Consider the following 72,089-nt stretch of genomic DNA (forward strand, 5'->3'; position numbering starts at 1 on the left):
TCTTCACGTGCAGGGCTGTTCTCAGTCACTTCTCGTCTGTACTCATGCCTGAGATTGCCCTGACCCAAGTGCAACACCTTCAACTTGGCCTTGTTGAACTTCATGAGGTTCCTGTCCTGTGTCATACATTACCGCCTCATTATTTAAAAAAAAAAATAATTAGACTGAGAAACAGAAAATCTAGCAGTTTTATGTGTAGAGAATTTTTATACCATAATGTCCTAATTTTCAAGAATAAGTTACTTTAATTTAAGAAAAACTTTAGTGGGTCAAGTAATATTTTTTATTCAGAGGCACCTTGTACCTATATCAGTGTGAGGCCTTAAAGATAGAAAAGACAAAATAATACCACCTTTGAAGCTTACCTTTTCAGCTTCTAGAAATTTGCATGCCAGGAACTTCCTAAACTGGAGTCTGGAGATATTGTTTGTAACCTCAATGAGCTTATACTCTGTGTACTTCTGTAATTAGTTTCTGGAGCTGCTTTTGCTTCTGCCTTCTGCAGCGACTTGTGGCAACGGGTTCCAATGTTCATGTGCCTCTGTACAAATATATTTTGCAAGAGTACATAAGATAAAGTGCTTAATTTCTCTTTAAGGTAAGAGTCTACCATTTGAATATATTAAGATAATATTTGCATCCTGTTAAAATAAAAAATGTACAGAAGCACTATTGAAATCAGAAAAAGAAAATAAATTCAGAATTTTATGCATGATGATTGTCTCCCAAAAGAATCAGCTACTTCTTTTCCAAATCTACACCACAGTGATTCTCCTAACTTGGACCCTGATTATTCTCTTACTTTGTGTATTTTCACAAATTTTATCTTCACTGGTTTCAGAGGAGTCCTTCTTCTGTGCTCTGAGAATGCACCAAAGAATGAATTTAAACTCTTGAAGACAGGGGTATTTCTTTCTCAGTCAAATGCAGAGTATATATAGTAAGTCACTCGTAAAATCAATCAGCTCAACTATATTGTAAATTGGAGGTAAATGGTTCCATAGGTTGATATGTCAGTTACTGGATGACTTATCCCTCAAAGCATCCAAAAATATTACAAAAATATATTCCTTAAAAAACAAACAAACAAACAAACAAACAAAACCCCCAAATCTAAACTTTTTATTTTAAATTTTAGATTGCTCATATACCTAAGATTTTCATTATAAACAACACTACCACTTGCTCCTGTTTTTATACTATTTTTCAATGAAATTATGGAAAAGTCATTAAGTGATGAAGACCAATAGAGTAGAATAAAACGTTGAAGCCTCGTTGTCTGTAGCACAGCAATTTGCAGGGTAAACTGTTTATTTCAGACTGCTTCTAGTTCAATTCTATGAACTAGATTTTGTGAGGAGAGAGCATATTAGGTGAACCACTGAATCACATCTTCCAGTAATTTAATCCAAAACGAAAATAGCTTATGTATTTCAACCCTGCTCTGTGCTATCAATCAAAACAGGTAGCATCCTGGAATTGTTCTGATGGTCAGGATATTTGCTTTGAAAATGCATTCCTGATTCTTACTAAAATACTATATAAAGAAACTCCCGGTAACCAGGACTAAATAAAAATATTTTTCTTGAATAATTTTGTGGATAAAGTTTGGAGTTTGTCTAATAATGTCTTTCTGTGTTGAAAATGGACTGTTATCGCCCTTCTCCGGACTGTTATCTTCCTTCTCCTTATTACTACTCCATATTTCTTCATTTTTCATTTTTCCTTTCATTTGATTAATATATTAAAGAACGTCATTGAAAGGGAGACTGCATGTACATTTCTCTGTAAATGTTTCTCTGACTTGCTCCAGGTTCTAATGCAGGAATTAACTGCATGGTTTTGGGCCACACAGGAAAATATCTTTAGTAGTAGGGATTTTTATGAAATTTCTTGACATTTGTGCATGTAATGTGATCTGTTGGTGAAATTTTCTCTCACCTGCTTCTTACCTGTGCAATAAAAGAGCAAAGGTGGGACAAGACAACCACAGGGAGAATGGGAGCAGTAAAAACATTTATAGGAGCAAAATAAAACCCAGGAGAAATTTAATGAGTAGATTGTATAGCTCAAGTTTTCAAGCCAGATTTTGTGATGTGGATATAACCATGAAGAAGTCTGGAAAGGGGGATCCAGAAGAACTGAAGGAATGGCTGGTAAGAAACACACATAGTCTTTGATAATGTTGTGAAAGAAACAGTATCCAGAGTTTCCAGAGCAATACAGTTTTCTAAATTATAACTGATGCAATTATTATTGTGATGAATCCAGCACATGTATGGACTACTCTGCATGCCACAGGTTAAATTATCCTTACTTCAAAAGATTAAAGCATACAAATACCCTAGTTTCTCTTCATAATATGGCTACTCTATTTTCCTATTAATTCAAAGTGGTTTATGAGAAGAGCAGAAAAATTTGTGATTATTAATTTTGTCTTCTTAAAATAAAACAAGTTACCTTAATACACTTCGCTGGAAATTGAATTAATATTTTTGAAAGGAAATTAATATTGGAGTTCAAGAAAATGAGTGACCTTTTGGTGTAGGCAGTGCCAGGCACTGACCATCACAACCATCAGTTGCCTAGTTTGTTTTTTGAGTGTAAAAAAACAGGCAAATTTTTGTGCATTCTAGACAGAGATAGGAAAAATATGCTTCTCCATCCAAGAAGGACAAAATATTAGATTAACATCTTGTAATGTAAATAACACAGAGATCATGATCAGATTGCTTGCTTCACTTACCAAATCAAGGTCTAAATGCCTCTATGAAAAATATGAAATTCCCTCCTATGCATCAAAAATTTTGGATGCAATTCCTTCTGACCAGGGAAATAATAAAAGCAGCAACATGAAATTGAACAAAGCTACTTATAGAGATAAAAACGTTTTTATTATACTTCTTTTTTTTGCTATATATCCCTCCTAATCAGTCAGAAATACATTAAGTTTCTAGATCATATCTAGGCAATAGCTTTTGATAAATAAATGAACAACAATCAGTGAAATGAAATCAGATTTTTGGCAGATTCTTATATCCATAGACTCTTATAGAAGGGGCAAAGTAGCAATCATAACAATTTATGTAACTGATTTTTTTATGTTTCTGGATTCTCTTCTATCAAATAATAGATAATTCTTCAGCTTTTCTATCCCTTAAGTCACTGATTAGATTTCTTTCATTCAGAATGAATTAATATTTAGGAAATCTGTAAGAACTTCAGACCTTTAAGATCATTGTTCCTCAGTCTGATCTGGCTCAAAACTCGCCACTGTTTCTTTAAGGGAAGATGGGATGATGCCACTCTTCCTTGCAGGATTTGTTTCTGTAAAGAAATGGTAAAAAGCTATTATTGCTTGAAATTTGACCTGCACATAATTATAGGAAAATGCTGTCCACTAATTTCATTTTCTCAGTTTGCAATTTAAGTGCCTTAAAACAGAAGAGGAAATAGGAATGATCCAATACTCTGTTCAGGATATTTGTGTGTTATCAGCCTGAAATATGGAAATCACATTATGGGGAGCTGGAGGGCTTTCAGTCAAACATTTCAACTTACTTATACCGTCCTGTAACTTGAAATTCAAAGTCATCTTTAGGTACTGCTATGAAATCCTCAGAAACATTAAATAAATGTTGCAGATTGTTGTCTACCTTACCGTTATTCACTTTGTCTTGACTCAGAAATCATCTCTGATGAGTGGTATCATAGAGTGTGTTGTGTGAAAAGACAGAACAGTTGAAATAACATATCAACACATCTGTATGCAAAACAGAGTATCTTCCTTCCTTCCTTCCTTCCTTCCTTCCTTCCTTCCTTCCTTCCTTCCTTCCTTCCTTCCTTCCTTCCTTCCTTCCTTCCTTCCTTCCTTCCTTCCTTCCTTCCTTCCTTCCTTCCTTCCTTCCTTCCTTCCTTCCTTCCTTCCTTCCTTCCTTCCTTCCTTCCTTCCTTCCTTCCTTCCTTCCTTCCTTCCTCCCTCCCTCCCTCCCTCCCTTCCTTCCTTCCTTCCTTCCTTCCTTCCTTCCTTCCTTCCTTCCTCCCTCCCTCCCTCCCTCCCTTCCTTCCTTCCTTCCTTCCTTCCTTCCTTCCTTCCTTCCTTCCTTCCTTCCTTCCTTCCTTCCTTCCTTCCTTCCTTCCTTCCTTCCTTCCTTCTTCCTTTTCTTATTCTTTATTTAGTTCTTTACTTTCTTCAAATCTTAACTTCCCTCTAAGATTCTTTTACTATTTCTTAATTTCTAACCTAAAAATGTAGACATTCTTTTGAATTAAAGACTCCTATTGTCACAGTGGCTGTTACTTATTTGTGAGTACCATAATGCTACTGAAATTTTGATTACTCAGCAAGGTTTTGGCAACACTGTATTTATTTAACTCTTGTATTTGGAACATGGCCTCAAATGCCCACCTAACTCCTAAACCTGAACGTAAAACATGTCAAAGTAACCACATATCTGACACATGTATCTTTCTAAGAGCCATTAGATATTTGGTGATCCATGTTAAAGAGGGGTTTTTTAAATTTTTTTTTAATTTTTTTTTTTATTTTGCATTTTTATTGTGAATATTGGAAAATTAAACTTAAATCATATTACTAATTTCGTTGCATATTACTACATTATGGAAAGATTTAAAGCCACATTACTGTGTACTCAATTCTTATAACACTTGTGTAGTAGAAAGTTATGGAATATAAAACAGCTTTTGTAGTTCATAGAAAGCAGTCTGGAAGCTTTGTAAACACTGAAACCTAAGTTAAAACTGAAGTGATCCTATTTAGTACTGTAGGGTACTTATCAATTACATATGCAAACAGAAAATGTTCCTTACAGAACTTGCCTCTAAATGAGCTTCTGTGTCTGGCTGAAAACTAAATCTTTGTAAGCTTCAGTACTGCAGAAATCAGAGATAGTAAGCTGATATTTTTTTCCTTAAATCGTTAGTGTTTTAAGCTACTCTTACCTTTTGTCACCCCACCAGTTTTCTTTATCAACCAGCTCTTCATGTAAGGGGTCAGATTTTCAGGGTCTGATTGTGAGGTTCTATTTCCTACCTCCCTCATTGTGTTTATAGTGAATGCACTGTTTGTATATAGAGAGAGGACATCAGAAACTCCACAACTTACTGGAGTTTAGTCTATGAAGAGCTGATTGTAAACAAAAATGAGAAAAGACCAATTTGCTTTGCACAGGAATGCTGTGTGGTGGGTTGATGTGTTGTTTTTGGGACTTTAAATACTCTTCTTGCAGTTTATTGCTGCTTTCTTAAGTATTCAAACAAATCATAAATACTATCTCTATGAGATGTGATGGCTCCTAAGTAGTCATATACATTTTCAGTTTCTGGTGTAATTATTTTTAATGGAAATAAGACTTATTGCAATTAATACTCTTTGCAGTCATTCTTACTTGGCTCAGCACAAATGACCAAAAATAATCTAAGTGCTTCAAATCGTAATACAAATCTAAAACAAAATAGCCAAAATGCTCCAAAAGGCTACTCTGTGCCCTGAATTGACTATAGACAGTGCTGAAAAGATGTACGGGCACATTTGGGGCACATCTCTAAATGGTTGTGGCTCACTTATTTCCCAAGTGCTTCTGGCAGGGTATAGTGCTGCTGACATAAAGTGCCCCTGTTTGGAAATAGAGTTGTAAAGACTCATGTCAGAAAATTATTAATCCCTTCTTGTATTTTCTTTAAATGTTTAAGGCTAAATTCAAAATGTTTCATTTTTATAATCAGTACATAAGCTACTCTTTTCCAAGCTTATCCATTCTGTGATTCTGTGATTTTATGAGCAAGAAAATTAATAATTAATAGGCACTACTACTATTCAGCAAAGTAAGAACTTTTAAAAAAACTTGTGGCATTTTGTAGATTTAGTTATTCTTCCATTTGTTTGTGGTGATCACTGCTAAAGTATCAGAATATTCATAATTCACTTAACATGATTTAGCTTTCCTCTGCAGCATATAGATTCATAAAATTTGGAACAAGTGCAAAATCAGAATTATCCTAGTTCTGAGAAATTTATCTTAATATTGAAGCCTATTTTGTAGCTTCCCTAAATCTTCACCTACCCAGGAGAAAACAGAAGGAAGGATTCAATCTTCATACAGTCTGAATCCCTCTGGAGATTGCCTCTTCATCAACTCTGTAGGGGGCCTTAGATGGCATTATTCTGAAAAAAGGCATTTGCAGTGCTGAGGAACAGTTTGCAAAATCCCTGTAAAAGACATATTCCCTCTCTGTAATTTTCCTTTTAAGCTGTATGAGACAAAATACACCTTGCTTCTGTATGTCTACCTTCAATAGGTAGCACATGAGGCATAGCTGTCCTATAAAACAGATTCATGTAGCCTCTGGTCTGCTTCAGAGGTTTCATGCTGGGGGTTGTCATGAGTTGGATGAGACAATTCTGGAAGCAAGAGCAGCCTGGTCTTCACCTCTGTCTTCTTCAAGCACTTCCCATTTCATAGGGCCACTCGCTGCTTGCCTGCTCCATGTGTACAGCAAAACTTCTTTCTGTGTGCTCAGAAAGCAGTGACTTCCTGGCAAGTGGTGGTCCTTGGGATCATTCCATCAGGGCATTCCATTCAGCAGGCACGGGAAATGCAGCATTTTCTTAATATGCATTTAAAAGGTGTGATGATTACATATACAGAGGGGTATTTCCACATTTTTCCTCCATAATATTTTATTTCTATTGATCACGTTTCTAGAAAGCTTTTCTAGCTTCTGCAGGCTGCCTTTGGAAGAGATTCATGTTTATGCATAGACATTGCAATAAGTAATACTGAAAAAGTTGGAAGATTCCAGGGACTTTGCATTGTAAAGTCTCTAAATTTACCTTAATCTGGTAAATTCATATGCAATTCACTAAAAGATAGACAAACAACAGAAATCACAGATATCTCAACACATTTAGAAATTGCCTTTTAGGATAGATTGGATCAGATTTAAGATTAGACTTCTAGGAAAATTCAAAATGTATATGTTCCTATCTCCTTTTAGTCCTCAAGAGTTCACAACTTCTGCAGAGAAGTGCCTGGTCCTTTCTGAGGAAAGAAATTACAGATAAATAAAATAAAATAGTTTCATTTGTCTCAAATCAACCTGTAGCTCTTAATATTTCCTATATACAGTTTCAACAGTGACTGGTTATATATTTCAAAGTGTTGATTAACAGCAAAAGTCCATTTAAAAAGCTAGAACACATTTTTTTTAATAGATGATCTCTGTTTTGAATTAAAGTGCACACACAAATATATAAATACATAGACAAAGAAACAGCAAACACTTTTCAATGTGGAAGAAAGAACTTTAGTTTTTAAGACAATGAACTTGAGAAGATTACATAATTTAGCTAAGGGGTATATTATAATTACCTGGGAATAGTGATGTCCGAATTTCCCTGAAATAGGTTGTTAATCTGAAAGATCTGCACAGCTGGACAGGATATAAAACAAGTGGTCACAATAGACACAACAGCAATGAAATAGAATATATTCATAGTCATGAAAACAGACATGCCAGAAATTTCTGGTGATTCCAGGCATTTGAGAGAAATGTGAAAAACAATAAACTAAGAAAAGTTTACTCTGCATGCTATGTAAAGGGAGCTGGTATATATTTGTGCATACATTCTAGACAGCAGCCCAAATAAGTCTGTTATTTGCCTTGGAAGAGAAAATGTTACTGGCAAAGATAAGGAGCTTAGGTTTGGAGGTTTGTTTGTTTGGGCTTTTGAGGGATTTTTAAGTATTTTTTTTCCATTCTAAGCACTCTTTCTCTATAAAGCTCTATAAAGCTGGGAGAAAACTTATTAGCATCACAGAGATTAAAGAAAGATTATTAGCTTATCTCAGTGTCAACAAAGAGATAATGAAGAAACTTCTAATTGTTTCTTTTCCTTCTGGAATTAAAACAGAAGTGCAAATGTAGCATATCTCCATCAGAAAGTTAAAAAAAGATTCTGACAGATGTGATCGAGTGCTTCCATTTAACCTTTGATTGCATAGCTATTTCTTTGAACTCATTCCTGCTACAGGTAGTGAAAGCTGAGGGCATGTTATTTTAGTTATTCTTCCTTCCCAAAAAGGAGATCGTTCTTTCATCATATGCATTTTTTATCATCTGATTTATAGCCTTTGTTTGCTTTACCATTCTGTCCTTTCTTCCCAGGAAAAAATATCTCATGCATACCTTTGTCTAAGTTGCTTCCTATCCTTTACAAGATCTGTAAAGCTTATTTTGGAAAAAAAGTTCAGACTTCAATGAAATAAATGTAAGTTAAATATTCAAATGATCATGTTCTTATTTCATTTTTGAAATAGATATCTCTCTTTAATTAGCAGGTAGTTTAGCGTATTGTTCTCTTAGTTTCTTTCTACTTTTTTTTTTTTTTCATTGGCAGGATAGTGTGAGTACTTATTTTCAGGAATTTTGGAAGCAACAGGGGAGAACCTTTAAAAATTATATTTGTTTACTCATTTCATAGATTACTTTGTGACATCAAAGAGAACACAACCAATTCTTTCATTACAAAAAATCTCAATTTTTTACCCCATTGAAAACAGTCCCTTAGCTACAACAAATCCCACTAAAGCCTTCAAGAAATGAAATAAATAGTACTACAACATAAAGATAATGAAATGCAAAGGTATAGATATTGAAAAGTTTTTATGATAAAGGAGGCTGTAGTTTTGTGTGTATTACCTATTTACCCAGTCTTTTAGTATATTTTTAAAAAGTGATAGAAAAAACATTGTTTTAAACAGTAATCTAATAACTATGCTCCTTCTTTTTAGTATCTCTGTATTGTATAATATCTGGGGTTTTATGCAATGACTGCAAAATGTATTTAGCATTGTCTGAATTCTGTAATGTGCTAGGCAAGATCTCACAACAGATAGAGAAAATTAACTCTGTGTCTTGGCACAGATACATTTGTTTTATGAAAATTGAATCACATAATGTAAATTAGAGAAATATATCTCTAATATAAAATGTATAGGTTAAGCAAATTATTTTTCTCTTTCGAGTCAAACTTGCCTATTCTCAGTAGAAATGTACATTATCTTATGGCTATGTATCTATAGTCTGCACTTGATGGCTCCCAAGTTATCTGAAAAAAAATTAACCTCAAAATAACATAATGTGCTTTTTAAAACATCTGTTATTGACTATGATTTTTGGAAGAACAATTATGCTAACTAAGTCTCTGGTCAATGAGAACTTGGTGTGCTGAACAACAATATAACAGCAGATGTACAATAGAGGCCAGAAGGCTGAAATATTTTGGCTACTGCCTCTTCCTTGGTAACAGGAAATGAACAGCTCGTGGCATAATCTGTCATAATATTTGTTTGTCATTCTTTGCCTGACTCCAGCATGAATTCAGCAAGACAGCACTTTGTTCTCTGGAAACATCCATGTTCCACCATCTAAATTTCAATGTTTCTTTTGCACAAGCACTGCTTTTGTACTGACTTACCAAAGGCAAATATTTTCTTTGGGGCTTGAATGATTTTTTTTTTAATTGTTTTTGCAGTGTTTCTATACTTTAGCAATTGAAATTTGTGGTTTGCATTTAATGTTTATGAACTATATAAAGATAAGGTAAAAAAAAAACCTAAAGAAAAAAGCTCCAGTCTATCCCCAGAATATTTTTGAAAATATTCATTCTTTTTCTCACAAGGAAATAATTGCATCTGTTTAAAATAAATAGTACTTGCTTATTTTCCTCAATGTTTTATTTTCTTCAAATTCACCAAAAACATATATAGTATGTATATATCTTATAATAGGTCTTTCAAATAAAATAGTTTTCCACAGAATATACTCTTACAACAAGTGAAAATGACAATTTTTGCCCACATTGAGTACCTGAAGAAGGTATTGCCTAACAGAAATTTAGCAAAATTCATAACAAATCCAAGGAAATATGCAGGGAAATTTTAATGAAGATCGTCCTGAAAAGAGTATATAATACTTTTTAATTGACCATAGCCAGTAGTATTAGTACAATGCTTTTGGATATTCCCATGAGTTAAAAGGCAGACAGCCTTCTTTGACCCATTTTCTTGTTTACTTGTCATTGTGCTTGTTTTTTTTTCCAAGCAGTAATAAAACATGTTTGGTAAAGGTGCCATTTCTGTCGCTATTAAACAATAATCATGGTATGTCCTATGATTTATTTTGCAATTTTCCATTTACTGGGGAAGAAGTTGTTCCAGTTAGATGTCTCTTTCTGCCTAGGAATGATGTTTTAGTCTCTCAAAAGCTGACTGTGGGTATCTCTTATGTATCATTAGTCATGATGGACTGAAATATTATGATGTATAACTTTTTCATAAATTTCAGAGTTGCATTGTCACCACACATACTTTTGCCTCAAATACTTTTCATTGCAATAGGGTTAGAGAAGGATTTTTGGGGGTTTTTTTGGGTCGTGTTCGATCTGATGTGTTTGGTATCATAATTCAAGGAGTCAGTAATGTGCTGAACCTTATATTATGTGTGTTCAATCAAGGCACAAACTTTCCAGAAGTATCTTTAAAGATTCTGTCATTCCACTTACATTGAAGCCCCTACCATCTTGCTTTAATACGAAAAAAAAAAAAAAGGAAGAAAAAAAAAAAAGAGGAATATTTACAAACTTGTCTGGACAGCAGTTCTTTTCAGGAGTATCTAAAGATAACTGTGGTTAGTTCTGTTAGTTTGGCTAGAAAGACAAACAGTTGGCATAGACTTACATCTACTATTGGCTGTAGAAATCACAAACAACTTTGACTTTCCCAAAGGATTTTTTTAAAGAAACTTTGCTGTCTTATCCAAACAGTAATTCATTCCACCGCTAAAAAAGTGATAAATCCTAGCATCAAGCAACCTTCTCTTTGTAAAGATATATGATGTTCACATGATTTTTTTTGTACCTCACTTTACAGAAAAAGTCTGCATTTATATTCTGATTAAGAGATGATGCCCATGATTTCTGCTGGAGAGAATTCAGTAGCTCCTGTGCTGCTTTGCAACAGCTATTAAAAGCCTTAATAACACCTTTTAGTTACCGATAGATGCTTTTAGATTGGGCAAAGTTTCATTTCATGTTGCTCAAAGGAGAATATGTTGGCAAACTGTCAAAAACTCCAGGGCTTGTAGTCAGTGTTTCCATATGATCAGTCAAAAGGACTTGACCATATTCATTGCAGAGTGGTGTATAGAACAGTGGTGGATAAGGTATTTTTTTAATGTCTTGTAGAACTTTCTGAAATCCTCCCTACTAATAAAAGCTTTTCTCCTTCTCATCGCTTTTTATAACTTATAACTAGTGTTTCCAGTTTAGCAGCATAAAACCCAGATAATTTGTTTGCCAATTTTCTGGGGTTTTCATCTAAACTCTACTTGGAATAGACATACAGTTTAGCAACAGCCATAAAGGGAGCTATCATCATCCAGTTCAGATGTTTTAAAAAGACACTGCATTACCATATTTGTTTCTCAGAATCTTCTATGCTGCTTCAATGTTTTTTATTTGATTTGGGAATTGAGTTGTAGAAGCAATACTAAGTTTATAATTATTACAATATGCCATTTTGAATAATGCAGGTCAAAGCTTTTATTTAATTCAGAAATATTCTTAATTTTGGCATGAAATAACACCCAGTATCTCAGTCTACAACAAATAATAACCATCAAATATGACTATGGCAATTCTGATGTTATAAGCATCAGCTGAGTTACAACAAAATAACAATTACAATTCCAGTGTGTGAATCTTGGTAGTACCTATGCCATCTTGTATCATTTTAGCAATCTGGGACAGTGCTGATTGCTTTATATGCCAAAATTACTGAAGGAATCAAGACCTGTGGTGGGCTTGAATATTAGGAAGAGACAGGGTATAATTACACATGCTAGCACCAATGAGAGAACATTGTAGAAAAGGTTATTTAATGTCTAAGTAAAAACTTTAGGAACTCTTTAAAGATATTTTGTGGGTGCCCAGTTTTTAATTGAATATATATGTTTGCTAAAATACCTCTATCAGTTTATTCAGCTGGATCACTGATTTTTTAATAATTTTAAGCTGCTTTGCTTGAATTTATATTGCTCTCAGGAATTATTTCTCAATGGAATAGAATTTTTTCAAAAGTCACATACTTATTTAGAAATATTTCAAATAAATTACTTTGTGTCAAAAAGAATACTTGCAAACCTTTTATGCAAAATCAGCAATTTTTGATTTTGAAAAAACGTATAAATTTAGAAAGAGTCAGCATATTTACTTTTGCATATATATGGGAATGTCGGCATCATATACATTTAAGAATGAGCCATTTACATACAACGTTTTTCCTCTGTCACTCATAAAGAACTTACTGAGGACATGTCCATGGCAAACACCCCCAAATTCTAGTGGGAATGAGGAGAATTAAGAATATGTTTAACGGAAACATCGCAAGCAGTATTCACAAAGTGTTTATGTATGTAACTATTTATAATTGCAGGCTTGTTGTTTGTTTAAATTTTCTTCATATAACTTTGAAAATCACTATTAGAAGCAAAAGTACTCAAAATATTGAGTAATTAATCTTTTTAAAAACTTAATTCACAGTTTCATAATGAATACATAATGTCAATTAAAATCTAACGACAATGTAATGGTGAAAAAATACTTAGAATTCTAAAAGCTCAAGGTCACTTGGGTGTAGTGTGCCTGAAATTTTTACTGGCACATATGCAGTATAACATTAAAATTTAGCTAAAAGCAGTTCATCATACAGGAGAAAATACATAATTATTAAAATCAAACCATCTGCCTTACTCAGCTGGAGGTGAGAAAAGTCTCATCAAGACCTTCTGTCTGTTTTCACTTTCTTGATGTTTATTTTGTATTATTTTTTACTGTACATGATAATTTAATTTGTTTTTTTCTGATATTAACTGTGATTTCTGTTGGCAAAAACTGTGTGCTCTAAACAATTCGCGTTCACTAGGACAACAACAACAAAAATGGTTAGACCTGGAATGACTCACCAGCATAAAATCATTGCCAGAATGGGAAGCTTTGGTGAATTAGAGTGAGCTCATAACCTGCTAAGTTTATGGCATCTCATCTGCCTTGACTTTTCCTAAAGAAATTAGAACTGAGAACAAGACATAGAAATTAATACCAAATAAATTTTAACCAAACAACCCATGTAATATGTTGTCTCACTTTTTTTCAAAACATTGCCACAATTTTCATATGCTGATTTATAAGTTCTAGGACATGTACACCAGACAAGCTTCAATATTATCACATCTTCAGGAAGGTCTGAACTACGGTCAGTTGCTTCATTTAACCAAACAGCAGAAAAAAAAAAAATATTAGAAACATAAGAGTTTTTTGATAGATTTAGAAGCGGGCTCAAAGAAAATAAACACATCTGAATTTTTCTCTTAAGACATCTTAACTATATACACTTGAAAGCTTAAAAGTCCATTCTGAGTGATTTCCCTCCAAGTAATGGTTTCACTCAGAATGTTTGAATGGATGCACATCTATAACTGAGAAATTAGATGTGTCACCATCAGATATGGGGCCTGGAAGGCAATGATACAGGGGGAGAGAAAGGCAGTCACATATGGAAGATGTTAGAACAGTCTGCAAAACCCAATTGCAAATTTTAACGTTTTTTTTTCTTTTTTAAATGCTTCTAAATAAAACACTGGGCACCAACCCGCTTTCCAGAATCTGTGGGTTGAATGTGGGAGATTCAAAACCCAGCTCTGAATCAGAGTTCTATGTCCCATAGTCATCATTAATGTTGAAGGATAATACAGCTATGACAGTGTAAGAGATGTGTATTTATATGCACTGCTCATGAAAATCCCAAACAACACTAATGGTGTTTTATTTGAGAGCCTTTGATGTTAATGAGAGATAGGCTTATGCCAAGTCTGGCACATCAAACTTTTGAACTGTATAAAGGCAGCAGCCACAGCAGCTTTGTTCTGCATGAAGGCTTACATGTTGAGAGGGAGATTGTGCTTACAGTTGTGAGCAGTGTGAAAACATTTTCAGAGGCTGTAATGTTGTTTCATGTCAGCTATTTTTTAAACAGGGCTATCAACCAGCTGACAGTTTTCAAACTAGTGGGAAATGAAGCAATGGATTTCCCCCCCTCTTTTATACCAGACATTTTAGTTAGCTATGTCCAACCCCAAAAGTATTTGAAACTCTTATATTTTACTATTTACTTAGAAATAACATTTCCTAACCTTTATCTCGTTTTCATTTCACATAGAAAAAGAATATCTTATGATTGAAATGGATATACTTAAGTGTATAAACCTTTGTTTTAAAGAGGAAGTTAGAGAACCTAGTTATATCTGTGAAAACGTATAAATCTTAAATATGTCTTTATATACACATTGTTTAAAACTACAATTAATAGAGTTTTGAAATGAAAATGATGAAATGATGAGAAATAAATATATATTCTCCCAACCCAAAGAGTTTCCATTTTCTGATTAAGTTTCTGAAAAGCATGTTTGAAGTCATCATCATTTTACGGTCACCTAAATTTAGGCATCTAAAAATTAGCTGTCAGCACTCAGTAGCAGACCATTTAACTGCAAAGTTTTTCATGGTGTTGTCTGGAGACCAGAATTTCTAGCTACTGGAAATAAGAATATTCTGAAATTATTTACACTTTGATGTCAATCTTTAAAGTTTCATGTAAAATCAGTTTTCAAAGAATGGAATTTTAATATTTCAGAATATATCACCTAAAATAAAATTTTAAAAATGTTTAACATCGAAAGGTTTTATATAAAATGTTAAATAACAGCCAATGAAGTTTTAAATTAAAATATTATTACATAAAAGTTAAAATTAAATGCAATTGCAATATTGAATGCAAGCATTGCAACTTGTCCACCAGCAAGATCTAATCAGATAGTCTAAACACTCTGTGTTTTTGTTTTCTTCTCTTCCCCTAAAAATTTTCATTTTGTCAAACCTAAAATTTCGAATAGAAATAGTCCTTTTGGCACTGAGCTCTATTTGATCCAGCCCTCACATTTAAATTTCTACTTAGAGACATTTTTCAGTCTTCTTAATAAAATTACTTTGATCTAGTTTTTGTTTTGGTTTGGTTTGGTTTGGTTTTGGTTTCGGTGGCTTTTTTTGTTTTTTTTTGTTTTTTTTTTTTTTTATTTATTAAAATTGAGGGACCCAGTGCACTTGTGTCTTAGATAGAGAACTCTTTTCCGTGTTTACCTCATTATAACATACATATTCTTCTGGGAAGAATTAATAGAAGAAGAAAATCTACTAACATTTAGAATGGATAAATGAAATTTCTGATTAAATTCCTTTCCTAGAAATTCTACTTGCTAAGAAAAAAATCTAGAAGTGCTGCAGAGTAATTCAAGTTACACTTTATAATAATGAGCATGATATAATGGTTAGATTAATGATCATTTTTATCCCTATTTGATTATTTATTTTAAGTCATTTTTTTAAGAACTTACAGACCAAATGTGGTTTTTTTGTTCTACCTCAAGTGTCTAAAAAGCCTACCTCATAGTGGTAGAGACTAATTTGGTAGTTTTATACGTATAGAGTATTTTGTACAAAAAAAAGATGTTGAACTTATAAAGACAAGTGGTAAAAACTTGAAGAGAACAATTATTGCTGAAATTTTCTTAGCATAATCAACCCCAGAGAAGATCAATTTTAGAAAATTGGAGCTCAAATGATAAAAAGTTTTAAGGAATGGAATAACTGAGGCAGGAGGCTTATAATGGTTAATGCAGGAAAAAATAACTGTAAATTGAATTACTTATTCCACCTATGAGAGAAGCTTATTATTTTTAGAGTTCCTTGAGACTGATTTTAATGAAAATTTTAGCAGTAATAATGAATTCCTTCTTTATCACCTTTAACTGTGACTATTTGATATAACTCAGTGGCTCAAGGTGGTAATTTTCATAGCTAGGAGAGACTTGGTGTCTAGGCAAAGTGAAATTAACTGTTGAGTCATGGTTAAGATTAGGTTTTAGACATTTTTGCTATAACTTTGAAAATTATCCTCTTGATACTTTATTACTTGATAGTTAATGTCCTTTTGACACCTTTCAATGAAAATCATAGCTTTTCACTCTTCAAAAGATAGCTGTGGCCTGGAAACAAAATATTAGGAGTTGGGAACCAGAAATATAAATTTAAATTCCGTCATTATTTCCAAAGACCCTATTTTATACCAACTCCTGTTGTTTTGTTTTCTTTGCTTTAATTGTTATGCTCTTGTACTTTTATTCTATTGCTTAGATAGATTTGTATTATTTTATTCTGGATGTATCTAAGTCTCCTCATTCCTGTTTAATTCAGACAACTTGTACAGGTTCTAGGTAACTGCAAAAAAAAATTTAAATAATCCACACAGAATTTATTGCAAATTTGTCAAGGGCTTGAAATTTAATTAAAAAAAAAAAAACCAACAAAAAAAATATATAGTAGATACAAAGCTTATTTTAATCAATATGTTCCCTTAGTCTTTTTTGGTACACTGAAGAAAAAATATCACTTATTATAGAGGATTCTTTTACAACTTTATTTATTTAGTTCTATACAATGTTTGGTAACTCTTTAGAAAAAAACAGTTGCTGTGTAAACAGCCAAAGATATCACTTCCATTTATACAATTAACAGTAAAATTCTTAAGGAAATTGACAGAAAAGCCATTATAAATAGCTTTCAATCCTTCACTGAATAACTTCTTCTCATGTTTTTGTGAACACACCCACACACATACAGACAGATGAATCAGTGCTTTTCTTCTTATCAGTCAACATTGCCCTTGATGCTCTCTGATTTATATTAATACTGGACAGTAGTTTTGTGGAATTTGTTTAAGGACTTTTTGTTTCTTACTTCAGTTTAAAAGGACATTTTAAAGGATATGGTGGAAGAATTTCTGATTTTAAACATATGTTATTGAGAGACAAATATTAATCAATTAAGGGGAAAGAAGTCTGTTTTATCAATACAAGAGAAAAAAAAAACATAACACCTGCAAGTTCTGACATTTTAAACAAAACCTCATAAATGCTTCATATTTTTTCCGAATCAGATAGCATGCGTATTTTTTCTGAGACTCACTTAAAATTTAAAAATAATTTCTTGCAATACCTCACTTTTGCCTCAGATGTGGGAGCGTTCTATAAGTTGACTGGTGGAATAATCTACCTTGGCATATCTAATTTTTTTTATAATCAACCATAAGCATATTTAGCATTTCCTCTCTACCTTTCATGTGAGTACTTAGCCTGCTGTGACACTTGATAAGGAGTGGGATTCTTGGAATAGTTGGTTGAATTAGAAAGAAATTGCAGAAATCTCTTGTTTTATGAACTGTTCCCCCTGGTAGAGCAATTGTGGCTGTGAGCAATTGAATGAAAAATTAGAAACGGTGTCTCACCAGCCCAATCACTGATGTGGGCACATGCCCTTCAGGGGTGACATGAAGTAACAAATATTTCTTCCCTTTCCCGTCACATTATCCTCATGATGATATTTTTCATTGCTTTCCATACTGAGGCATGTAAACAGGATGGGTGGAGTGAATGGTGAAGTTCTTGTAATTTAGCATAGCTCATGAAATGGAGTATTTTGGTGGCTGCTGATCTGAAGTTGCAATGAAGGTCATGGAATAACTTTCTGGAAGAGTGACAGGAAAGATGTTGAGGCGAGTTCAGGGAATGACTTCATTGCCTCAACTTAAGGCATCTCTGGTGCTTATGCCTACACCTGTACTAGCATCCAGTTGAGAGAAATGGGTAAAATGGGATGTTATCCTACAAGGCATTCTTGCTTCAGGGTAAGATAAATTAGCTCACACAAGCCCCCATTGGAGACAGCATGATTAACTCACATATATCATTCTGCTTTAGGTACTCGAAGTTAACTGTGTGTCCAATTTGTGGTTTAGAAAACACTCTAACTCTTCTTTACTTCCTTCTTTTACCTTCAGAAAAGGTCACAAGATCTCTGCAACACATCTGGGATGACAATGGAAGCTATTCTGAAAGCAGAATACTTGCAGGAACAGAATGGTCTTTACTGTCAGATTATTTCCCAAGCAGTCTAGTTAAACTGTGGGCAAGATAAACCATGGGCATTTTGTCTTGTAGCTCTCCTGCACTGAGGCAATGAATAGAAAATAAGCTAATTTCTCTTGTCACCTTTTTTTCCTCTCATGGCTTTTTGTAAGTATGAATGGCTGTATCTTTTAGACTGGCTTTAGAGTCATAGCATGAAGTCACATCAGAATTTGATACTCCAGGATGATAAATCTCTTTGGAACTATTTTTTTTTCAACAGTTCAGTATGCTGATAATATTCAGTACTTAACGAAAATGAACACCAGTCACTAGCTTTTCTCTTTCTGTCCCCCATCTCTCTGTTTGTCATGTGCCCCTCTCCTCTTTCTCACCTGGAAACAGTAATCTCAGGCCCAGGAACTAATTTTAGGGAGATCTGATACAGACTAACTTGTTCACTTACACAGTTAACTTGCCCCTCTGAGCTGGTTTTGACTGGAAATGAACAGAAACTACTAGAAACTTGAGTGGTCCCCATCCTCAAAACCTCTTTATGAAAGTAGTATTTCAGACACTCTCTTTAAAATGTACAGTTTCTTATGTATTCTTGTACCCCAGGTGTGTAGCTGACTTCAAGCACAGATGAAGCCAACAGTTTCTCCCTTGCAAGTTGCAGATTCCCAGGGGAAGTAAATAGTAAAAATTAATTACAACATATATCCTTTCTCTTTCCGGTGATTTGCTTCTAATGCCTTTTCTTCTAAACCTGAGTTTCCTCTCCTACATTTTTCTTTTATTCTCTGAAGGGGTGCCCCAACATCAAATGTTACTATTAATTGAAAATACAGTAAGCTAAAACAGAAGAGGAGAATGTTCATCCATGTTCTCTGTGGATTCTTATATCTGTTAAAATACTTTTTTGCATCTTTTCACTCAAGAGAAAAACTTGTGGTTTCTGCAGGTGTAGATAGTAGGTAAAACATACACCAGAGGTAACAATTCTCAAGTCTAAACACAGGCACAGCGCTGACTCTTGGGGTTGCATCTGCCAAGACTTTAATACTGTGACTTATGAAATCCAAATTATTCTAGAATGCAAATTTTTAATAAGAACTGTGACACTGGACTTGGAGTTATGATAATATTTTTATTTTCTTCTAAGTAAGTTGCGAAAATAATTTTTTTCCCAAAAACCATCTGTGAAGTAGATTATAATTTTATTCATTTTTGCAGAAAGTCATGAAAACGTTGCCAGAGCGTAGAGGGAGTTAGTGTCATAGCTGGATGAGACAATGTTTTATTGCCATGCTTAGATCAGAATTTCCGAGAACTTCATGATCCTGAAAGAGCTCCAGTATAAATGCAGGATATGAAAAAGGATGTGGTGTGTTCTAACACACACATACACACATACCCGCCCCCATGCATGCAGATACTTCTTGAATATTACAGCAGATCCCCTTAGGACACAGAGGACTTAATTTGATCTCATCTGGCTTTGGGTCTAATCCTGTCTATGTGATGAATGAAAGTAAAAAAATGGAGCCTAAATTCTATTTATATAAATAACATCTTTTTCCTGGCTTTTTAAAATTTTTTTAAATCAAATCCTTAAGAAATAGGGGTTAACTACTTGAAAGCGATTCCTCCTTCCAAAAACAAAACAAATCAAAGCAAACAAAAAAGAAAAAAGAACCAAACAAATAAAAAAAATTCCCAGATGATTTACTGGTGCAACAAGTTATGCCTGAAAATTTGTAGCACCCACAAAATTCAGAGACAAACACATGTAAATTTATTTTAAAACAATATTTAAAATATAACATTTCACTGTAAAAAAAAATCCTAACATAATAATAATTTGTTCAAATAAATGCTCAAAGGAGATCAACTTCTAGCAGAGTTTCTTTGGTTAAAAAAAAAAGCCAACCAGTTCCATTCACAAAATTATTTATATTTCTTGTGACAGCATTACCATTTCTAATTTCTGATGACTTTTGGAAAGCGGGTCGGATGCCCTCTCTGGCGGGCTAGCGCTCTAATCTCGCACGCAGTGAGCTGATTACCCGTCAGGGGCGAGCGCATGGAGCGCCGGGCTCGTTCCCAGGCTCCGGGCTGCTCCCTCTCCATGTGGGCTGCCAGCCCATCAGCTGTTCCCGGGCCTCCAACAACAGCTGCCAGCAACTGCAAACATCCGGCCTCCACCGAGAGGCACAAAGAGCCAATTGATAGCAACCGACGTCAGGATGCACAGGAATGCCAGCACGGTTATAAATTAATTCTTTGAATTTTAATAGTCTTAAGGGAATGAGAGAGAGGGAAAAAAGAAAGAAAAAGAGGAAAAAAAAAAAAAAAAAAGGAAGTTGATGATAAGATAAGTGAGAGTGTGCTATACTGATGTTTTTTTCCTGGTTTCCCCAGGATGATTGCAGTGATTTTTTACTAGGGCTGTCTTGGATTGAATTCTTTCTGTCCTTCGTTTCCTGTGTATCTACTCTTGCAAGTAAGTTTCTGCAACATTCTTACAAACTGCTAAGCCAAAAATCATTTGACTCTAACACTGGGCTGATTTGTTTCCTTGTCAAAGGATAGATAAGCCCATTATTCTGCCTCCAAAGCATCAAGTGATAGACTAGATGGATGTGTTGGTCTTTCATGCCTATGAACCGATACCCCTGCCAAACTGACTCCCGTTGAACTGCAATTAGTAATTTTTAAAATACCTTTGTGATAGCTTAGGCATTTGAGCAAATGAGCATTGCTTTGTTGGGAGATGTCTCTCCTGACTGAGTTAACAGTGCCAGATCAGACAGAATTTCTTAGTAAAATACTATTGCAGTCAATCTCCCTTTTTAAAAATGAACATGAGAAAAAGACCCATGTTAGAAAATATAAAAAATGTTAGTTTCATGCTGCAAGATATGACGGAGAAGCTGTTCTGTAGCTCACGATCAGTTGTTGTGACAAATTAGTTCTTCCTACAGCTAATGCAGCATTTCAAAATGGGTCACTGTAAGCCCGGAGTTCATGAACAGAGTCTGTTCATACAGACAAAAGCCATATTTAAATGGTAGCATTAGGAACTCCAGTGAACAAACCCAAGACAATTCAGATTATAAAGTTTTCTCCAGTGTCTGTGAGAGCTCAGAGACCGGAATAACAGCACGAGCTTGAAATAGAATGTCTTCCTTAACTCTCAATTTTCTGGCAGTCTTTCATCAGAGTCACAACTTTAACAGCGTTCACTTTTTTATTCCCCCTCCAATTGAATCCCCTAACTTGCATTTTGTTTTGGGTTTTGTGTTTACTTTTTATTTGGTTGGTTGTTTTTTCTTGTTTTTTTAATTGTTTTGTTTTGTTTTGTTGTTGTTTTAGTACTGGTTTGGCTTTATTATATACACTTGTAGGAAAAAACACGTTCCACCATGATTAAAAAAAACATCCTTTTTTAGGTTTGAAACAGTCTTCATTAACAGGCAAGCCCCACTAACCTCTCTGTAGCCACACATGGACTCTTGGCTAGCAACATAATGTTTTGTTGCTTTGGATCTGGTGACAAGGAGAAGCACACAGGGTTAATAATTCCAGCAGGAAGCAAAGCCCAGCATTATGCAAGTTGCATACATAGGAGCAGAAAGGCATTAGAAAAGCACATGTAGGCCAGGACTGATGCAGGACTAGATAATCTAATACTAGAAAAACATTTCAACCCTGCCTCTAGCTACAGAGGTATCACAGAACCATGCAAAAGTAACTTCAGGTGCTAATATTTGGTAGATACCTGGGAATAGACTTTATTGTTCCTTTTTTCAACAGTCTATTTGAAAGATCATAGTCACAGATTCACATTAACACTTATGCTGTCTGTTTCTCAAAGCAGCAGATATCCACAGCTTAATAATTACGGTAAATCAGGCCACCTTTAAACAAATTTTTTTCTTCCTGTTAGCAGGAAACGATTCCAAATTTGTATCCGTGCCTTCAATGGAGTTTTATTTGTTTTGAATAAAAATTCAGGATTTGTTCTTAGGGTTCTTTTTACATTAGAAAATAATATTTTAGTCAGAACTTCACTGATTGTTTTGCTATTTAACTAAAATGATTGTATGAGATTTAGACTGGCTATTCTATACAAGTAAATCTCCCAGTGAAATTGTAGGCAGTACTGCTCACTTGATTTTGGGTACCCATGTGATATAACTTTTCCTCTGGCTACTTCAACTCCTTTCTATTCAACAGCAGGAAATAGACCTATTTATGGCTATTCAAAGTTATTGAATTTAGCTTAGGTAGCTAACTTTGGGTAAGATGGATTGTTTCTCAAAACCCTGCTTTTTGCCTATAAAAGATTGAGTAGCTAAGACGGATCAGTTTATATTTTAGGGAAATAACTTCTACCCTCAGTGTCAATAAGAACTTTACTGATGAAAAGAGGTCCTGTAAGAGAACAGAGCTGACAGAGTCACCTAATCATATTGATCAAAAAACCCTGACAGTAGTTGGTTGAAATTTTTCCTAGGATGGGAATTTTGTACTGTGAAACCAGCAAGAACTCTAGGAATTTAGCCTCCCAAGAGATTAGGTGCAAAGAAAACAGCACTTTTCACTAAGGCAGGTCCCTGCTTGCCTACTTCTCCCTTTTCTCTCTGCATTCTAATTCTTGCCATTAAAGCTAGGGCATTTTGTCCAATGACTCTTTAATGCAGAAACTATAAGGTCTTTGAATCAAGAAATGGAAGTTAAAGAACCCCTTTTCCTGTCAGGGAGTGCAGCTGGATTAACTACTGAGCAATGCCTAGGCTCTCCTGTTTTCACTGACCTAGTTCTGCATGGTAGCCCAACATTTGATGGAAGAGTATTCCCACTGCAATTTCAGCTTTGCACACAGACTGACAGTTAGGCAGTCTCTTTTTGGAAAAAGAAAAGAACATCAGTAGTCCAGGGCAAACCTGCAGCTTCTCTCTATCAGTTTTTGGAAATAGCAGTTCATGGGGTTGTGTTGTACTGAATGCTGTGAGAGTGCTTTAGGTGTGGTCTCTTCCTCTCTCCTCCCTCCACCTTTCCCTCCAACATATGCATTTTGCAAGAGTTAAGCAGTCTTCGGCTTGATCTGAACAGCCTGAAGCATGAGATAAGCACCAAGAGCTTGGCTCAGACACAATGGCAGCAAACAAGTACAGTAGCAGAACTGAAGTCATCTAAGAACGTAAACACTCCTGCTCTGAACCCTGTGGTCAATGACTGTTTAGGCAACTGAGCTAACTGGTGCCCTAAGTCAGTCATGATTTCTTCTTGCATAGCTCACTTGTTTAGTTCTTCTTTTGGATTTTATCCTTAATCATCAAACCAGTGGAGTTTAGCAACTTTTAGCAAAATCCTTCAATGTTTAGGAAACAGCAGTTACTGTGGAGACATGCAAAAATATATCTGGCCTGTAAACATCAACATATATTTTTCAAATATAAAGGAACAATGCTGCAGCTCCTTTTAAATATAGCTTGTTACTTTAGTCTTACACATTTAGTCTTCTAAACTAAGATTTGTAGAATTTGGCATCTATTCTTCTGTTCTTTTGATAAGTACCTAAACAGGATGTCCTTGCAAATCAAATGAAAAACAGCACTGGAAGATTTCCTCCCTCAGGAATAAGTATTAAGATTGGCAGATGGCTTAAGTGGAAATTCACAGGAATGCACTTCACCCAGTACTTGAAAATCATTCCTGCAGATATTGCTGAGGTGGATTCATGAAGCTCCATCAGATATCTTTCTGAATGAATTTATTTTTAATGGTCCTGAGCAAGTGTTTTAATTTATTCTATCCCAATTGTCACAAAGCAGCCTTACCTAAAAGTAAAAATACATAAATATCCTAAAGTAATTATTTTTTTAAAATACTTTTATATGGCAGAAATTGCAAGGAAGGTAGTTGATATAACCTAGCTAGCAATCATTTCTGAAAACTTGATACAAGGTCTCAGGCAACTTGCAACTGAGTTCAAATGCATGTGCACACGTGCAACCATTCTTGTAAGCATTACCTTTAACATATTGGTGGGTATGGAGAGCATTTATTTGTAATAACTTGCATAAACCTCGTAGCTAATATATTTACTTATGCAGTTCTGATCCCATTACAAGAATTGTGCACTTTGTTTCCTAACAACTCAGTTAGATTCTGTGAGCACTGTCCAGTGGCAAGCAAACAAAACAAAGGAATGACAAACTGCCAGAAATAATATTTGCTCCTGCTCCAGATTCTTCCTTCGTTAGCTATATAATGGAAAAGTTAAAGAATTCTAGTATCTACTGGCCCTCTAGTGGTAAAAAAAGAGCTTTGGGGAGCGTGTGCTTTCAGATTGCAGAAGAAAATGCACTAAGTCTTGTAACTGGGTGAGGGGAAAAAAAAGTACATAAAATAATGTACTTTTGTATATGTTATGTATGAATATATGTATAGATAGATGGATGGGTAAAAGCTTATTTAAGAAATTTTTAGATACTTCTGGATTGGATCTTAATGGGTTTGAGAGTCAGCACATTCCATTGTTCCATACTAATGTGTCTGATGGCAGTATTGTCATTGTTTTCATAATAAATAAGGCCTGGACTTAGTTGAAGCATTAAGCAAAGCAAAATGAGTGTGCTGAACAATTTAACACTAAGAAAAATAAATAACTAAGTGTCTTTAGTAGACATATATAAGAAGAGATGCTTATCTGTGTCTTTCCAGAAAGCAGAGAAGAGATGACAGTAGGGTTTGGAATTGCTGGCCATGATATTGTGATAAGTCTTTAGCTTTGTGACTACTCTCAGGGTAGGCAGAGAGGCAGGAACTTTCTCTTTGCCTCTACTCTTCTTTGAAGGAAAGGGATACTCTTTTTTAAGTCATCTGTGGTGCACTTTTGTTATTGCAAACTCGATATTGTTGTGGGGGTCCTTTTCTTCCTTTTTGTGGAGGTCTAGCTGCAGTGAGATGAGGCACACTGCTATGCATACTGAAGTGTTCTCTGTTGTAAATGAGAGTTTCTGTGTTGCTGTTCACCTGTTCCATGCCATCTGGAAACAGTGGAGGAAATAAAACAGCATGCACAGGTGCTACAATTTTCTATTTAATTGCTGAAATACAGCAGAATATATATGTGAGAGAATGGTGACTTTTAAGTGTTACAAAGGCAGTTCAAGAAGTAAATTAATAAGGTGAAGGCAGTTGCCATCAGGAAGCTCTGATGGTAGGATCAAAGTTATGTTAGTGTTATGATTTTCCTTTTCTAAGAGTGAAAAAGGGTTACATTCCTATTCAGTACTCTTATATGGAACACAAGCTGGCTTCCATTTTATGCAGAGATGAAATTTTAACTCTACATAGTAGGATATAAGCTATACTTACTCTTATGTAGTGCTTTTCATCTTAGATTTCCCATGTAATATATGAAATTGTTCTCTTATTAAAACTTCATGAAAATATATTGTAAATTGTTAAATGATGAACTATGTTTTGATCATGAACACAATAATGTAGTCACAGTATTTCAATTTATAGCATATACTCGAAAGGTAAACCTGTAATTTTTTATATAACTAACTAGAACATGCCCATATGGACTCAACAAAGAAGAAAACTCCATAAAATTGCTCTTGTAGCCTGGATTTGCTGCATAATGATAAAAATGTGCTTTCTATTTTTTTCTTAAATCGGAATTACTTCAGCCTCACAGATTTGCATGTAATGAGATTTTTTTCTTTGATTAAAAAAATAAGTAAAAATTGCTTATTCTAGTCAATGTTGAAAAGTCATGGTTATACCCTGTATAAAGAGGTATATAAATTCATATGTTTAGGTGAAATAGATGAAAGAATAGACAAAAGGCATTAAAAATATGCCATCAGTAGTTCTAAAGTTAAAAATCATCTGTGAAACAATAATAATAAGGAAAAAAAGTCAGAATTTTGTATGTTAGTACCTCTTCTGACTTGTTCTGTGACTTTCTAACTGCTATTTTTAATCAATTTATTCCATGGTTTCCTTCTTCAAATTTCTAACAATGGAGGGTAACAGAAAAATGTGAGTAGGTTTCAGAATGTTGAGGTATATTTGAAGTTTTTTGCTTCTGTCCATCTTTTGCATCCCAGTTTTTAAGCGTATGAAAACTGGCAAGAAAATCGTCATTTCTATCCCATTCTAACGAAAATTTTCAGAAATATATTCCCAACAGCAATTCAATAAGGAAAATCATCTGAACCAATGAAACGAAATGTTATTAAATTCTAAAACTATTTTCTCAAAAGAGGAGAAAAAGAAAAGAGAAAAATAAGAAAAAAGAAAAAAAGCAAAAGCAAAAGCAAAAGCAAAAGAAGAAAAAAGAAAAAGAAAAAGAAAAAAAAAGAAAAAAAGAAAAAGAAAAAAAAAGAAAAAGAAAAAGAAAAAAGAAGAAAAGAAAAAGGAGAAGATACATTTTGAGGAAAATATCTCTGTGCAAAGACAATACTTTCACTTGCTGGAGTACTGAGGTGAGAAAAGGATGGTAAGCTATAAACTGCTGAATTGTTAAGCATGGAGTAGTTATGTGTGATTTCCAAAGGAAGGTCAGGTTTATTTTAACTATAAAATCAATTTAACTGTAAGAGAAGAAGTTCTTAATAGCATTTACTTTTACTATTTTGCTGGTCTATAATATCCTCACTGCTCTGACATCAGGGTGAGCAGCATGTGGGATTGGAAAGGAAATCAGCTTGTTTTTGCAGAGGAATATTTGTGGGTGTAGACTAAAATCCTTAGGGAATGCCAGCTGATTTACCACCACTGGCAACAATAGATTCTCTCTCCTCAGCTACATTACACCACAGGCTCAAGTTCTTTTATTTCTTGTGCTCCACTTTTACAGTACTATTGGTGATTTTTACGACGGCAATATGCATAATGACCTTTCTTTATGGTTCTGTGTCATCAAAGATAATTGACATGACTTTATAGTGATCACTATGTGTGAATAAAAGTGTTTTTAAAGTGTTGGAGTTGTATAACAGCAATACAGAATATTACATCCATAGATATCTGACATCTTTTTTGATATGTGTTGTAAATTCCCATTAGAAGTAGAAAATCTTGTTAATAGCTTAGCATTAATACTATGGCATGGATTTTCTTTGATTATATTTCTCTATTAAATTTGTCTCCACCAGAGTTCTTAAGGTCACTAGTCACTACATAACAGTACTCCTTATTTAAAGAGAAAACACATTTTATATCACAATTAAAAATATTTTATCAAAATTTTACCAAGTGTTAACTCGAGGAAAATCAGTTCAATTAAGTTTTAAAGTAAAAATGAATATACTTCAGAGGTGCAGACTTTGGATTAAGACAGTTTAATGTTTAGTCAGTTTCACAGCTATCAAAAATGCTTTTCTTAATTAAACAATGGAAGACTAGCAAACCTTGTGATAAGTCGTTGGTGTGAAAATTCACTGTATTCTGCCTCCTTTGAAGCTATAAATACCTTACAAAGTAATCAGTACTTCTTTTCCCAGTATCTTTCAGAACTGAAATGACAAAAGTCTACAAAATGCATTTAAGCAGGCTTAGGTGACAATGCATACCAAGTGTACAGAGCCCATATAATTTATGAAATTTGACAGATAAGATTATAAAATCCTTGGTTCTCAAGTAATTAGCACTTAATCCCAACCTTGATTATCTGAGTAATTCCATTAAATTGATGTTACAAGTGAGGTTGCTGGGCATGTTGGCATGCTTATGGTCATGTTCTTGCTCGAAAAACTTACAAGAGCAATATTAATCAAAGCCTTTGTCATGATTATTGCTTTGTCACTGACTTAAAGAAATCACCAGTATCTTCAAAACTTCCATTTCTCAAAATTTGCAGCATTTCTCCCTTAGTTTAGGCTTGTGAGATTAAATGTTTCAATCTGAGCTGATCATAACAGTTTTCCTCAATGGAGAAGAAAAGGTGATTGACCTGAACAGAGATTTTAGATCTGAAGATGAGACAAACTGTGCTCCTGAATATTTCATGTTCCTCTGCTGATGGTACAGTGAGCACAAAGCAATTTTAATACATGCTGATGATCAGTTTTAGACATTTGAAGCTACGTGAGGTGAGTGTCCTCCCTCGAATTGCTAATTCATGAAATGCTATGTCATTCAGGCATCTGTAGTAAATAATATTGTAAAACCTAGTATGTTCAATTTATGAAAAAGAGTTTCCTTCTAGTGCTTCCTTCAAGTATTATTTTGCCAGTTGAAAAGCATGCCCTCATTTATGTACCCATGAAAAATATATACACATACACCCACATATAAAAAATGACACACGCAATTCTCAAGTCATGAGCATTTTTGTGCTAAGTTATTTTTGTATGCTAAAATGTTACAATAAATTTAAATTAAATTAAAACTCTTCTTAATTAAACAATAAAAAATGCATAGTATTTCGTCTTTTGATTTAGCCTAGTGCTTTGTAGCCAGTACTACTTTCTAATTAAAAAAGAAAATATCCTGTGCTCAGTTGGAATGACTTCCTGTCATTTGGAATTTCATCAATGTTCATGTCTGCCAACACACTAAAAATAGCATATGATGGATAGAATGATGACTAAGCTGCCACAGATTAGTGCAGTTTTCAATGGTGAAGGCCACATCTTTGCTCTTAAGACAGTTCCAGTCCATGGAGTCCATCTGCAGTTCTGCAAATAAAACCATCAGAGGTGAAGCGTCACCACAAAGCACTGAAATGCGGAGGAAATTTTTTTAAATGAAGCTCGTGATTTCAGTGAATTCTGGAGGAAACTCAGAATAGGGTAAAAATAAGTAGAAATAAATGAATTGACAGGTTTTTATGTTGTGAGACCAAAACTGACATTTTATGAGCAATTTAAATAATTTCTCACTATCATATCTATAAAATGTGTGTCAACATTCATAACCAGCAAAAGGCATTGTAGGATTGCACAATAAACCAGGAACACAGATAGGGACAGGTATGAATAAGGTTTCTCAGTAACAGAAGACATCTCTCTACTTTCTGAATTAGAGGTGTGGCATAAAACTTACTGAGATGAAATTGTGTGGTATAGAAGGATTCGGGATTTGCACCAATGTGTTAATTTTTCTGCAGCTTGATTCTGATATTTATACTTATTTTACAAACTATCCTCCATGAGGTAACAGAACTACATCTGCTATTCAATAAACTGTGCTTAAAAACATTTTGTATAGTAATCTTTTGACATTTTATCATTCCATTGAACACCAGAAGTAGAAAAAGTACACTGAAAATCCACTGACTAACCAGTGACATGGAATGACTCCCATGAAGACTCTGTAGATAGATGGGTAATTTTCAGCAAGAGAACAAGATGAGTGATATGCAACAGAGGTCTTTAAAATTCCAAAAGGACTCACAATCATCTGTGGTTTTCAAACTGAAGCATAGCGCAGGAGTCCAAAATGATCTTGACCTGTAAGTGAAATTGACTGAGAAGAAAACAAAAGAGATATTTTAAAAGGGGCACTGTAAATTAAGAATTATCATAGAGAATAATAAAATTATTTAGGTTGGAGAAATACAAGGTGAGAAAAACTATTTTACAGCAGTCCTTAAGATAATGCTCTGAGATTCCCAGGAACCAGAATTACACTGTGCCATATTTTTATGAAAAAAAAAATCAAATAGAGATGTTTAAATAGGAATTAAGGTTGCAAGACAAGTAAATTATTTATCTTCTCTAACAAGCAACATTATAATATCAGCTGGAATTCATGTATGGATACTTCAGTATGTAGCCTAAGTGGAGTCTTTATGAAAACAAGGAAAACATTAACAAGTGTAGAAAATGTAATATGTGAGAAAAGAATGAAAGCTGTGGTGCATCTTGCCTTAAAGAACAGAAGATCTAAAGAGCTTATGATAACACCCATCAAATATATAAAAGATTTTTTCAAAACCAAAAAGAGTACTCTTTTTTCCATAGTTGTGGCACATAGAAGCAATAGTAAATTTCTATTGTTTGGTTGAAGCTCTTTTTAAATAAATTGGACATGTTTGATAAAGAAAATACAATTAAAGATAAGGAGGTAAAGAACAGAAAATATATGCAGCATATATTGTGTAGTCTGTGTCACTCAAACACTGTCAGAAATAGATACACATGATCATGCTGGCACAAAATTAGATAGATACTGTGACTTCTAAGTTAATGACATTGTTATTTTCTTGTGATTCTTATAAAAATCTAGTGGCATTCAGTAATGTGTCAAATTAAAAAAAAAAAATAATGGAGCTCAGAGCCACAGGATAACATTGAATCCAAAAGTATGAATAGTTTGACAAAGACACTAAACAGATTTGCCTATGATAGTAAGTAAGTAGAACAGGCAGTGGTCTAATGCTGCAATGTTTACATAGGATTGTTGCATGGCTCGAAAATACACCGGAAAGATTATTTTGAGGAAAGGTTTTAGGTTTACAGATTTCTGCATATGCTTTTAAAATCTTTTAACGTGAAGATACCTTCCAGAAAAATGTCTTAGACTCCTTACTCTTCATCCTGTTGTTTTTTACCTTTCCTTTTGGTAAAATGCAAGATTAGAGAGACTATAGCAGTGCTCTGCAGAAGATCACTTGATGTGTCAGGCATAAATTATTTATCTTAGTTGATGCAGAAAGTTCCATTCAGCTTCCTCTTTTAGAATGGGTAAAATGCAAAGAACACAGATGAAGATCTGAGAGAAATAGATATTCATTCAGTTTTTGATTGAAGTACACACATTTTATTCCTTGAGGGAGGAAAGCGGAAGAAAAAGGAATGAAAATTATAATAGCATATCTCCTCAGCAGATGGTTCAAAGAGATATTGTCCTTCCAAAGGAACTGGAAGAATAATTCTCTGTCAACAAGGGAGTTGGGAGATAATGCAGTTGGAAAGGCCTCTCATTGCAGAGGAAGTAGAGGCCTGGGAAAATTGGTGAAAAGAAAACAAGTAATATCAGCAAATTGAATTGGAGGGTGCAGTTACTGGGAAAATAAGAAAAACATATGAGCTTATTCATTGTTTTTTTCTTGTAAGAAGAATAATTTAGAAGATTTTTATAATTAGACTTCTATAAAACTTTTGTATTCAGAAGTAATATTTGTAAAAATATCAGGAAAAATCTGATTAAATATAGGTATTTTTAAAGTAAATATCAAAATCTTGTAAGAAGGCAGTCTGTAATACTTTTGAAAATATTTATTAATAACAGGAAAGCCTGGAACAGGGTGCAAATTTTTAGATAGAAATGGAAATTTAAAAAATGGACGCCTCTGAGGTGGTTGTGATACTTCAAGAATTGAGTGTATAGAAAAATTTAAAGACAAGAATTTCACAATTTTCATAACCTTGAGACCCAAGCAATGTTTACTATGCTTCCAAGTATAGTAACTGAATCTAGTTCATCTTTGCAGATATGTACTCTGAAAAGCAAGACCAATTCTTTGTCTCCTTCAGTGGTTCAGTCTGAATATAATTAAAACTTATTGTTTAGATTAGGGGCACTTCCAATTAATGGAAATAATCATAAGAGAAGACACACCTTTCCTGTATTAGTATTTTTGTGCCTATTTTTTTCTGACCTCTTAACCCAGAGTGGTACTATAAGACCTCAAAGTGACAGCACTTCCCAGAGTACCTAGAGCCCTGTCAGGAAATAAAAACACGGAGAATTTTGGTATGGGTGGATGAAGATGGGCTCCTGCTTCTCAAGGCTGTGTTGGAAATGTCAGGACAGGGCCCATTTATTCTGGATACCACTGAGCGACTTTAATGTGGCACAATGCCACAACAAATATAGCTCATGTTGCTGCCATTCTCTCAGACATATCTGATCTTTCCTAGGAGTCAGTCTGACTTAGAAACAGCACCAGACAAAAATAGCTACTCAGTTTGTTGAGTGGAATTGCCTGTCTTTAGCCCAGGTTACAGAATAAGGAAAATATATCATGGCTTTTAACTCATTTAACTCTCTGTGTAAACATCAGGCTGTTCTCCAGCTATAGAGGTGAGGAGCATTATGTTTATTAATCACCCCAACAAATATACACTAATATGCTATTCATTTAACTTTATATGTGCATAATGTATGATATAATGTTATATATGTATATAATATATATGTGTGTGTGTATATATATATTCAGGGACATATTGGCAGATATATCTCATCCTAAGACAAGTGCTTCAGTGTAATCACTTTCTGTGATTCTTACAGAATTTCATTCTGTAGAGATGCCCAAAGAACAGGAAGTAAATACAATCTCTACACCACAAACATGGATTTTGAGTTTACTTTAACATACGGAACTACACTGTGTTTCTACCAGTTCTTTGTGAGTTTACAAACACTTTGTTATTCTTATATGAAAGAAGGAGTTGCTTTGTGATACTCAGTTTCCTTATTCATATTTTCTGAATTCTTTATCTCCACTTGTATTGGATGGGGACAGGGGGAGAAATTGTCACCAAGACTGAGGTACTTAATGCTGTCCTTTCATCAGCCTTTAGAAATATTAGTGATCCTCAGGGCAACTGGTGCTCTGAGCTGGTAGACAAGGGCAGGAAACAGAATAGATCCATCTTCCAGGAGAAAATAATTAGTGATCTACTGCGCCATTTAGACATCCATAAATCTGTGAGGCTGGATGGGTTCTCTTGAAGGTACTAAGGGAGTTGTCAGAAGAGTTCACCAAGACTCTCTCCATCATTTTTCATCAGTCCTGGTTGACTGGGGATATCCCAGATGACTAGAGGCTGGCCAGTGGGATGTCATCCACAAGAAGGGCTGGAAGGAGGATCCAGGCAGCTACAGCAAGGTTATGGACCAGTTCATCTTGAGTGCAATCCACGGCACATACAGCACAAGGTGGCCAAGAAAGCCAATGACATTCTGGCCTGTATCAGGAATAGTGTGGCCAGCAGGACCAGGGCAGTGGTTGTCCCCCTGTACTCAGCACTGGTGAGGCCAAACCTTGAATCCAGTGTTCAGGTTTTGGCCCCTCACTACATGAAAGTCATTGAGGTACTGGAATGTGTCCAGAGAAGGGCAATGAATCCAATGGAGGATCTGGAGCACAAGTCTGATGAGGAGCAGCTGAGGAAGCAGGAGTTGTTTAGGCTGGAGAAGAGAAGGCTCAGGTAAGACTTCATTACTCTCTACAACTACCTGAAAGGAGTAGCCAGCTATGGGCCAGTTTCTTTTCCCAGACAACCAGTGAGAGTACAAGAGGACATCACCTCAAACTGCAGTAGGGGAGGTTCAGGCTGGACAGTAGACGGAAATTTTTATAGAAAAGATTGTCAAGCATTGGTTTGGGCTGCCCAGGAGGTGGTGGAGTCAACATCCCTGGAGATACTTAATAAAAGTCTGGATGTGGCACTTAGTGCCATGGTCTAGTTGACATGGTGTTTTTTGGTCAAAGGTTGGACTCAATGATCTCAGAAGTCTTTTCCAACATCGTTGATTCTGCAATTCTGTGAGTGGCTCATAAACAATTGATACAGAAAGGCTGTCTATCTATCACTTTAGAGACAAACAAGGTAGAAAGATTATTCAGAGATTGTTGGTCTGATGAATATCTGTTGCCCACCAGATGCTCACATATGACCTTAGTCAGCATTAGTAAGTACCGTGGCACAACTCACACTGCAGGACCCAGCTGGTGTTGAGGGCCTGGTGTGTCAACACTAGATGCTTTTTAGGCCATTCCACAAAATCTAGAGTGATCCCATGGGCTGAACACTCCTTACCAGTTTTGAGAAATGAGGTTTGTTTTTATATCTTGCATTTTACTTTGCATTTTACAAATCCACTTAGCACTCACTCTTTCAGACTTCATTGTGATGAGAGTGGCTCCACAATGATCAGGAGATTTGGTTTCAAAAGTGCATTCCTGATCTGACCTAAAATTCAATTATAGTTACACCCAGTGTATTTTGCACCAACAGGGATGGGTCTCTTGGCATACATGTTGTGGAATTTGAATACTAGACTGTTTAAAACTAGTTAAAATTGAACTCTTGCAAGATTGAAGCTCTGGCCAATTGTGTGAAAGGGATGTGTTTGTCTCTCCTAGTGCTCTAAGAATGGCTATAAAATTAAATTGAAATGTCAGGAAGACAAACATGAGGGTTTATTTGACTATTGTGCACAGATACTTCAGCTATTTAAGTGCACAAGACAGTGTGTCTGTTTATGCCATCAGTCTTCAGTCCTGAATAAGGAGGAAAGGAAAAGGAAAAGGAAAAGGAAAAGGAAAAGGAAAAGGAAAGGAAAGGAAAGGAAAGGAAAGGAAAGGAAAGGAAAGGAAAGGAAAGGAAAGGAAAGGAAAGGAAAGGAAAGGAAAGGAAAGGAAAGGAAAGGAAAGGAAAGGAAAGGAAAGGAAAGGAAAGGAAAGGAAAGGAAAAGAAAGGAAAGGAAAGGAATTAGATTTGCTCTTTAGAAGTGAGAATATAATCAATAACTTGCAGCTCTGCCTCAAACAGCTTCTTTTTAATTTCTTCAAGTCAGTTTTAAATTTCTTTTTTATACTTCTTTATATGACTGCTTTGTGGATTTTTAAATAAATTGTATTTCTTTTCTACATTAATACTTGATAAATTCTCATGCCTGCATACTTTAGTTTGCTTTTGCACAAGAGAGCCAACAATGCATAAATTAATTACTGGCTATGCATAAAAGAATTGCTGTACAGGTGGTTGTAGGCGTCTGCTTCTTCCTCCAATGACTTTTTTTTTTCTTAAATATCTGTGGAGACAGTGGAGGAAGAGCAGGAATTAAGCAAGGACTGTTATAAAGAGAACTATAGACGTCCTCCGTACAGGTTACCCAAGGCTTGGCCTTGAACACCCCAAACCCCTGCAGGGCAAGTTCACTGGAGTGCAATGGCCTGCTATTAGAGAGCTGTGTTTTCTAACACCTGGGCAATGAATGGAGTTTCCAGCTAGTAATTAGACACCTCTTGCAGGCAGCAGAAGAGTCCCTTTTTGCACATTGTTTTCAAAGATGGGGGTAGGGATGGAGAGCCTAAAAAGCAGGGAAAAAAAAAGCTTCCTGTATGGTGTTTCATGTTAGCTTACACTCTGTCAGGAAAAAAACCTGGGATTGAAGTTAGTTCCATATTACATTTCATAAGGGGACATTCCTGCTGGATTCTAGATTTTTTTAAACTCTCTTAAAACTCAATATCATATTACAGGTATTGAAAATAAATGTGTTTTGCAAGCTAATGGGTAATGAGGCACTTAAGAGAAATCCCTGGACCCCTACATCTCTCTGGAGCCCAGAGAAGTTAGTATTCATTGACAGCTCCAAGGGGATTTATTTAAGCCTAAAATAAGTATTTCTTTGGACTTAATTATAGGAAGTGCTTAAGCTGCTGAATTCAAATGCCAAAAGGGATTCATTTAGTCCAAAGAGAATCTTTTCCTGTTCTGAAATTAAATCTCTCAGAACAGTTTGAAACAAGCAAGAAAAAAGACAAGTGAACATTACCTATTTTTATTGAGTTTATGCCTATTTTTGACCATCAGTTTATCCCTATATGAAAAAAATCCCTGTTACTTGGGAAGCAGCTCTTGTTCACCTCCCTGACACTTTCTGAAACAGGTATGGCAAGCGCTATTTTTACAACAGTGAGAAAACCTTTTAAAGTTCAAAGAATTTAATAGTTTGAAAAACAAGTGGTTTAAGGCTTCTGTGAGTTTTCATGTGTATATACATTTTGTGATTAGCACAGGAATGACTGATTATTGGTTGTTAATTTACAGCTTTATTCCAGTCTCTTATACAACTCTTATTAGAATTTCCATGTCAGAAATTCTGACAAAGTGCATTTCCAGGGGCTGCAGTGAAGCTCCCTGACAGCAGATAGCTGGCCCTGATCTCTTAGAAGACAAAAAGTCCCAGTGGGCTGTAATTGCCTAAAGATTCAGTATCATTTGCAAACACAAAAAGATCTGCATTGACAGCCCATGCATCTTTAGGGGGCAAAAGTATGCCTGTTTGGAGTAGTTATCAATACTTGAGGCATGCTTTTTGTTCAATGGAATTATATTAAACTATTTTTAATATTTACTTATTTTTATTGAATTATTTTATTTGGAAAGTAGGGATTTAATTGGGCTTTTTTTTGTTTGCCGGCCTGACTGTGCTCTCCTGATAGAATAAATGTTACATCTCTCTATTTTTCTTAATTCATACCATTAGGAGTTATCTATCAGTTTTGACCAATGTACCCTGTGTTTTCCAAACCTCTTGACCTACGCTTCCTTTAACTTCTAAGTCACTCTTCGTATCTTCTTAATAGTGTAACAGCTGTGGTATTCTGCTGATGATAATAAAACAGGCTTTATATAAATGCGTGGGTGAAGCAAAATAGGGTTATTTGATTTGTTATGGCTTGGTCTTGAAAATAAAATGAACTTTCTTTTGTCTTCAAGTCCAGTCTTAGACATACAGACTAATGTACCTGACTGATTTCTCTGAAATTCTCTGATTTGTCAGAAATCACTGGTATCACATAGCTCTGATGACTGTATGAACCTTAGCCAGGTAAAAATGAATGTCTCACAATGCATCAGTTAATTGAGCTATTCTGTTTCTTCTGGATGTCTTAGACAACTGGCCTTCCAGCACTTCAGTTTCTCTGAAGTTCTGTCACTACAAGGCTTGGATTCTGAGAAGGGAACAAGAGAAAAATAGGGAAGTTTTGACTTTTAGTTGAACTCCAGCTCATTCAGCCCAGCTAAACACTGGCACGGTCACCTTGGAGATATGAGCACTGTGTCACAGAGAATGGAAAAGTTACTTTTTACATGGTGTTGCACCACTGCTGTCTGACAGGCTGTTGTAATCTAATTTAACACATGCACGTCTTCATTCTGTTCACTTGATTGGAAAACTAAGGGTTTGTGCTGCAATCAAAACAAGCATATGAAGGAATATCTGACTTAATGAAGAGCTTCTCCTTTTTTTACTAATATTTATATTGGCTTAATTAGAGTGTAAAACACTCATTGAACAGGCAAATAAAAATTCAGTACTGATGGGATCCCCCAGAAATATCTAGCAAATCAAATTATATTACAATCTATGAGATAATTGATTTCCAGAAATTTTACAGTTAAAGGTAATAACATCCTAACTCACTTTGAACAGTTAAAAAACTCAAACAACTAAGATGACTTAATGATTCACATGACTTTAATATGTTGTAAAAGCTTTTATAAATCTGTTCTGCAATGTGGAGTTTATATAATTGCTAATTCTTTATACTGTATTTATCAAGTTAACATTATTTTGTACAACAGCTGAGTTTTTTTATCAAAGTCTTTTTAGCCATAGAGCTTTGAATCCTGCTAACCTATTCCATTAATAGTGTTGTTTTATTTATTTTTTTCTTGTTTTTAACCTTGAAATTCTAACAGTGTATTTCCATTATTTTTAATTTTTTTTCCAATCAGACACATATGTGTGCGTGGGTATACATGTTAATATACATACTCAGGTACATAAAAAAAATAGAGTTAATTATTCTATATATTAGGGAATTCAATAAATTTTGATGTACAAAACCAAAACTTTCAAGTAGAAGCCAGGATTCTAAGTGGTAGAAATTAATGAAGTACTGTTATGGCCAATGGTATGAGTTTTCAAGAGAAAAAAATTCTCCATTAAATATCATAATTTTTTACAGTTATAATATTAATATTGCATTTGGTATCATAAATATATTTACATTTATTATATAGAAAATGATTACATAGAAACCTATTAACTGTAGATCAGTTAAATTAAAAGCATATATCAATATGAAATAATTTTGTTAAAAACTGAAACAAAAATCATTGGCTCATAATTTTTCACAGTCAATTTAATTTATTGCTTATATCATTATTGTCCTTTCTAGATGAGTATAATCACTGGATGTTCTTCTGTTGTTCTTTTTTGGATTTCAGGGAAGTTTTGCTATTTCAAGTTCTGGGGTGCATTACTCTGTACATTATAATAGAAAGACAAATCATGTCAAAGAGCATATATTTGAGATTTGTTTTGTTTTCTTTTGATGAACCACAGTATTGAAACTTATTTTGGTTGAAAAAAATATTGAAAAGCTTTCGAGATTTTTTTTCTTTCTGGACACTGAACTGCTGATGTTACTTCCAGACATTCTTGCTCTCCTACTTACCAATTGGGATTTAATAATATAAACTGTAATTAGCAATGGAATAATTTCAGTTTGCAACACTGGGAGAAACAGAGGGACAAATAAGGGGAACACCTTGGAAGAATACCACAGCAGCTGCACACTGTGCAATTGCATTTGTAAAATACATGAAAGGTCACTTGGCTGATCTTTACTGCTCTTTGTAAAATACAGTATGTCCTGTTTCAGGAACTGGGGCCAGATGTACATCTCAAGAAGAATTTGACCCTGTTAGTTCAAGGAAGCTGGAACAAAGCCTTTACAGAATTCATGTTTAAAATTTAGAGTAGCATGCAGATTCTAATTGAAGCAGTTGGCTACTTACAAACCTACAATTTTAATTACACCAATCTAAGATGGATCAAAAAAGATATTCTAAGTAGTATTCTCACGGTATTCTAAACTAGCACTGTGAACGAAAAACTAACAAAAATTTTCAAATTTGTTACATAGGCCATGAAAAAATACAGCTGTTAGTATTCTTAAAATACAAGCATAAATAGAATATGTACTTCCATTTTTCTATAGTAAGAGTAAGCTTTGTTTAATTAAGTGAAATGTAATTGTTTAATGCCAACACTTTGCAATCCATTTACAGAATTAATGTCTATAAATAGGCTGATTTGCAAAAGATAAAGGATAAACATCTAAATCCTGTTACTAGAGAGAAGGTAAATGAATTTTATATTTAATTTTAAACTTGAAAAATGTGAGTAAAGGTACCAGTAAAAAAGAAGTCATAATATTACTTTCATTAACATGGAAAGACACACTCCCTCTTTTAGAGCAGAAAACCAGGTCAGGATCCAGTATTGAAACACAACATAATAAATGATCAACATTATCTCATGGTTGTGCACACAGACAAACATTGTCAACCTCTCCAACTGCTTTAATTTCAGATTTATCTAAATCAACTGGCTGGTATTCAACCCTCCCGCTGTAGGACTCAGTTTAATTCAAATTTTAAATATATAAACTCTCTATACTTTGGTGTTTCAGGAGGAAGTACCATTAAATCTGGTCTTTTAGAAACTTAGCACATCAGTGATTATTATATGTCATAAAGCAATAAAGATTCTCAGCCCGTTTTAGGTGCACTGAGATGATTTAAGAAATTGCCCACTATTTTTAGCATCAGGATTTTTTCCCATGCTACTTTTGTCTCATAGCTTTATGCATATTTTGAACAGTAGTGATTGCAATGTGGAATCTGTTTGCATTTTGCAAAAATCCCGAGTTGCAAAAGGGTAAATTGTCAATGTGATGAGTCATAAAACTAAATGGAATTGGTACTTTTCATTCCAGGTCAAACCTTTCTGAGAAATCTGCATATTCAGATCTGCTTGTATACTAACATCACAATGAGAGCACTTGGCAGTGTCTTCAGTCTTTTTCCTTTTCAATTCTTAAATAGGGTTCCAACAGAGATGATTTCAACCATACAATTAAAGTTTGCATTATCAAAGAGATTTATTTGGGGAAAGGTACAAAATTGTTTTTCAGACCAGTTTTTTCCTCACCATTATGAAATCCATTTTTTAATACGTCTACATCAGTATCTGCTGATCCTTTAATACTTCCACACCAGTATTTACTGATCAAAAAAGACATTCTTACTGCTGATCCTTGATTTTTGATTCAAATTATACTAGGTCCTAACCTTGTATAGTAGTTCCATTACATAAATTCACATCAAGATATGCAAGCAGAAACCTGTTTTATCCAGCCCTTTCTCATTTTCACTAATCCTCCAAATACAAAGTACAAAGACCTCTTACCATATATTTGGGGGGAAAAAAATGAAAAAATCTTGTCAATCTTTTAAACTTTGTTTTATCTAGCTGTGATCACATGGCCTGTGTATATTGTAAACAATTTAATCAGGGATGTTTTGGCTTGGTTTGGTTTGGGTTGGGTTTTTTCCCTAATTGCTTTGGAGTTCTTACATTTATTTATTCTTATCCAGAGTAATGGCTTCAGGATTTCCCATAAGAAGGCTGAGACACGAAAGATGATATATCAGGAAATGAAAACTTAAATGTCCCGAAGGAAAATGTGTTTCATTTAGGGATTTAGAGCAGATGTTTACATTTTTGCTGTTTTTGAGGAATAACATATGTCTCTTGCATTGATTTGTTTATCAAATAATGATATAGAATAAGATTGTTCCTGTAGTTTGTAATGAGAAACAAAACAGAGGTTCAGATACTAGAAATGGAAAATAAGAAGATACATTACAAACCTCAGAATAAAGGAAAAAGAGCACCTTCAATTTATACTTTTGCAGATTTTTGTTTGTTTTTTTTTTTTTTTTTTTTTTTTTTGAGAATAGTCCCCATTTTGTAAAAAATCCAGTAATATAGTGAAGCCTAGAAAAGGAGAAAATCTTCATGACCTTTAGAACTGCATCATGTTGGGGTGGAGATTTGCCTTCTTATTAAGTGGACAACTGAGGGTCTCTAAAGAGACTCATAAGAGTTGCCAGGTCAGCAAAAGCCAGCCATAAATGTCGACTGTCTCTGTGCCAGAGCCCATTGGTTTCAAGTTTTTCTCTTGCTGAAATTCTTGTCAACACACCTAGTGCTTTCCAAGGTAATACTATTTTTGAGGAATATTTCCACGTCCTTTGTGAGAACAGCAAACACCACCATCCCAAGTGACAAAGTGCCATACTATTTGATCTTTGTCTCTTTTGTTACTGGTGAATCTCAAGTGAGAAACTTCTCTAAAAAGGGCAAGGTATTCTTTATGCTCCACAGGTGTCAAACCCTTTCCTCTCTTCCCTAGAGGAAATTAAGAATTATGTGTTGGGAGTACCCTATAGATTTATTTTGTTTAGTTCTTTCTTTGTTTTTTTTTCCTTCACCTGTTTTGGTCAAGAGAAGGCATAGTAGCTCTTGAAAAGCAAACATATGACTATTTTGTGGATTTATCCTCAGTATTTATCCCATTTTTCTGTCATTCGTAACTAAGAGACTGCCAGTAAGCTTAGCACAGCCTCTTGGCCTTAATTAACCACATTGTAGGTTATCCCTCGTAAAAGGTCTTTCCTTCTTGTCTTATTCTGTGTCACTTCATGGGTTAAGTGCCTTAGAAAATGGGATATTTTAAAGAAGTAGATTATCTATTAATGGCTGCTTGTGTGCTTTCCCCCCACTTCTGCTCCTTTCTTTTCCTTTTCAATATAAGATAGAAAAGAACAAAAGGACTTGAAGGAAAGTCAAGCTAATCAGGCTGAATCCCCTTACTCTCAGATATGCAGGAGTTAAATTCTGCAGTTCAGGCTCTGAAGCTGTTCAATAAATTGAGAAGTGTATGTTGAGGGGAAAAGATGGGGGGAAGCCAAGGAGAACATTCTTTTATGGTGTTTTGCAGCCTCTGGGAAAGGAAAGCATAGCTCTCTCAGAAAAGTCAGATTAGTGCTCTCCTTCAGGCACCTCATCTGGAGAAACTTTTCCATGGCTGGCTATAATCACTGTCATCTGGAAAAGAAGGGAAATGCTGTTTTTGTAATGAACTATATGATTAATTTGGAGCTGTCCAGCAGGGTGTGGGCTCATTGACAGTTTTTCATTCTGATGCAGCCACTCTTCTTTCAGTAACAAACCTATTGAGACACTATGGAAAGGCAATTGTTAGTGCAGTGTGGTTTATGTAAAACATGAATGTGTATCAATGATAAGATTGCTTGAACAGTGAAAAGGACATGGACATTTGTTTCTCAGAGTTTTCAGATCATTGTGCTTTTGTGTTTTATGCAGGGAAGGAGATCCATCGATTTAATCACGACAATTCATTTGTTGTACAGATAAGAATGTGCTGGGTGAGATTTGATTTTGTTGTTATCGCTACTTAGTTATTATCTTTATGAATAACCTAGAGAACCCTGTTGCCTTAATTTTCCTCACATCTCTAATGCTTTACGCACAATTAATTTCACTTTTTATCGTCAGCCTAGTGAGAGAGGAGAACAGCTCAAATAGATTTTTTATTTAATAGTCATGATCATATTGTTTTGCCTTTGCACAGAGAGAATTATATCTTATTCCACAATTTTCCAAATGTAACAGATCATAAATAGTGTAAGTATAATTCAGCAAAGTTTTTTACTGAAACATTGCTACAGATTTAAAACCTCTCTTTTGAAAATACATAGGATCATGTCTTTTGCATCCAGGATGACTGCAACAGATCTGTGAACAGAGGTGTTTCTGTAATAGCAGGAGAGAAATATTATTTGAAAATATCCTGATATAGCGACACTTGATTACACCATTTCCCATATAGTGTTATTCATATAAGGTTATTAAAAAGCAACACAATTAATATTCTGCAAGCTAGGTGGTTTTGAAAGGGAAGAATAGAGAGTATACTGCTATAATGAAAAAAAAGCTTTTCATTTTATAGATGAATGAAGAGTCACAACCTCTGCTAGAACACTGCTGTATAAAATATCTGGACTTTTATTGAATTTATCACTCTAAAGTTGACAAAGCCTCAAAGTTCTTTGAATGATGAAAAGAAATGCATACAGTATATATACACTGCATATCATTATCTGGTCTTGCAGTTTTCTGCACATAGTTAAGCATGCATTTAAAATAAATCTCACATATTTTCAAATGAGATTTCATTAATTCAGAGTTTAAGTGACATAAGTTTTAGGGACAAATTCAAATTTTTTATAAAACTATTTTTTTCCCTTTCTCTTCAGTCTAAAAAAAGTTCTGAAATTTCTTTTCAGAAAGGTTAATTTATGTGAAAGCTGTGTTGAGAGGTAGTAAAATATCTCTCAAAAAAGGTGGGAAAAAGAGTGTGACTGTGCAGAGGGCTGTGTAGGCACATCCCTGCACCCACCCAGAGCTCTGCTGGAGTTAACACACACATGCACAACTGGAGAATTAGGTACTCCAATGGTGACAAAGCTAATTGTTAACATCTTAGTCTGTAATCCACAACCCAGTTGCACACTTGCTCTTGCAAGACTGATTCTGAGTGGACTTTAAGACTGTAGAAGTGTTTCTAATCACATGAAGGATTTTTATAGATGAGGGAAGCAATTTTTTGGCCTAAATACAGTTTTCTTATGTGGATCAAAATTTCCATAAATGTTCAAATCATAATCTTCATATTTTAATACTGTTATCTAACATGTGGATTCACTTTGCAGACTGAAATAATAAAGGAAAATGTTTATTTTTAGGGAAAATAAAAGATAGGTCTCAATGAAACTGATGACAGTTGTGTAGATACCTTTTTTATTAGAGCTCTGCTGGATGTTTAAATATGTCTGAACTAACCAACAAGACATAAATTAAACATAAATTAAGATTTGTAACTTTTAGCTAATTATATCCTTACCCAGTTTAGCTCTGACATTTCCATCCAAAACAGATCAGACAAAAATATTTTACTATTTTCCTAATATTGGTGATATTATCAAGGGCTAACATTTTCTGAAGCAAACAAAAGCATAAAAAGCATAAAAACTTTGGTTTCCTAAATGTAATTAACATGAAGGTAAATATTTTTGCCTTTCAGGGAAAGAAAAGAAAAAGTATCTAAATATCATGTTTTAAACTATTTCATCTTTCTAGAGTTAAGAATTAAGGCATTGTGTTCCATTTGACTTAAATTTCCGCTCAATGGCTCTCCTAATCATTGACTTGTTGCAACATTACCTCTAGGTACTCTGAGCAATTTTTGCTGGGCAGTTTAAACCAGTGATGCAAACTTCGGAGGTGACAGGTGATTCATCTCATGTAGGCTTTTCTTTAAGAATGGGTGAATTATTTTATATTTGAAAAAAATTATTTTCATCAAGAAAATAATGTGAGAGGGCTGATGGGAGTTGATTCAAACTTTGGTAACAGATTTTTACAGTAAAAGTAATTAACAATTTCTCCCTATCACTATATTGTCTTCCAGGCTTACCACTCTCTTGAGATGAATGATGGCATCTCGTTCACAAGAACATAATGCAATATCCATAAGCAAATTTTACAATAATTGTTTTGCAAAAATTGAGACAGTTGAGGGACAAATAATTCAGGCCTCACTGTTTCCCATAAAATGTAGGAATTTTTAAGAGCATATCTGTAAACATTAATCCAAAACCAACAAGACCCGTGTGTACACAGATTAGGTATTATTTCATATTCTACCCAGTAAGACTGACCACTAGTGATTCACAGAGTACAATTCAAACATAGTAGTTTCAATTACATGTAAATGCTGAAGCATTTGGTCTTTATTGTGCTCTGAATGTCAGTGAGACAGATTTATTTCAAACTGAATTGATTATTTTACAAGGTACAGGCTTTTGTTACCTTAAAACAATTATTTTTATAGGAAAGATCAGCATTTAAAAAATGACACAATAAAATTAGGCTGTCATTCTCATAATAGCTCAAGTACTTCTGCATGGGACTGTATTGTGCAGGCTAATTATACCTTAAAATGTACCTAACAGCTGCCTGATACCTCTTCTACAGCTGTTGATATTGCAATATTTATCTTTTAATATTTATTTCTCAACCTCTATTAGAATCAGAATTCACTATTTTATTCTCTTATGAGAATCATGTTTAAAAGTGTGTTTATAACCCTTTTGCAATTACTTAATTTAAGAACACTTCTGGAATTAATTTCAGTCATCTCTTTACTGACTTGAAGGATTTAGAGAATCTGAAACTTAAAGAATATAAAATATTTTAATTGTTCCTTCATCTTCCTTCTGCTTAATCTGTAATAAAGCTTTCAGACTAATTAATTTCTCTTCTACCGACCTAAGTACCCTAAACCAAACCTGAGTTTACTGTAAGAGTTATAGCAATGTTGATTGTGTCAGATGACACCTGAGATCTATTTTGTATACTGAGAAAGAAGCAGAAATTTTACAGCCTACTAAAAGTCATCATTATGATATCTTAAGAGGTTGCTAAAGAGGAGTTGAAGGAACAGGGAATTAAATTGATGAATAGATTTTGATATTTATTGATCATGCTAAAACAGTATTAGAAATTTATGGACTTTTGAACATTTTCAAAATCCTTTTTTCAGTATCCTCTAGCAAACCAGGGAAGCATTCAAAGTCCATAGGAAATTGCATTTCTCCTAATGGCCATAAGTATACAGCTATTCAGCTCTTGGAATATTCCTCAAAACCTCTGACCCATACCTGAGTTGCGGTGGGATTCTCATATTGTCTATTTAATTCTAGGAATAGTGCCAGTGATGTTTTCAAAGCAGGGCCAGTAAAAAAGTAGGGAGATGAATAAGTCAATCTACTCCCTCACTTCTGAAGATCTATTGCCCAGACCTCCCACCCAGGCATTGGTAAATGATGGTTCACCTATATCCTCTGCCCAAGTCAGGCTGCTAGTTGGAAGGCAAATTGTACATCTCGTAGAGCAAATGTTTTGTAGTTGAGCTGTGAAGTCCCTAAGGTTGAAATCATTCCATTAATAAAAATTTTTCAGGATAGCAAGACAGACCTTCTTGGATAAAATATATCTTAAGTACCACAAGGTATATGACTTCTGAATGTGTATTGATTTTTGGGTGATACATAAAGCCTTAAAGTACCTTGAACTCTGGGTTTACCTTTCTAACTTATCTTCTACCTTTCCCAGCTCATTATTTCTTTTCCCATCTACCTTCTGCTACACAAGTCCAAATGTTTGTGATGGGACATCCAAGCTGGGCTCTAGTCTTGTCTCAGTAGTCTCCAGAGGTCTGGGGGCTCTCAGTGGTCCTTGTCAGTGGCCACAATCTCGGACCATTCCACTCAGCCACTCACTGCAGGTTGCTGCCTATCAGAGACTGCAACTGCAATGTGTGCTGGCACTCATACCAAAAATTGTCAGTTGCAGAAAGACTTTTCCAAAAGTCATATTGTTAGCAATGTGATCTATCGTTTTCTTCATATTCACTCTTTCAACATCTCTTAACTTTAATAAAGCTACTCTAGCAGTAGCTTCAAGAGACATGGGAAAGAAAAATTGAGAGAACTAGCTGAGGACTTGCTTGGAGAAGATCAGAGGATATCTGTGATCAGAGGAGGTACCAATAATAGGAAACTATCACCGTTAAAGTTTTTTGCAACTGGCAGCATTTCAGAGATCTGGTCTCTCTCCGTCCCCACAAAAACTCACACCCAAATGTCACCAATAGGGCTGAATCAGTAAAGCTGTGGAAAAATGTTTATACCTAAGGTGAGGAAATAAAATTTTATAGAAGGATATAAGCAAACATAAGATCATTAATTATACACTCACACATGCTTTGTTCAAACAGAGTCACAGAATCATTTAGGTTGGAAAGTACCTTTAGACACATCAAGTCCAACCATTCACCCAGCACTGCCAAGTCCACCATTAAACTATGTCCTCAAGTGCCACCAACTACCTGTTTTTAAATGTAATGGTGATTCCACCACTTCTCTGGGCAGCCTGTTCCAATGTTGGACAAGCCTTTCTGTGAAAAAGTTTTTCTTAAAATTCAATCTAAACCTCTCCTGGCTCAGCCTGAGACTTCCTCTTGTCCTGTTGCTTGCTACCGGAGAGAAGAGACTGACCCCCACCTGGCTACACCCTTCTTTCAGGTAGTTTTAGAGAGCAATAAGGTCACCTCCCCACCCCAAGACTCCTCCAGCCTAAACAACTCCTGCTTCCTCAGCTGCCCCTCATCAGACTTGTGCTCCAGACCCTTCGTTGGATTCATTGCCCTTCTCTGGACACATTCCAGCACCTCAATGACTTTCAGGTAGTGAGGGGTCAAAACCTGAACACTGGATTTAAGGTTTGACTTCCCCAGTGCTGACTACAGGGACAATCACTGGCCCAACTGGCCACACTCTTGCTGGTACAGGCTAGGATGTCATTGGCTTTCTTGGCCACCTGGGCACAGGCTGGCTCACGTTCAGCTGGCTATTGACCAGAATCTCCCAGGTCCTTTTCTGCTGGGCCATTTTCCAGCATCTCTGCCCCAACCTGTAGTCTGGGACAGTTTTGACCCAGGAGCAGAACCCAGCACTTCACCTTGTTGAAATTCACAGAACTGGCTTCGACTTATGAACCAGCCTGTCCAGATCCAGCAGATCAAATTCTATCTTACTTTATCAGTCTCAAGGTATTAAAAAAGTTATTGCTCCTCAACTGGAATTACAGACTTATTAACTCTGTTAGTAATTTCCTTTAAACTGCCATATTTTGACTAAACAATGTCCAAAATCATTCTTTGATTCTTAGGTTTTTCTTGTGGTTGTTGTTTTTTGTTTGGTTGGTTGTTTTTTTTTAAAGGATACTTTTCTAGGTAACTTTTTCCAGGACACAGTTCTCCATTTGTGACAGTCAGAAGAACCTGCTGTCAGTCGCACAATCCCATTCAGTTTCCTAATTCCTAGCGAAGTTCTGAATTTCAGATTTCCTTCCACCTGGCTCTGTAGTTCCCTGGCTAGAACTTACAAGTTTTTTTGATAACTTCTGTAAATGTATCTGCATCCAGATTTTGGATACCCTTCAGAATGCCAACTGTCTAGAAATTACAGGTGGCAGGTTTTAAGACATCTGAGGTTTTTTTCTGTATGTTTCGCTTTAAGCAGTTTTGAAATGTTTTAAATACATTTGTGTGTGCACATATGTTCAGAACCAGGGCATTTCTATAGCAAATAGCAAAAAGGTATTATTTCCAGGTATCAACTGAGAACATTGGAAGCATTTATCTAGTCTGCCTTTAAAAGAGGAATGGATGCAAGAACAACCATACTCCCGAAGTCAAAGGCAGCTGTTCATTATATAAATAATGTATCTGTTAAAAACAATAACAGCAAAAAAAAAAGTGAGACACAAATTTCAAATTTATGCCTTTAGGTTTAAAAAATATTTTTTGGCAAGTTGGGAAATCTGGAAAGCTCTCCAAATAGAAGCAAACTGTGCAGAGATCTCAGGACTCTTCTGTTATTTATTTACATCTGAATCAAATCCCATTGTAATTCTCCTGAGAGCAATTGTTTTCAATGTGCAAATCAGATAATAATAAATCAACGAATACACCATACAGAGGCCCTTAAAATAGCAATGCACATCACATGAAAATAATTTTATTGAAGCCAGGACCCAATAAAAGAGCTAAGACTAGAATAGATACTGTACTTACTTCTAATTAGACAGAACTCTATGTCTTAAATTACTGAAACTACAGAATTTCTCGAAGTTATGAATCATTTATAGCTTCCTCTGTCTTGGGTCACTGAACACTCACTGTTCATCAAAATATATAGCTGCATTCTTCTGTCATTCCCATAACATTTTCTCTCACTAATGCCCCTTTTTTAGATTATCACCTCAGGGCAGATTCAGTTTTATGTTAGTGAACTCAATGATAAACAGCAGATGTACAGAATACTTTAAATAGAATAGCAAATAAATAATACAAAGTTCTTTGCAGATATACATTTGTAAATGATTTTTTTAACCTTTTGTTCTCAAGAATGCAGAGCATAAAAAAGAGGTAGAATCCTCATAACAGATGTGTTCTTGGCTCCAGCTAACTATTCACAAAGGAGAAATATATTTTCATTTTAAATGCAGGATATTGGGTTGTTTCTGCTTAAGGCACATTTAGAGTTTAAGTATTTGCAGGATCTTCTTAAGCTGTATTTTGCCTCAGCACTTGTTAGTGGCTGTATTTTTTCAGGAGAAGACTGCAATGAAAATTAATATATTCTACAAATGCTTAGTTAAGAGAGAAAAACAGTTTAATTCTGGGGTTAATTTGTGTGTCAAGGGTTTCTCAGTCCTTGTATGTGTTCTTTTTGATTTTTTTGTTTGTTTGCTTGTTTGTTTTTGTTTTTTTTTCAGCTGGCATTCACAGATAAGACAGACATTCAGAATTTGGTGCTGTTCCAAACAATTGCATCTTATTGTATTGAATAGATTTCAGACACGAGTCTTCAGTCCTCTATTGTGATGCAGATCCTACGAAGGCATTGAAAAAATATTTCTAAATGTGACATAGGCAGCAATAGAGAATTTTCACGCCAGGAAGATCTTGATATTTCATAAAACTGATGCAACATGCTATCTAATTTATCACTTGTGACCATGCGGAAAAAAGGGAATGACTGGTTGTTCCTCGTATTTTCAATTAACACTAGGATATCACAAAGGCTAAGGAAGCTAAAGGCTCCTTTAGGACTTTCACCCCAAGCACCATATTTTAAGATATCCCTGTGCATTTATCAACTGCTGTCAGTCTGCTACTTGACATTGAGTTTCATAAACTTTTTGAACCACAAGTAAGATGATTGTTCCTCTTCGTGGACATCAGGGCTCTCTATTAATGGTGACAATAATTATGGGAAGTCATATGGGCACCCCCTACCATAGGTTCAACATTCCCTCAGTCCTCAAGATATGATTTCTCTTTTGTAATTGTGGGTATCAGGTGGAGAATGGAGGCCCTGAATACTCTGTATTACAAAGACCAGGATTAATATTTCACGTACTGAATGGTTTTACTTTCAGCTTTAACAGTTCTTGCATACTGCTTAGTAGTATTACATGATGTACTTGGGGAATGCAGAAATTTCGTAAACTTTGAATGAGATTTAGTTTTTGTAGTCCATTGATTTTTGCAGTTTTGAAATTGAGTATGTTTCCTTGAACCTACAGGAACAGAACACATGTTAGTGAATGGTACTGCAGTCATTGATCTTCTCTAGAATTTTATTTAGATTTAAATTAAAAAGATTTAAAATGGTCAATAGACTAGCTGTAGGACTTAACTCTAGCCTTTAACTTAAGTCAAGTGTATGCAACACAGAAAAATTTTCATTCAGGCAGAATAAAACAAATACAGAAAAAAGAAAGGAGAAAATCTTTGTCCAGCACCACAAATAAGTTACAGATTGCTTTGTATGACTATCCCCATATTCAGAGTCTCACCTTTAAATTAATTTGTAATAGAGGATAAGATATAAAGTGTCAGACTTGATTTTAGTCATAGCAGAAAGAATAAAAAGAGTCGTTACTGTCCCAAAATGCAGAAGACTGTAGCTAACAATAAGGTAACTTCACTTTTACCCTCAAATAATATAAATACTTACTCCAGCTATGCCAAATACCATATTTAATACTTGAAAAACTATTTTCTGAAGACTTTAGGTCAGAAAATGTGGAACTTCAAAATCCTTCATTTTCCTTTACAGATGTCTTTCACTCACCATAAATTAAATAAATACCTGGGATATATAAAATAAAGAACTCATATTGTCTGACAAAAAAGAAAAAAGTCAAATTAAAAATATTTTAAAAGCCCAACAATATAATGAGGAATATGCCTTTTTCTTTTTCTTTTTTTTTTTTTTTTTTTTCCTTTTCAAATAGATTATATTGATTTTTTGCTCTCCTGGAAGTATAATAAAAGCTAGGATATACATGTATTGAAAATTTCATCCACCAACTCCCCACTTCTGTCTCTGAATTGTGTTCTACTTTTTATTATGCTAATAGAGTTCTTTGGGACATAGGAGTAAAATAAAACATTTTCTAATAGTAAATCAATATAAAATAGTGGATATATCTACATCCCTCCAAAATAGCTATGTTCCTTGTTTCCACATAGTTAGAAGTTTTGCTCTAATTTTCAGACAAAAGTTAGTAATTACCAGTTTATACTCATTCTTTGTCCACTATATTCCTTTATCATTGATATGTCCAAGGAGAATAACAATGTCATCTCCAATCCAAGGTCTCCTCTTTTCTATCTGCTATTTGAAGGAACTCATTTTGCAATGCAAAAACAGCTCATTTGCAAAGCACATATTTTATTTTAACAGTATCTCATTTTTTATGACAATCATTATTACCTGGGTGGGGATATAAATTTCATAATAACTTAAACCAAATTATATTTATAAAGTGGTAGCTCAGGGCCATGAAAAAGAGATTTAAGATGAAGAAAATATAGTTTGGGTTTTGGTTCTATTAAAAATTTTAAGAGTTGTGTATGGATGCTGCCCATAATCTTGTTAAGGGAAGTGAACAGAGCATAATGGAAATCTAAATTGAGTTGTGATGACTGACAGACTTATTGGGAAAAATACTACTTGTACATGAACCTTCCTGTGGAGCATCTCCTGTTTCTTTTGACTCTTTTCTGGAACAGCTAGGTATCCCTGCATAATCATTGTTTGCTGCCCCTGAAGTGCTTTTGGAATGATCTGACAGGTTTTAGCTAATTACATATGGCTACCTATATATATATATATTTTTTTTTTCTCCTAACAGTAGTCTTTCATTTCTGTTATATTATGGCATTGCTTAAAGGAGTAAAAATTATCTTGGATGGTGTTAGAACAGCTCTGAAGTGAGAATGCTGAAAAAGAATGAATTTACAGATTCAGAGAACAGGCTTGATGAATTCATAGAGTACATCTTGTGGAGGACAGAAATGATGAAAATAGAGTCCCCAGACTCTTGTGATTTCATTTCTGGTTAACACACATATTGCTAATGTCTCCAGTCTCAAGCAGACTACCTCCTACAAATGGCCTGTGGAGTAGCTCATGCATGTCTTACTTTTCTTGCATCAAAGATTGATTTAAAGCAATTTTTTTCCAAAAAATCTACTTTCCTTGTCATTGTGAACAGTTCCCAACACTTGAGAATTGGTAAAAAGGTCTACTTCCTCTAGAAAAATCAGAGATCATCTTAGACTCTGAAGTAAAGTATCTATTCATACACTCTCTATTATGTATTTAAAGAATCAATTTTACTGTTCCCTGAGTACTCTACATTCATAAGCATCTCTGATAAATTTTTTCAAGTTTTTCTAAGTTCTGGATATCTGGATCCCTTGTTTGCAGATACAATTCTGCACCTTCCTCCCATTTTTTTCATTAGTATATTTAATAATTAGGAATAATACATAAACCCAAACATCTTCTCTTTTTTTTCTTTTCTTTCGTCTTGTCCTTTATCACTTATCATGTAACTTTATAAAGTTGATAAAGTAGGTGTTTATATTTTTTATTCACGGTTGATGGAAAATATCTCAGTCTTTTTTAGAGTTCATTCTCATGAAATTTTTTTCCAAAACCATGACTACCATCATGGCCAGATAGTTCCTGTGTTTGCAACCTTGCACATATTGAGACAGTGAAGAACATCACATAGTATTTGTTGTGAAGACAAGCCCTGGTTTAAACAACAGGTATAATATTCTATGATCATAATGCCTTTGTTTTGTTCCTCAAACCTCATAATGTTGTGTTGACATTTTAAATACTATTACACATTGAGAAGCCATTATCAGTAAAATTTTCATTGAACAGATTTTTTTTTTCTGAGATAATAAAGCTCATTTACAAGCCTGAAGTGATTTTTCATTTTGCATCTGATAATAGGGGCTATTTTTGGCATTCACTAGTCAGAAAGAGCTTTCCAGATCTTTCTGCATTAGAATGTCTAGCCTGATTTTTAGCATTTGTACTTTTGATTTTGCAGTTCTACAGGCAAGACTAGCTAATACAAGACTACTGCAAGCAACAGGGACAGGACTTACTTTTCTCTGAGACAGTTTTAGAGGTAGGTTCTTTAAAGACACGAGGCATCTTTTCTCTGTTACACATCTAGACCTCACGAAATGCCTGCTTCTTTCCAGTGGTTATAAAAGTTGTTTAGGATAACTGCTTCAGGTGAAAACTGTGTCAGATTCCAGATAGTACCAATATTTATTAAATGTCTATTCTCCCTATTTTCTGTTTATTTTGGTTTTAAAATAGAATTTCAAAACAACTGCAAAAATTTTCATTGATTTTGTTGATCATAGACTTCATGTACAGGTTAACATGAATTTCTCCATTGCTCTGCCACTATTTCTATATTGGTGTCCTGGTTTTATCTGGAATAGGGTTAATTTTCTTTCTAATAGCTGATACAATGCAGTAGTTTTTTGTTTTATTATGAGAATAATGTTGATAACACACTGATGTTTTAGTTATTGCCAAGTCGTGTTTGCCCTAAGTCAAGGACTTTTCAGTTTCTCACGTTTTAAAAATGAAGAGGTGCACAAAAAGCTGGGAGGGTGTGTAAGCTGAGCTGAGATAGGCAAAGGAATATTACATACCACAGAACATCTTGTTCAGTATATAAACTGGGAAGGAGTTGAGTGGAATGGAACAATCACTGCTCCAGAATGGGCTGGGCATGGGTCAGTGGATCATGAGAAATTGGGCAACACTTATTTTTGGGTTCTCTTATTCTTTCCATTATTTTAGGATGATGATGATGATTATATTTTACTTCATTTCAAAATTTGAACTGTTCTTATCTCAAACCACAGTTTTTGCCATTTTAATTTCTGACTGTCCTTCCTTTTCACTGTGGGATGAGTGTGAGCAAGGAGCTGCACGATACTTATTTGCCATCTGGAGCTAAACCATGACAGAATTTTCTGTCCTCAAGGTGGGGATGACAAGGTGAGCTAACAACAAGTTTGAGTGGAAAGAATTAGAATAAAAAAAATATAAGCATACATTATATTCATTTAATACTTTCTGGTCAGAGTGTTGATTTTTTTCTCATAAAGTTGGAATGCTTGTTATTAAAATTACTTTAAGTAATAACCTTAATTGCAATGTATGACCCCTGTGGTGCTGTTTATCACTCATGGGAACTGAGCTAAGGCCATCCTGTTGTGTTTTGTAACACTATCTTATGATGTGATAGAATTACAGGTCATGAAACTGATCTGGTATTTAAAATCAGCATTGCTGTCAACTCTGTACTTCGGGAGCCATCTGTTGGAAGCTATTAATAATTATGTCTTCTCCAAGCCAGCCTAAGGGAGAGACACCCCCTTCCATCTCCACCTTCTCCTCCAGGCCAATTACAACTACTCTTGAGCATTTTGAATATTCCTGAGATGCTCAAACCATCATGTCCTGTTGATAAGCCTGCTGAAAGTGTTTCAGGTCTTGTTTAGAGTTAATCTATTTAAGAATACCACACAGAGATCTCCCATGAGGCTGGATAGTTGCAAGGTATGTGGAATGTACAGGCAAGTGCCTAGGACATTCATTATCCTGCTCTGATTTTTTTTAGTAATAAAATCAATTAATATCCCCAAGTCCAGTCTCTTTTGCCCATGACAGTGAGCAGAGAGTGATGTCTCCGATGTGTCCTGATGTCTCATGAACCTCTTGCTGTATTTTCTCTCCCTTGTTGAGTTGCACAGATAGAGTGGCTTTAGTGGGTATCTGGAATCCAGGGTACCAGGATCTACCCACTCCAGTGTCTCTAACTGTACATCCATCATAGACTCTGAGGACATTCCAGCTCTCTTCTGTGTCTACCACTGACAACAGCAACAATGTCACATTCTATTGCGTGTGTAACTATGCAAATTAGTACCGGAATAATCTTTCAATTTTACTTCCAAAACCTACTTTTTTTGGAACACCATCACTTAACCTCATGCTTCTAGTCTTATCGTCTCCAGTCAACAGAAAACCTGTGTCATTGTGTTTTCCAAGATAATTCATCATTGCTACTCTTTTAGCAGGGTTTGTGTACCATTCCACAAGACTGCGGGATTTAAGTAAAGACCATAAGGAATTATAGTTCATATACCAGATTCATATAATTCTTACTGAATATCCCTTTGAGGCCTCCTCAAAGTTCAGATTATATATTTGAGTATTTAATTTTTCCACTTTTTTTTTTTTAATATCTTAAAAATCTGTTATTCAGCCTCTTGGAGATGTAGTCACCTAACACTAATAATTAATGTCTGAAAATCACCAGTTTCTATGAGCTGCTATTATATTTTCAGGAATTTAAAAAAAAAATGGACTTAGAACTTTCCAAGAAATAAAAAGTTATCTCATGCTTTTGTATCTTGAGAAAGCTGCTTTCTGTTGGCTGTTTTGGAAATTTTTTTATGTCTTCAAGAATTTGCATAAGATTTAGTACCCATTTTTCCAGGAACTATCTCAATATTACCCAATATCCAGTTTCTGTGACTGAGGCTTCTGCCGTTCTTCAGAACATGCATACCCTTAAAAGGTAACTTGATCCCTCATTAATTGACATTTGTTTTTCCCAAGTTTAAATCGTTACTCCTTAAAAAGCTTTAGAAGTTTTTCCACGCTTGCCAGACGTTCTTCCGATGTTTTATGGAAATGAATGAAGTCATCTGAATATGTGACGACGTCTTAAATTCCCAAAATGTGGTTTAGATCATTTAGAGCCTTCTGAAAAGTCCCTTATGCATTCACAGTTTGAAAGTCATTCTAGAGGACTGAAATGATTGGCAGGGTGTCATAAATATGGAGAGCTTTCACAGAAATATCCTGCAGCAATGTATTTTAATATTTCTCAATGCTATCTGATAGATTAAAATAATTAAATTCCACATCCTCAGAGCAAATACAGGTACTGAAATCTCTGACCTATTGGGATCTCTGAAACGCCTCTGAATACTGTACAATTAAAAATATTTAAATTAGCTTCTTCAATGTCAAATAGCTCCTAATGTGTTCAATCTAATACAGAGGTTAACAGCTGATACTCTTCACCTATGTGTTTTTTCTTCCAGGCTTGAAGCTACTTGTTAATCTGGGGTGCCACAGTGATAAACTTACCCCACCAGGATTCTCATATAAAGTATTTTCACATGGGGTAGTTCATACCTTGCCAATGAACACCAACACTCCTCACTAGGGAAATCATACAGAACTTACTGTTAGCAAAGCACGATTTGGTTTTCTTCAGCCAACACCTTCCATAGCACTAAATCTATCAAAGGAACAAAACATCTAATTATCTCCACAATTCACAGGTTTTGACTCATGTAAAGATGCTCCTGCCCTCTTGAAGCTGCTTCCATTTACTGCAACATCGATGAAAACAGTAGGATTTCAGGGCCAGATGCATATGTAAACTATATAATGTTGATCTGAGAACTGCATCTCAACAAGTTTTTACTGAGAAATAAACTATTCTGTGGATGTGAAAGTAGTAATAGAAAGGTGTCTCAATTTCACTTGGAAATGTATTGACTTTATTGAAAAACTGAAGGCAGCATCCAGCCAAACATGGACAGAACCTAATTTAATTTTGACTCTGCATCTCTTCCTCCTTACTCTTTCAATAAGAGACAATAAAGCATCAGACAAAAAAGCATTAATTGTGTCACATTTTGTCACTAAAATAACATGACACAACTCCTTAAGGAGGTATTGTATGATAATTATTTTTTAAACTATAGTATTCTGAAATTGAGTTGAAATTGGAAGAGTGTAATCAAAATAATTCTGAATTAAATAATAATTCTGAATTTTTTAAAAAAATTATTACAACTACACATGAGATATTATCATAAATGTTCTTTTTGATATGTTGGGCAGAGCTAATAAAACCCTTGCATAACAATAATCTGAAGGGTAATCCTTCATTGATATATTTTGATGACTCAGATGTTAATAATAGCATTACACGTACTTTTTCAAATAGGTACAAGTCCATTATTGTTTCATCTGACATGAAATACTAAGTTTTATTAGATATATTAAATCACCCATATGCAGTTGACCTGTTAGAGCATACAGAAAGGAAATGACATATTAGACACAGCTGTTGATTAGTCTCCATTGTGTCTATTTTTGGTCACCTTATTATTACCGAGATGTTAATAATGTTACCCTTCATTAACTCATTCCAGTGTTTCTGTGGGTTCTTGAATTGGTTTGACTTTTCAACATTAACATTTGTTCCTTAGGATCCAAAGAACATCAGTATCTGGAGATTGTTTCGTGGATTCTTCAGTGTGAGAGGATGGATCCATCAGCTATTACTGACATACAACAAACCAAGTTGTCAAATAGTCTGTGAGTTATTATGGCAGAGGGGCTAGGATCAGATGATCTTTAAGGTCCCTTCCAACACAAAACATTTTATGATTCTACGATTTACTTACTTACTTAATTGCTTGTTCGTAACTTACTTTTGTCCATATTCCTTTTTTTAGTTCCATTCTTCAGCTCTCATGCTTTTCCTTTGCACTCGCCCTTAGATGCATTAAATAAAAGGGTTCCTGGTGCAGCTATATTTTCGTTCTTCTTTATTTTGTGCTTGTTCTCAAGATTGTGACAGCTTTTAGCTGTGCCTTTAAAATTGCCTGCTTTAACAATTTTGGAAAAATTAAATAATCAGAAATTTCTAAGTTGTGGTACTCTCTGGTATCCAGACTGTTTGAAATAGGCATTCCTCAGACTTCTGAGGGTATATTTCCAGAAAAAATTATCTGATTACATCTGCATCTGGGAATTTCAGCACAGACTGAAATTCATTTTCAGAAGAATGCAATTTTAGAGCAAAGTCCTCCTCTTGGAGGAAGATGTGTCAGAATATCAGGAAGATAGTCTGTCTTTTCTGTGAATTATTCCCACATCTGAAATATCTTTTTATTGTCTAGATACTTTGATGTAGATCTTAGAGAGCTTGTAGGACATTGTTTCCCTAGGCCACAACTTTCTGAATAGTGAAATGCAAAGCTTTTTGAAATATTTGAGATCTGCTACAGTGCACAGGTCAAATGATATTGTGTAAGTGCATATTTGTTTAAGGAAAATTTCATGTGATTCACAAAATTTTGGAAATTAATTAGTTAGATGGAATCTTTTTTATATGAGGTGTGATATTGATGGAGGTATATTATAGTGTACAAACTTGAAGTGATACATGAAGTTCTTCTTAAGACTAAGAAACGGACATTTTAAATGGAATAATTAGAAGGAACATATCCTCATGCACACCTCTTCAAGTACCATAGACTTCTAATGTAAAGAGAAGTTTGATTAATCTGTTTGATTAAAATTTAGGAAGGGATATCAATAAGGGAAAGTATTTACTATACAAAAGGTTCTTGGGGCCAAATGAAGTGGTAACACAATTCCTTGCAATAAAATCTATTTCCACATAGTGGGATAAGACTTCTGGGAATATGAATCAAAATAGCCCCACTGAAGTCAATATTTGTTCACTAGCTCCAGTAGAAAATAACAATTTAAACCAGCTGAGAACTTGAATTGCTGTGATTATAATAGAAATCAACTGTAATGTATGCTAAAAATGTTATATGTGACTGTCAAATAAAGGATGGGCTCAAATAAACAGTCAAACATGTGATTGTATAACAGGCATTGCAGGGTAAGGTGATGCTGCCTTTTAAAACATTATGCTTAAAAATGTGTTGAAGGAGGTTGGCTAACTTTATTGATTCTAAGTTAAAGTATATTTAAAATGTGTGAAGACCTTTAATAATTCTCAGATACTTTTACTGTTAAACGTTGTGCTCAGAAACTTTATGACTTCAAAATGGGTTAATTTAGGGCACTTCAATTTGAACATAATTATTATTGAAAGTATAAAGTCTTTTGCAGTTAAAGAAACAGAACAAGATTTTTAAGTATATCTTTATAAATTTTGGCATAACAAAAGATTATCTTGTCCTAATTTTCTTCACTTTCCCACATACTAATTTAAAACACTGAAAAGTATCTACTGCTGCAAAAAATGTTTAATCATAGAGATGGTAATGAAATTCAATAACATAATTTCTTTTTTAAAAAATTCATTCTGCTCAGAGGAATTTGTTCTCATGAACAATGCAAGAAATGCTTATTTAATGTGTTTCCTGTAAGAAAAATCTTAATGAAATTTGCAATGAAATTATTCCTGCTGTATAAATATGCAAATTAATGAAAACACATTCCTTCAAGTGCCATGTTTTTAATGGTATTCTGCTTGGTATATGTCAGGTGGATGCTAGTTGAATGGGACAAGGATAATGATTAAATATATTAATCAATATAATGAATTTCATACCCATGGAAAAGTCAATATATATGCATGGATATCAGTGGATTAATTGATATTGCTATTCATATACTCACAAGCACAAATAAACAAATCACTAATATATGTGCTTGCCACTGTGAATCTGGCATGCAGGTGTATGTAGGGCTATCCAGCCACGGGTAGAATGATAACCTAGATTCTGACTTGTTATGTAATGCCTGAAATTTGACAGTATCTTGTTTATATTGGCAAATTATAAATTAAGATATCTTTGCCATTCAGTTGTCTATCTCATCAAATAAGATTCCTCAGGCTTTGATAAATATTTTCAGACAAAATTATAATCTCTCACAAGCTACTTTGTCAGGAGAGCAATATTAGGTATGCAGAAAATCACATTCTCTAGGTGATATCCTGGTTGGTACATAGGTGTCTTTTCTTTAATCTTGTTTTAACAAATTTTTTGCATATGGCTCTCATTGTTTTAGAAAACGCAATTCTTCATATGACTTACTCAACACCAGTACTATATAGGCTTTCTGAAGCTAATTTTATCACTTTTAAAATAAAATACTAGGTAAAACCCACCAGAAAATTTAAAGATGTAAGTATTTGTACATATAAGGTCATTTGACTTTGTACTGAGGCAAAAGAGAAGAACAGAAACACAGATATCACTGGCTCTGCTCTCATGGTAGTAATCTTCAGAAGAGGGCCAAAGAAACAGCTGGAGACCTTTATTCCATAAACCACATCCACAGAAATATTTGTGTCTATGTCGACAGAGTTTCATAATATATTCAGACTACTTCAGCTGATCAAGTTACTGCTGTTTATCAAATTATCTCCTGTGAATTGAGCCAAGGTTAATTAGCATATGTGTACTTTCCTTTCTCTAACCCATCATGGCCCTGAAAATGAAATGAGATACTTTTTATAAGTGATATTAAGTATATTAAACATGTGTTAAGGTCACAATTCATAAGTAAGCTGATCAATTGAAAATATTGTTAGACTATAAAACATATAATGATTGCAATCATTTGAGCATATACTTAAAGTAATAAGATAGGAATGAAGATTAAGAAGTTAGGCAGAAACTGAACCAACAAAGACTTAATTTTTAAAAGTAGAACTGACAAGCACAAGTATCTGGAATTAGGTTAGCAAATTACTATATCATTGTAGCTGGAGCAATTGCAAATGCAAAAGCAAGATATTCATACATAGAAGTGATGGAAAACTATGTTATGTTGCACCACCAGTTTTTAGTCTATAATTATGGATGTGAAGAATAACTGTGCTCTGGTATAGATATGCATCATCTTTCTTTAAGAAAACTTGTTTCACTAAAATGATTTATGATTTCTTTTGTCATATATAAACAACAAGGAGAAATTATATTTCATATTTGTGATGTTATCAGAATTATTTTGGCTATGATGACTTTAGGCTATTTGGGCAGGCTTATCTGTTCCAGGCCCGGTCATAACACCATTAGAGCCTTTATTAGAAAGAAGACATTGAGGGCAACAAACAACTTGTAGTGCACTATTCTTTGTATGCAAAAGGATCTTTCTCATGTTCTCTAGTGTCAGGATTTATGTATCCCAGCAGAGGATGGATGAAAGACACTCACTGCAGACCATACTGTATCATATACCAAGAGATAAATCTAGATGCAACTACTTTTTTCATTGAAATAAATAAATTTTCTTTTAGCACTTACAAGAAACCTAGTGATTTACTCAGTTGTTTATATTTAGACAACTACTACTTTTTTGAGAGACTTTAGCATATAGGGTCCAGCTTCCACTTTAGAAGGGTATGGGTTTCTGTATGTTCTTTGCCATACCTGCAAGATCTGTGCAGAAGTTTTGGAAACTATCCCTACTATCCCAGCCAAAACCAGGATAGATACCTAAACCTGTGTGTCACTGAATGTGTTATGTGTAAGTAACTGAATTAAGCACACGATATCTTTTCCTATCTGAAATTAGACAGGAAAAGACAGATTTTTTTCTTTAGGAAGATGATTCAGGTTGTAAGTGTAGATACAGTACTATCTTTGCCTCTGTAATCTGGGATGTCTAGTTTGCACTGTGATCAAAATACAAATGCAATTAAAGAAGCCAATAGAGGCTGGAGAAATATTTGGCTCACCCTAATAAAGACACCTAGATTTTTTCAACTGGAAAGATATCTGCCTCTAAATTACTGTATTAACTAGGTGTCTATTGAGTTGATACATATACATGATATATAACATGTTTTCAGTCTGTCATTGAATCCTACCTAGATTATCCTAGACTTGGGTGCATGGGAAAAGAGAGAAGCAACAAGAAACTGAAGTGTGTTTAATTAATAGATCATTACACTACAACCTATCTTTCTACCATAAATAATGCATGAATATTTCAGAAATTTGATTGTAACAGATGATTTGAATGGAACTGCTGTTTTTATTAGAATATTGTAAGATAGTGGACCAATGTTTTATGACTTCTGAGTTTCACCCTTTCCCAAAGTCCTCAAAAACATTCCCTTTACTGACATATTCTGAATGAAAGACAGAAATTTCTATCAGGGTAAAGTCTATCATGGAACAGAAATTAGTCTCGACCCTTGCAGACATCTCAAAACACTGATGACATTACCACCCACTCACCCAAACAAAATCTCTCCTGTATTGTATAATAATTGTTGATAAATATAATACTATAGCACATTCAGTTTGAAGGATTAGGTTTTTCCAAATTTAAAAAAGAAACCACAATGACATACTGTTTTAAAATCTACACGCAGTTGATTCTAATCTGTAAAGCAAGAAAGAGTTCATAATTGCTGTGCCAAATTTATTTATCCCATTTTTTTTACTTTATTAAAACTTTATTAAAATTTTATAATTCTGTCTTATTGGTGGGTTTTTTTGGGATTAAAAAAATATCTACAAGTAAATAGTAAGTGTATAAAAATATTAATTAATTTAGTAAATTTCAATCACATACAACTTAAAAAATTTTAAATATATGTAAATGAGCAGAATAAAAATACAGGATAATGTTACATATCCTTCTATCAGAGACAGAATTATAGTTTAAATTCTTCATATAGTGAAAATAAATTTTGCTGAATAAATACCCCTACTTAAAATAGCAGCAAATCAAAACCACACTTGATGTTTTTTCTTGTTAGCTTAAATATATATGTTAAAACTATTTCGGAATGTCTACATAATAGGAGGGAAAGGGAACCCCCTAGTGCATGAAGTAAGAATTAAACATCGGTATTACCTGAAGCTGTATCCATCAAAGGTGTGCAAGGTGGCATTCAAGCCAGATTTTGTATGTAAAGAAATTAAATACTTTGAACATATTTTAGTTTTGGGACAAGCTCAAAATATCAAGATTAAGAAAATTAATGGTGATTAATTCTATCTGTGAATCAGCAATACAATGTATTTGATTTTACTATCTATTCGAAATTGTCATCAGGTTAAATACGTTAGTTATTGAATCCACCATAAACTCTAATGATGCAAAAACTAATGGAGTACGATAATTTTGTTCTGTTGAAAATACTTTATATTAATCATATCTAGAAGTCAGTATTTTTGGTATTTTTCCCTATGTGAGTACTCTGTGAACCCTTACCTTTGCATGCTCACCCTAGTATGTTTGTGTTTCAAATGTTTCTTTCATTCTTCATGCTTTTTAATGACTTTAGTAATACTTTTCTGCTTTTGCCTGGTCTTTCCTCTTTCTGATAAACATTCAAATATAGAACTAGTATTGATGTGCAAACGTCCTTTACCTAATGGCTTGTTTAAATAATCAAACACAGACATGCCCTCACAAATGAGCAGAGATTTCTGGTTTGGCAGCTGATGTACTCTCATTTTGCATTCAGTATGGACAGCACTAAAGACTCTGGTATCCTTGTTAAAGATTTTCTGTGGGGAAGAGCCTCTAGGGCAAGCTGTGTGAGGAGTGTCTGAAGTCACTTGATTTGTTTAGGCTGGAGAAGAGGAGACTGAGGGGAGACCTCATTGCAGTCTGCAAATTCCTTGTGAGGGGAAGAGGACAAGCAGACACTGATCTCTGCTCTGTGGTGGCCAGTGCCAGGACCCGAGGGAATGGCCTGCAGCTCTGTCAGGGGAGGTTTAGGCTGGATATCAGGAAAAGATTCTTTACCTAGAGAGTGGTTGGACTATGGAACAAGCTCCTCAGGGAAGTGGTCACAGCACCACCCTGAGAGAGTTCAAGAAGTGTTTGGACAATGCTCTCAGGAACATGGTGTGACTCTTGGGGCATCACACGCTCCTGTGCAGGGCCAGGAGCTGGATTTTATGACCCTGATGGCTCCCTTACAACTCAGGCTATTCTGATTCTATGATTCTGTGATTCTTTTAGATTCCTTTGCATTACCTTTTCACTCTATTGAGTTACTTACTGAATGAAGTAATCTCTGGTTCCAACGAGGTTTGTGAGATCTAAATTAGCTTCTGTGTTTCTATCTCTTAAATACATGGCAAAACCAAACTTACTTAATTCATTTTGTTTTCCAAGGATGCAGCTGCATTCTTTTGCTTCCCATGTTGCTAAAAGGACATTTGAAAAGTTATGGTGATATAGTCTTTCACAATGTACCTCATTGTTTTGACTTTTATGTCATTCATAAACTCAGGTTAATAGACTTCTATCAGTTTCCCTATTCTGTCCTCAAACTTCTCAAAGTCCAGAAAGACTGAAAGCAAATATTGCGGCTGCCACATTTTAGTGTTGGGCCAGCTGAGAATAATATATCCTTCTCTCATTACATTCACTCCACCCTTTGGCTGCTCCCTGTCAAGGGACAAGCAGAAAAGAACCTGAAATAAATTTTTATGCTCAATCATCAGTTTGGGAAATAGAGCTAGGAGGAAGTTTTAGAAATAAGTCTCCTGTCCATGAGCAGTTAGAGAAAAAACATAGTACAGCAAAGAGGAGAGGTGAAATAGAGAGCAAAACTACTGATGGCCAACAGCCAGAGCATCCCAGTAGTGAAGGACAGCCAGGAAGCTGAAAAACTCAGGAAAGCCTGAGCATCCAGCCAGAAGCCATGATTTAACAAATTCTTGTGGGAAAGCTGGACTGGGGGACTTTAGCACTCCTAGACCAACAAGAAGGAAAGACAGGTGCAGAGCACTGAACCTCATAAGTCATTTTGTAACCACAGTCCAAAGAAAATAAAAACCTCATTAGTATTGGAAAAACTGACTTTCGCAGTGCTCACTTGACCAAATTAAGTACTCATACCAAAAGTATCAAGCTGTTCTGGTAAAATGTATTGCATAACCTCATTCTCTGTCAAGTCTCAGTTGGTGTAAACTTTGAAAACTCCATTAACTCCAGTGAATTTATATTTATATAAGCCAGATGAAATTCTAGCTCTCAAAATGCAAAATTAATTTTGCTTGAACAAGCACATATGAAGAATGACTTGCGGAGTGCTATGTTAATATTCATTATGGATTACAAAAGCTAATTAGTAAAGGTGCAAATTAATGGCTACTTCATAGTAACAGACTCTCAAGCTCTAACAGTGACATTGTACTAGCAATATCAGAAAGTTTTAGATGTTATTGGCATGTATTTTCAATCTAAATCAATAATAAGCGACCAGAGAGGGGGTATTAATACCACAGGAATTCAGGGACTTGGTTAATTTATTTAGTCATAGGCATTTAGAACTCCTTTGTGAATTGGTCTGGTTTCAAGCTGCCACTTCAGAAAGGCCAAAATCTCCTCGAGAGCCTATGATATATATCAAGTTGTGTGTCATCCTCACACAAATGTCTCAAACTACCTGCAACATCTCAGATTGCAATAGATGCCTAAGTTTAGCTGATCAAATCAGTCCTCTGTTGCCTAGACTGCCAATGTCTATGTTTGAGCTAGATTTTCCACCTTCTTTATAGTCATTGAAGACAAATTGACACCTTTACTTCCAAAAAAATGATGAAATGTAAATGTTCTCTTTAAGATGACTGCATCTAAGAAAATCCTGTTCATTCTCCACTAAAAAAGGAGCCAGAAGTAGTCATCTTAAATTATTTATCAACTTAAATTTTATGGCATATTGTCATCTAGCACCACAATATTTCCCCCAAAGGAACTTGTGTCTTCCTCTTTCCCTGCTGTCCTGTTTGCTACAATAAAGCTTTATGCCACCCATAAAACCACTAGTACCAATATCAGCTACCACAGGCTCACCTGGCCTGAAATAAAGTGTCCTTTTCTCCTTCATCTGTCAAATGGTTGACCCTGTGAGACATCTATTATCTTTGCTAGGAAAGCCTGGGGGATTGCAGTTTAGTTCCATATAGGATATAGCCTTACAGGGAAAAAAAAATTTGCTTTGTTTCTCTCTGCAGCTGGACAATATACTTATTGCAGTAAACTTCATCCACAGAGGAGCATAACAGGTCTTATTCACCTCATTGTTTAATAAATTAGCTGTCTGAGGTACAAACAGAGGGTCACAGCAACTTAAGCAGTTTGCCAGATAATACATCTGCTGATTTTCTTAATAATGTTCTTAAATGAACATCTGCAAACCTCCTGAGACTATTGACCAATTCTCTCTTCTAGCCTCTTACCACAGAGAAAATAAACAACCTTCCAATGTTTTCAACCTCAGAACAATCGGCTTCATTTCATCAAGAAGAAGATAAGATGAAGCTGAAAATTATTATAATTTTTAGTAACTTGTCTGTACATTAAAAAAGAAAAAATTAGACTGTAATGGAATCTTGATATTTAATGATGTAAGAATAAATAAATATGTATGTATATGTGCACATATATGCATGTACACATACATAAATGTACACCACTGAATTCAGTGGGTAACAGCTGCAGAAGAGCTGTACAAGGGTGTATATATAGAGATAGATGGATATCCTTACCTGTTAGTAAAGCCAGAAGTTTTATCCACCTCTGCTTCTTAAAAAAACCTTAGTTGAATTACATATAGAACAAACAAAGTAAAGGAGCACAACAAATAGACATACACATTTGTGTAGTGCATGAATTACACAGTAAAAATTTGTCTTTGCATTTTTACTCATATACAAATGGGAACATATCGATAGTGCCATTTTCATACAATAAAACAGATTATGATGTTCTGATTTCTTTCATTTTTTCTTAGCATAGCTAAGAATAGCTAATAAAATTTGTTGCCATCTTCAAGGCATTTAATTTGCCAGTAAAAGAAATATAGATGATTGTTTCTGATAAAAAATACTTGTTGCCAAACTATAAAATATTGATCAAAGACTATAGAGATTTAAGACATCTAGGTTTTATTCTTAGCATGACAGTACACCATGCGTGTATGACTACATCATATTTATCAAATTGCTAATTCAGGGTCTTGAAGTCTTGAATGAGTATTCTCTTCTCTGTTCTGTTTATTTTGGATGAGTTTAGGTTAATTTTCTTCCTAGCAGCTTGCACATGGTTCTATGTTTTAGATTTGGAACTGCAACAGTGTTGATAACACAGGGTTGCTTTAGTTATTGCTGAGCAGTGCTTATACAGAGTAAAGGACATTTCTGCTCCTCACCCCACCCCATCCCACCACTCAGAGGTTCACAAGAAGTTGGGCAGTGACACCCATGGGACATCTGACCGAAGGATATTTCACACCATCTGACATCACACTTAATGACAGACGCTGGGGAAAGGAAAAGGAAGGCAGGCTATTCAGTTTTGGCATTTGTCTTCTCAAGTCACCAGTAGGCATGGTGGGGTCCTGCTGTCCTGGGGATGGCTGAACAACTGCCCGCCCATGGACAGTGCTGAGTGAATTCCTTGTTTTGCTTTGCCTGTGTGCATTGCTTTTGCTTTATCCATCAGGCTGCATTGATTTCAACCCACAAGTTTCCTTACTTTAACCCTTCCAATTCTCTCCCCCATCTCACTTCTGGGGAGTGAGCAAGTGTCTATGTGGGGCTGAGTTGCTGGCTGGAGTTAAATCAAAACATCTATAAAGATCAATGATTGTTTGGCTATAAATTAGATTTTCTATATATGATAAATACAACATTTTATTCAAATTAAAGAAAAAATTAGCAGTAAAATTATTTAATTTTTTTTTCTCTACCTATTTTGCTGCTGATAAAATCTAAATTATATATTTAGAAAAAGAATAAAATCTTAAACTGGGAGCCAGTGAATAAATCAGTAAGTTTACTGAGAGGAACATTCTGTGGGCACTGTAGGTTGGAACACTCTCACATTGCAGAATATACTGTATTAAAGAAGACATGCCATAGGTCTGCTTTAAAATATGAAATTAAAAATTCAGTATCTTGCTCTGCACATTTGGGTCTAGCCAACCTGACCCTCTAGAGGATGTTCCAGACTGTCAACACTGAATTGTGAAGCCTGAATATAAGAATAAATGTCATGTAGAACACTGTTAATGGTCTGCTCTGGACATCCGTGTTATTGCACTGTTGTTTAGAAAATGCTAATTTGTTATGTAGTACTACATGAAGACTCCTCTGCTATTGCCAGACACCAAAATGACAGTTATCACAATTATCTTTAGGGATTTTAGTGTTTTGGCTGATATAATCTGTAATTACTAATTCACAGGATCTGAAAATAACTATAACATGTAAAACAGTTCAAATAGCAATAGATAACCCTATCAGCCACTCAGCTGTGACTGTAACACTTCCTACTAATGAAAGCATCCAGTAATTTTAATAAGAAGACCTTATTTTAAAATCCTTAATTACAAAGCAATGTGCTCTTTCTCATCTTAGGAAATTTCAGGAAAACTGAAAACTAGTAAACTAGTAGAACAACACCACCAGCCTTTTTCTACCAATAAAAAAGTAGGACTTAATTTTCTCATATTAAAGGAAGAATTCTCATGACTTCAACTTCATCCTCGCCTCCAGGTTTTGAAGTAAGAATTTGAAATGCTAAAGGAGCTGGACTTTTAAAGGATGTCAAAAGGATGTACTTTTCAAAATTTATAACAGATAAAATACCCTACCCCAACAAAATCATAACTAAGTAAATAAAACCTACTTCCCCTTGGACAGTTTATGTCTGGAATTCTGTATATGTACTTGCTTTCCTGGCTGCACAAAAGACCAAGGTCTATTGTGGGAAGGCTGCTGCTCACACAGCTTCATTAACTAGGGGTAAAGGAACTTCCTTGGACTAGGACAGATGTAGGTAAAAATGACCTCAGGTGTAGTATGGCCTAAAATTTGCCTTAGTCTAAGTCGTCTATCTACTGAGCTGTGAAACAATGGCACTGCCCTGATATTTCTGTTTGAGTCATCACTCACAGTGGACCTGGGCATTTAACTAAGCAAAAGCAGAGACCTTTCTGGCTATGCAGAACTGCAAAGTTCTGGGAAGTATTTGTCGACACCATTCCTTGTTTAGACAGGTCAGGCAGGTAAGTAACGTTAAGCAACAGGTTGCCCAACTGCTTGCCTGGATGTAAGTACAAACATGCAATCTAATAGAATTTTAAACTCCAAAATCCAGTGTCGACTAAAATAATTGTATGCTCTTCCATTTCCATAGCTGTTAGAAATTTGTCAGCTGTAGTAATACATTCAGAACTTAATATTATAAGAAAATCTCATGTGAAAATTAACAAATGAGAGTTTCATCAATGTTAAAGAAACAGGGAAAACCAAGAGGTTTTCCATGAAACTTCTTCCATTTCAAATGCATTACTAAACCAGAAACTCCCCCTAGCAGAGAAAAGGTTTTTGATAGCAAGAAGAGGGGGAGCAGCACAGCCACTTCCAGAAGAATAGAATAAACGACAAAAAACTAAGTACTACTTATGATTAAAGACAATGTTTGAAGCTGGAAGGACAAATTGTTTTTTACAGACCTCAGTTTTATGTATAAGTAATCAAAGTTTAAATGGTGTTTAAGTTCGGGAGCTAAACAATGAGAGCCAAATGTAATGTTGAGTAGGTGTTTCCTAAATGAAGATCTTCCATACTAAAGTTTAAATGAGGTAAGGATATTCTGGAATATTATACTAGAGACCAATGTTAAAATTAGGAACATATAATAATTGAGCGATGAACGATAAAGGCAAGGAGAAATTTTGGTTCCTGGTATAATAGAATTTTTGTATCTTCAAGTTTGAGTTTTTTTAATAATTCTTAGTCTTAAAAACATTTTGCAAGTAATTTTTCTTCATGCATTTATGTGAATTGATGGTCCACACACACGCACCTTACCAGCTCTCAGTAAAAGAAACCCAAAAAACAATAATACAAAAAAGACTACTCCGGTGGCTTTGGAATACAAATTGGCCCAGCTTTCATGAATATTATGTTAGAATGATGATGGTTCATAAACTAGAGACCTTCAAAATAACGAAGTTATCTAATAAAGTTTGAAACTTAAACTAAATCAATGTTTATTTCAATTGGCATATGCTGATATTTCCATTGGGGGGAGCGGAAAATGGCTCCGAGATTATATTTTATTGCCTGTTTAATGAGCTATTATAGAAACATTTAATGGCACCATAAAACTTGGTGGGGAAAATGTCACTATATTCCCAGTAACTCATGCTTGCAATTATTTCATTATTTTAGAATTATTTAATGAAATAGAGATCAGTTTAATTAAATTTATAAAGCCAAAGCACCACAGGAAGAATTTTAAAAGCGGGATCCCCCCAGTAAAACTCATTCATTTATTTTTGTGCCCCCACACTTGAAAATTAATTTTATAGTGCAACACTGAGTACAACTTTTGAAAATTTTGATTTATTTAAGAGCTTAAGCCTAGACTCCATGTGAACAAATATTACCTTAATGACCAAATCTTTAAGTGGGAACACAGATATCTACCAGAAATCACAGAAATCTAAGTCAAAAGTATGAACTTTTTGTCTGTACTATCTCTACAGTAACTGGAAGGTGACTGTCTGGTCAAAAACTGCTGGATTTGTGACATATATATATGTCAAAATCTTGACCTTGTAAGGCAAAGTTTGCAAGCAGGTAATTTTTGTTCCTTCCTCTTTTTGAAGAATGAGAAGTAATAATAATTTTATCAAATTGCAGGTATGGTTTAAAATTATTTATCTTTCTACATTTCTTAATTATATAAAAGATTAATAAGAAAAACAACATTTATTAAAATTTAATTGTTTAAACCTTTTAAAATGTAAGATAAAAAAAAGATAAAGCAGGATGAAATATTTCTAGTGTTGAGTACCCACGTGTGCCAAAGAGATTTAACACTTTATTCAATACCTTTATTTATTAACACATTCTTATAAAGTTGAGGAAACTGCATTAGGAACAAAGTTCAGGCTATCAGAGATACTAAAGTCGTCATCTAAGCCATGGAGAGCTCATATACAGAAGCTGAGTGCCTCTGTGACAGATAAGGCCTTTGGAAATCTCAATGTAAAATCAATTTCTCAGTCTCACACAAATACTAAAGAAAGAGATGATAACTGAAATGGATCTAGAAAATTGTTGCCTGCAGATTGCATGTTTTGCAAAATGTCCTGTTTTCCGCATTTGCTCAGTTGTGCTTCAGGAATCATCACTCCTGTTGCATGGGAATCAATTGTTTTGAATGAGCCATTAACCTCCTAGGTAAAATGGAATAAGATGTTGGAAGTATGGCTCATACTATCTTTTTTTTCCCTTTATGCTTTTTTTTTTGCACTTTTATCTTTCTGTAGGCTACCTATTCCTTAAAATAAGAAAAGTGAATACGTGAAAGATGGGAAGCAGGTGAATTTAGTCAAACTAAATCTCATCTAATCAAGTTGTGTTCACTTTTCCTAACAAAGGCTTCAATCACATGAAGAACCTTGAAGGGAGTCAGCATGAGATTGGTAATTCACAGCACTTTTCCATTAGAAAGTTCAGTTTAAGAAACTTTCATTTACACTTTCTATAAAACGAAAAGAGGAACTGTATTTGGAATAAGAGTCAATTTTGGATTAAAATGGAGATAGGAATTTTGTTTGTTTTGTTTGTTTCTTTTTTTGATACAATATGCAGGAGGTTTCTTATTATCTGCTTGCTTTGAGTTTATTTTTGGTGGCTTCTTTTGTTTGTTTGTTTGTTTGTTTGTTTTTATGAAAAGCTATCTTTTGGTGCATGTATTTCAGTTTACCATTTTAATTCAAGAGTTTTGTTTTAGGGCTAATTCATAAACTGTTTTGAGCTTCTTGTTTTAATTTCAAGCAATATACTTGCAAACACAGAATTAGCACCCATCTAGCTATAACTAGTTTATTTTCCAGTGACTCTCATAGCCTCCAGTCTAAACAGCTGTGTAGACTACATCCTCTTCTAAAGAGTTACTTCCTCTTCAGAAGCAGTCATGAGGTGTTGAACTGACATTATGCTCCACAGCCTCTGAAGCAGGCACCATTGCCAGCAGTGAAATCACAGCTCCAGCCCACACTTCAGTGCTGTGCAAATGTAGTTTATATGGACACTGCAGAAGGGTAACTTGTGTCAATGTGTTTCATATAAACTTCTCTAAAATGTTGATACATGGCTATTGCTGTGGAGGTCACAGTGTTTTCAGGATATGTTATTCTAAGTAGTTGAGACTCTTAAGAATGTATGAAACGTAAATGAGATTCTAAATAATGAAAAGTGAATGAAAAGTGAATGAAAAAATGTTGCCATCCCCAATCCCTTTATGCCTGCCCATTTTTTAAGTTTCACTTTGAAAAAATACCCTAGTTTATTTTTATATTTTTATTACTGTACAGATTAAATATATAACCCTTTTAATCTGTGGATTTAAGTACTGGTATATAGAGTACTTGGTAAA

Source organism: Sturnus vulgaris, chromosome 2, assembly GCF_052056855.1.
Source record: "Sturnus vulgaris isolate bStuVul1 chromosome 2, bStuVul1.hap1, whole genome shotgun sequence".
NCBI lineage: Eukaryota > Metazoa > Chordata > Aves > Passeriformes > Sturnidae > Sturnus > Sturnus vulgaris.